This window comes from Canis lupus, chromosome 1, assembly GCF_011100685.1.
Source record: "Canis lupus familiaris isolate Mischka breed German Shepherd chromosome 1, alternate assembly UU_Cfam_GSD_1.0, whole genome shotgun sequence".
Taxonomy (NCBI): Eukaryota; Metazoa; Chordata; class Mammalia; order Carnivora; family Canidae; genus Canis; species Canis lupus.
The window spans coordinates 25,202,272-25,274,360 of NC_049222.1; the positions used below are offsets into that span (position 1 = coordinate 25,202,272).

The 72,089-nt window shown below is 37.6% G+C and overlaps 1 long non-coding RNA gene across 1 annotated transcript; it reads left to right on the forward strand.

The window, feature by feature from the left end:
* Nucleotides 1–15,903: 15,903 nt before the first annotated feature.
* Nucleotides 15,904–50,480, forward strand: LOC119870729. Its single transcript, XR_005353497.1, has 3 exons — nt 15,904–15,986; nt 46,896–46,990; nt 50,101–50,480. It is a non-coding gene; the product is annotated as an uncharacterized LOC119870729 (long non-coding RNA).
* Nucleotides 50,481–72,089: the final 21,609 nt, after the last annotated feature.

Below are 72,089 nucleotides of genomic sequence, written 5' to 3' on the forward strand. Positions count from 1 at the left end.
ATATGTGGAATCTGAATAAAAAACAAAATGAAATAAAACAAACCCAAACACATAGATACAGAGAACAGATTTGTGATTGCCAGAGGTGGAGGAAGGGGGGATAGGTGAAATGGGTGGAGATGGTCAAAAGGTACAACCTTCCTGTTATAAATAAATCCTGAGGATATAAAAATACCGTATGATGGCTATAGTTAGCAATACTATATTGTATATTTAAAAGTTGCTGAGAGTAAATCTTAAAAGTTCTCATCACAAGAAAGAACATTTGCGAGTGTGTATAGTGATAGATGTTGTCTACATTTATTGTAGTGATCATTTTGCAGTATGTGCAAATATCAAGTCAATCTGTTGTACAGCTGAAACTAATATAATGTTATATGCCAATTTTATCTGGATTAAAAAAGAGAAAGAAAGAAAACACAAAGGAAAAAAGGAAAGAAAAGATGTTTTGCTTTACTCTATAGGCAAATCTATGAGGTTTTGGTAACAAGAGTCCTTATCCTAGCAAGCATCTGAAACAAATCTGGTAATTAAAAACACTTCACTTGGTATGTTTTCTGGAATGAAAATGATTTCAGAGATACCCAAATGGGAAATTTTGACTATAGAGAAACCACGATGCAGTTACAGCAGTAAAACAGTACTGTACCTAGCAACTAGCTCATTTTCTGACAGTTACTAAGCTGAACCACATTTATTCATTTGATTCACTTGTTAGACACTGTGTTCCAGGCATTGTTTCAAGTGCTGGAGATACAACAATGAACAAAGTGGGAAAATATCCTTTTCTTCATGGAACTTAACATTGAATATAAGCTATAAAAAATGTTATGTGACAATAAATGTAGAGAACAGCTGAGAAGAGGAGATAGGAGGATGTGGAGAGTAGGACTTTCAACTATGGGATTCAAGGAAGGTCTTGAGTGAAGACTTCAAGGAGATGAGGTAGTAAGCCATGTTTCTTCTTAGATAAAAAGGGTATTCCTGGCAGTAGATAACAGCAAGTGCAAAGGTCCTGAGGTGAGAGAACCTGGCTTGTTCTAGATTTTTGTGGCCAGAACAGAGCCAGAGTAGGGTAATATAGTAGCAGGTGAGGTCAGAGAGGAAACTTGGATGTTGAAGGGGGCATGATAGGGAAGCTATTGGAGGTTATATAATAAGGATTTTCATTATGTTCATATTGAATGACATAAGAGCCATTTCAAGATTTTGAACAGAGCAGTGACATGACCCAACATTTTTTAAAAGATCATTCTGTCAGCTGTGTTGAGAATATAGTGAGTGAAGGGACAGGGGGAAATAGGAAGACCAGGTACGTGTTGGTTGCAATAAGCCTAAAGAAAGCCATAGTGGGGGTGACTGGGTGGCTCAGTCAGTTAAGTGTCTGCCTTTGGCTCAGGTCACGATCCTGGAGTCCCAGGATTGAACCCTGCATCAGGCTCCCTGCTCAGCCAGGGGGTCTGCTTCTCCCTCTGCCCCTCCCCCTGCTCATGCTCTCTCTCTCCCCCCCACCAAATAAATGAATAAAATCTTTTTAAAAAAGAAGAAGGAGGATGAAGAGGAGGAGGAAGGAGGAGGAGGAGGAGGAGGAGGAGGAGGAGAAGGAGAAGGAGAAGGAGAAGGAGAAGGAGAAGGAGAAGGAGAAGGAGAAGAGAAGGAGAAGGAGAAAACTATAGTGGTATGGACCAGGGTAGTAGCAGCAAAAGTAGTAAATGCTGGTCAGATTCTGCATATATTTAGAAAGCAGAGTCAACAGGGCTTTCAGATGGATTCAACATGGGGTAGGGGGCAGTGAAAGAAAGAAGGAGCCAAGAAAAGGTTCCAGGATTTATTGGCCTGAGCCAGTGGTTGGATGGAATAGCCATTTACTGAGGTGGAAAAGACTGGGGGTAGAGTGGGGAGGATCTCAGTTTGTACCAGTTATATTTGTGATATCTGTTAGCTGTCCCACTGTGGGTATCAAGTATGTAGCTGGATATTTAAGTCTGGAGGTCCAAGGACAGGTAAGGAAATATAAATCCAGGAGAGCTTAGCAAATAGAAGATATAAAAGCCATGTACCTGGGTGAGATCACCTAGAGAGTAAGTAAGCACAGAGGGGAGTACCAATGACTGACTAAATCTGGGGAACTGATCATTGGGAGAGGTGCTGGAACCAGGAAAAGAGATGGAGAAGAAGTGGACAGTTAAGAGGAAAACGAGAAGAGTAGCTGTGACTCAGATGTCAAGTAAGAAAAGTGTTTCCAGGAGGAGGTAGTGATTGAGTATGTTAAATGTTGAAAACTGACCAATTGGGATCAAGGAATGACTATTAAATTTAGCAGTGTGGAGGTTCTCGATGCCCTTGACCCAAGCAGCTTCTTGGAGTGGTGTGGGGGTGGGGTCCTCTTTGAAGCGAGATTGAGAGAATGGGAAGAGTGGATTAGAGACGGTAAGAATATACAACACTTGGGGGAGTTTTGGCGCAGAGAGAAGAGAAGTAAGTTAGTACCTGAAGAGGTAAGAGGTATTAAGAGAAGGTTTTGAAAGGTGAGAGGACTAGCATGTTTGTCTTTAAATTATAGTGCTTAGAATGGAGTAAAATGGGCAATGAAAGAGAGAGAAGGGAAATCTGGCCAAGAAGGTTGGGGGCTGGGCACAAGTGGAAGGATTGGCATTATCCAGGGTCACAGACAACGCACAGACTGATGGCAGAGACTATAGAAGATCAAGATTTAAGAAGAAAAAACCAGAGAAGGTATGAAAGAGCTCTTTAAGAGAGTAGGAGAATCTACCCATTAAGAAAATGTGATGGCTTGATTCCATTGTGGTCCAAAGATTGTTGGAGTCAGAAATCTTGAAAGAGTAAGACGAAAATAAAAGGTGGTAAGTAACTGTCTTATAAACAAATGGCAATTAACCTGTTTTCAACTGAGTTGTAAGGCAAAAGGGTATTGAACATTTCCCTGAGATTTAAAAGTATCATGAGACATTTTTAGGAACTGTAGGTTTATGCATTTAGTATAGCCATGTATACTTATCCAGGAAGGCCAGATTAACATTGACATAGACTTCCACACAGTATGTGGCAAGAAAAAATGAATGGTCTTGGCCAGTAGATTTTGCACTTAAAATATGAGTCAGTGAATGGGGTGGGACGAGTTGGATAAAGTACAGTCCCCAGGGAGGGCTGGAGCAAGAGACCTGTGCATTATGCCTTCCAGACTTGAAACAGGAAGTCAGGTTTTAATAGCTTTAGCTTACAAAATTAAGCCCTCCAAAGAAAATTCACCTGTTGCCAAATCTAATGCCAGGGTTTGTATGCTCACGGTTCCTTCAAGTCTCTTGTTTGTTTTCATTTATTTTTCTTTCCTTGTTCTTTTACTTCTCCTTCTTGCCAGAGTTTTTTAACTTTTACGCATGAATACTAAAGGACTTGCAATCTATCTTCTTGATGAATTGTGTAATCAGAAGGCTGTTATGAGAGGGGGAGGCGGTGGTTAACGCTTTGGTTTAAAATGCATTTCTCCTGGCTATGGAGTTCCCTAAATTCTTTGTGCACATATAAACACACTGTTTACATCTTGCAATTTGGCCCACTTATTTTGAAATCCAACTCTCCAGAACATTCCTTTTTAGTTAGGTAAAGTTGACAAATAACAGTTCTGTCAGAAAAAGTGCTATTGACCTAGGTGCCAAGGACTTCTTTTTTTTTTTTTCCATATACCTTCATATTTAGAATTATATACCTGCAAGCTGCTCCACTTGATCTGTCACACATTCAGATGTCAGTATTTAGCAAATGCGGTTGCCACTAATGGTTTTAACACTTGCGTTGCTTCACAAAGTCTACTTTTAACCCTTGTGTATTGAAGTTTCCATTCAGTATCACCAACAAAGAGGCAAGAAACAAAAAAGCATTTTTCATAAAGAGGGTATAAAAATATTCATTACCATACACCTATTTTGGTGTTATCTGGTGTTAAGAGGAAAAGGATTTAAAGATCATTCTTAAGATTTGGCTGATGAAAATATGAAGGATTTTGATGTAGGAGTATTGAAATAGATTCCACTTAATTTTTATTAGATAGATTTTTAAGATGAGCTGTTTTCTTTTTTTTTATATTGCTTTGAGTTTTGACTAAGCTCAAGAATGGCAAAATGAAGATATTATTATTATTACTTTTGATGGAGAATGGCTTTTTTCTAATCATGAATATAATACATGTTCGTTGTAAAACATTCTATAAATAGAGAAATGTGTAAACTACAAAGTATAAGTCCTCCTCACAAGTCCCACCTGCCAGAGATAACCAAATTCAGCAGTTTAATTTGTATCCTTCCAGGTTTGTTTCTACATGTGTGTATGTATTTTATCTTTAAGTTTGTAAAACAAAATGAGCTCTAATGTAATCATCTTAGCCTCAGTGTTTATTTTGTTAGCAAATTATAAACCTATTTCCATACGTATTTATGTGATTTATTTTATTGTATGAATGAGATAATATTTATTTATTTCATCTGTGGATTATTTACATTTCTAATTTTTACTATTAAAAAGAATGCTGCTATTAACACCTTCCTACAATAGGATAACATCACCTCTCCATTGGTTTGTTGGAATTAATAGAGAAATACACCAATACACTTGAAGTGCCTAAAGGAATACAGGACACAGAAATACTTCAGAAAGCTATTTATTATTCTTTCTATTTTATTACTAGTGAATATGTCCATATGAGAAATCCTAGAAATGAAATCATTTTGTTGATATTACCAAATTACCCTGGAAAAAGGTACTATGAAAGCACATGCCCATCATCAATGAATAAAGTATATTTGTCTCCCCACACTACTTAAATTAAAATTCAATAGAAGCATAATACACATATACAAAAATATATGTACATCATAAGTATTGACTCAACAAAGTAAATTCAGGAGTACCTGAGTGATGCAGTTGGTTAAGCACCAACTCTTGATCTCAGCTCAGGTCTTGATCTCAAGGTTGTGAGTTCAAGCCCCATGTTGGGCTCCACACTAGGCATGGAACTTAAAAAAATTAAAAGATGATAGATGATAGATAGATAGATAGATAGATAGAACAAAAGCCAAGCACACACACAAAAAACAACCCCAAAGTGAATTCATTTGTGTTAACCAACATCCAGATTCAGGCACCTGTGTGGCTCAGTGGTTAGCATCTGCCTTTGGCTCATGTAGCAATCCTGGGGTCCTGGGATCAAGTCCCACATCGGGCTCCCTGTGGGGAGCCTGCTTCTCCCTCTGCCTATGTCTCTGCCATTCTCTGTGTCTCTCATGAATAAATAAATAAAACCATTAAAAACAACAACAACATCCAGATCAAGCTAGAAGACATCCTTGAGTCCTTACCCAGTCATTATTTGCTTTTCCTACCCCAAGACTAAGCACTATCATGCTTCTATCCATGTGTACTAGTGTTCTACACTTCTGTCTGGCTTCTTCCATTCAATATTTGTTTGTGTTGGATGACCATCTATGTGTTGCAGATGTCAATATCTCATTCATCTCTGTGATATGCTACTCTAGGAATATATTATAAATTAGCTGCTGTATTGTTGATGGACATTTTATATACTTGTTACAACTAACACTATTTTGATTTGTCCACATGCCTTTGATGCGTGTGTGTCTATTTGTGTGTGTGTGTATATACATATACAAACACATTTAATTTATATATTGTGTACATATATATGCACACATAATATATTGTGTATACACATACACATTTATGTTGGACATTTACCTCAGAGTCGAATTGCTAGTGCCTAAGGTAGGTGTGCATTGAGCTTTACAAGTTTTCCAAATTATGTGATTTATCACAATGACAGCAATGTAAGCTACTACCGGTTGTACATCCTGGCCAGTTTCTGGTATTATTTATTTTTAAGATTTTAGTCATTCTGATGGGTGTGTAGTGGTATACATTATGGTTTTAATTGTATTTTCTCGATAACTAATAGAGGTAGCACGTTTTCCTATGATTGTCAGTCATTTGGGTGTCTTCTTTTGTGAAATACCTTTTCAGGTCTTTTGTCCATTTTAAAAAAATGGCTTGCCTTTTTTTTTTTTTTTTTTTTACTTATTTTAGTAGGAGTTATTTTTTCTGGGTATGTTCCTTAATGTGTATAGAATCCCTTATTAGATGTTTTTATATCTAATTTCAATTAGAGATATTTATATTTTAATCATGTCTTTAAATAAACAAGTCCTTAGTTTTTATGAAGTTTGTTTTTTCAACCTTTCCATTTATAGTTAGTGCCTATGTCTTGCTTAAGAAATCTTAGTTTACTCAAGGCATTCTCTGTGTTTTTGCTAGGATATATTGTCTTACCTTTCTTTGTCAGATCTATAATTCATTGTAAATTGATTTTTATGTAATATAATAAAGCAGTCAGTACTCATATTTTCCTCATATAAGTAGCTAATTGACTGCATCATTTATTGAAAAGCATTAAGTGGCATCTTTGTTGTAAATCAACTGGGTCTATATGTCTCTTTTTCTGGACTATCCTGTTTTATTGGTCAATTTATCTACCTTTTTTTTGTCAAAACCACATGCTTGATAACAAGTCCTCATATCTGGTAGTGCAAGCCTTCTTGTATTTTGATTGCAATTGCATTGAATATGTAATACAGTATTAGCTTTGAGAGAATTGATAGTCACAGATTGAGTCCTTTAATTCATAACGTGGTATAATTCTCCATGCTAGAAGAAATCTTGGGTATATTTAATCATATTTATTCTTAGGTTTTCAATGTTATTTATATTTGAATATTTTTCACATTTAATATATTTTTTTAAATTTCAGCTTTATTGAGGTATAATTGACAAAACTGTAAGATACTTAAGAGTGTACATCATGGTTATTTGACCTATGTATTCATTGTGAGAGTATTCCCTCCATCTAGGTAATTAACATGCCCATCACCTCATATATTTATTTTTTATTCTTGGTGAGAACATATAAGTTCTACTTTCTTAACAAATATGTATACATATTGCATATATATATATATTTAACTGTTTACTGCTAGTATAGCATTACAAATTATAGCTTCTATTTGAAATAATTTTTTCTTTAACATTTTTGTCTTTGTCTAATACAGATATACCAGTTTTCATTGCTTAACTATTTAATGGCATATCTTTTTCATCTTTTCATCCTTTTTCTGTCCTTTATCTAAGGCTTATCTTTTAAACAGTATATAGCTGTTTTGACACTCTTTATCATGAATTAGAATATTTAATTTAGTTATATTTAATAAAATTACCACTCTATTTGGCCTTAAATCTAGCATAACACCATTTTTTTCTTTTTTTTTGGTTAGCTCTTTGGGTTTTTTTTCTCCTCTTATCACTTTTTTAGATTAAATATATATATATATTTATATTATTTATATATATATACTTTTTAAAGTATGTTATTTATACTTCTTTTATTATTTGTTTTGAAGTTACCCTAGAACTTACAACATTCATCCTTACCTTATGAGAGCAACTTTAGCAGATTGTGGAAAACATATGGACCTTAAATATTTTCATTCCATTCCTTCTTACTTCTCTGATTTTCCCTTTTTTCTTGGAGTCTTGAGTCCTCAAATTATATTTTTCTTGGTAGCTCTCAACTCTAATTTTGTCTTATCAACTCCCTTAGAGTGGGAAAAGTTCTAGAGCATAACTTTCTGCTCGATCTCAGATTCCTGTACCAAGTATTGGCTGATTTGACTGTCCTTTTGACACCTTCCAGAAGTTTTCAGATATATTTATTAAGCTTATCTAGATGATCTTGATACAAGTATTGATCTAATGCAAAGTACTCCATTATGGTCTGACGTGGAAGGTGTTTCCCTAGCCTTTTACAGAGTTTCCATGTTAGCTACATTTTATTATTTGCTAATTTGATGGGAAAAAAATTAGCATGTTGTTATAAGGCATGCTTCATCTTGTTTCACTGTGACTCCCATGTTTTAAGCCATATTTAATTGGTTCAGGTATGGCACCTGATCTAAGTTGCATCAGTGAGTTCCTTACCTGGGACTTTTGGGTTTGGGATTAGAGAAATTTTAAGCTCTGAGTATAAAACTGAGGAGCCACTCGACATTTGTGCTTTCTACCAAAATGTGTTTTGTAGAAAAGATAAATAAAATGCAGAGATGCAATGAAAAGACATGGAAAGAGAGATCAGGCTCTGATTTCTTGATTCTGGTTATTCAGTAATCCCAGATGCATCTCCATTTTTCCTATGGATTTTTTTTATTATGGCAAAATATGCATTATATGAAATTGACCATTTTCACTATTGTTAAGTGTGCAGCTCAGTAGCACTAAATACATTCATGTTATTGTACAACTATCACCACTATCTATCTCCAGAATTTTTTTTAATCTTCCCATAACTGAAATTCCATACTTATTAAACAATAATTTCTCTTCTTCCCTCATCCCAGGCCCTGGTGACTGCCATTGTACTTGCTGTGCACATTCTTGACTATTCAAGGTACCTTATAGAAGTGGAATCATGTAGAATCAAGTGGAATCATGTAGAATTTGTCCTTTTGTGACTGGTTTATTTCACTTAGTATAATGTCTTCAAGGTTCATCTATATTGTGCATTTGTCATAATTTCCTTCCTTTTTAAGGTTGAGTAGTATTTTTTGCATGTTATACCACATTTTGTTAATTTGTTGATAGACACGTGGTTTTCTTCTACCTTTTGACTTACAAATAATGTTGCTGTGATTGTGGGTGTACATGGACAGATCAATTTTTACACTTTTTGTTCACTTGATGCATTTTTTTTGTATTGCTTAAGCAAAGTAGACTTCCAGCGCTACATGTAACCCAAAAGTTCCCAACTAACATGCATGGATCTGTTCCCAGACTCCCTAATTCTATTCCTTTGATCTACAGTCCCTTTTTGTGAACCAATAGCACACTGTTTTAATTATTTTAACTTTATAGTATGTTTCTGAGGTCTGGTAACAAGCTTTTCCCCTCATTATTCTTTTGCAAAAGTGTGTTGGTTGCATTTTCAGCATTTTTTTCCCAGAGGATCAATTGTCAAGTTCTAAAAAGAAAACAAATGGAGTTTTGTTTTGTATTGTATTGCATTTTTAGTTAATTTGGGGAGAATTCACATTAAACCTTTTGAAGTTACATAGGTAGCATATTCTTTGCTTAAAAGAGCCAAATAGTAGTAGTTTTGGTCCCCTCTTCACTTGTCCCAGTCCTTATCCCAGATTGGTGTTGTCCAGGAAAAGCTTTGTCTTCTTCTCTACTCAGAATACCCGCAAATGTGTTTGGGTTTTCCCACAGAAAGCAATTCTGAGATCCCAGTGGGTGACCTACAGTTCAGTTCTGACACTAGTCAGGGTTAGTACAGATTCCACAGCTTACAAGCTTGTTCCCACAAGACTGCCTTCCTCTACTTTAGACTCCATTCGCAAGTCTGGGTTGTCACCTGCCCTTCTGACAGACTGGTTATAAATTGGGATCCCATGGCCCCCTCCTTGGATTTGATAATTTGCTAGAAGGCTCACAGATCTCAGAGAATGATTTACTTTAGTTTGCTGGCTGGTTAAAAATAATGTAAGTGATAAAGATGAGCAGCCAGATGAAGAAATATATAGGGTGAGGTCCAGGAGGGTCCCAAAGTAGAAGTTTCTTTCCTCATGGAGCCAGGGTGTACCATTCTCCCAGCATGTGGTTGTGTTCATCATCCTAGAAGCTCTCTGAACCCTGTACTTTTGGGATTTTTGTGGAGGCTTCATCTTGTCAGCAATGATCAGTCATTAACTCAAACACTAGCACTCTGCCCTTTGGAAGATGGAGTTTGGGGATGAAAATACCAGGCTTCTAATCATGGTTTGGTCTTCCTGGTGACCAGCCCCTATCCTGAGGCTATCCAGGACCTCACCAAGAATTGCCTCATTTGGAACTGAAGAGACTCATCTCATCCAGGAAATTCCAAAGGATTTCGAAGCTCTGTGCCAGGAACCAGAAGCAGAGATCAACATATATATCTCTGTTATTTTACAGATGTATATAGTCTTCTCTATATTACTCATTTAATTTGTTCTTATTTTTATTTTCCTTTTTAAAAAACTGGAATGATATGTGACATGTATTTCTCTTTAATGTCTCTATTTTGAGATCCATCTGTGTCCATATGGTATATCCTCTTTGTTCTTTTGATTTGCTATTGGGCATTTTATTGTATACATATGCTTTATTTATCTAATGATTTTCCCATTGATAGACTTTTTAGGGTATTACCATTTTTTAATATTATAGCAAAATTGCTACAAAACTCTTGAAATATATTTTTTGTTCACATTTCTCAAGAAGCTACCAGTAAAGCAGATTGCTATGTTTAAGGAAATGTACATTTGATTGCAAAACTATTATGAAATTATCCTTGAGGAAGTCACTACCACTTTATACTCCTAAGAGGCAACTCCTAAGAATACCCATATCCCTGCCTCCTTATACACTCAAGAGGATTATTATTAAAATTATTGCCCATTTGGAGCAAAAGTCTTTATTTTTATTTTATTTTAATGGTTGCAATATGATTGAATAGCTTTACTTATTCATTTGGTCATTTGTATTTACATGTCTGGAGAAAGCTAGTTTATAATGTTTGCCCATTTTTCTGTTTTTGTCATTGATTTAGTTGTGTTTTTTCATTGATTTAATCTAGTTGATTTTTGCTATATCTTTTAAGTATTAATATTTTCTTTGTAATATATATATAATTAAAATATTGCTGTTCATTGTCTTTTAACACTGTATATATCTTCTGCTATACAGAAATCTTATGGTTGATGCAGTCAGATTGACTGGTCATTTATTGCTTTTTAATAATATATCTTGTGTAGGAAGGCAACCCACTCTAGAGTTATAGATATATTTTCCTTCATTTTCTCCTGTTAATTGTATGTTTTAAAATTTTATAGAAAATTCTTTGATATCCAATATTATTTTTTGTGCATGTATTAGGGCTACTATATAACTTATTGCCTCATTTGTATTATCAAGTCTGTAAATTATCTGATCATATTTTTCACTCATTTTCAAGTGGGCTAATGAAGGCTATATTCCACATCCCTTCCCCCTAATGTTGGAATAGCTAGCTCTATCCTTTCCTCCTTGAACTGAAATACCCTTTTTATCATACACCAAATTATCTTTCAGTCATGGCTCTATTTGCATATACTCTGCTTTGACCTACTTAATTACTTTTATGCTATTACCACAATATTTTATGTACTGTGGGTCTTAAAAATAATTTTTTTCTTTAAAAAATAATCTCCACTTTTCTGATGTATTAGAATTAACTTGTCAAGTCTCTTCTACAATGTTTTGGGAATGCATTGCATTTATAGATTAATTTGGACCCAACTTATATAACAGTGAAACCTTTTATCTAGGAACATGTATCTATACTTAGATCTTTTGGTGTGTGATACCTTAATGCTTTATAGTTCTTTTTTTAAATATAAGTTTTATTCTTCATGTTAAGCTTATTTCTAGTCATTTACATTATTTTTTCTAGTGTGAATGGAGATTTTCCATTTATTTCAGTAACCAGTTACTTTTGGTATAAAAAGAAAATGTTAACTGTTAAAAATATTTATCTTAAACATGAATAGCTACTGAAATGAATTTATTTAATTCTCATGAATTTTCTTGATATATAACATAAGGTCTGCAAAAGTGACTTGTTTCTTTATTTTCAATGTTTATACTCCTTTTACATTAGCCAGAGTCTCCTGAATAATGTTCAATGCTGTATTGGCAATATACATCTAAATCTTTTTCCTTTCTTTAATGGTAATGCCTTAAATGTTTTATTTATTTTTAATGTGCAATTTCCTGTTAGTGGCTGATAAAGAATTTTTGTATTACACACATGTACAAATTATACATGTAACACAGACATGGCATATGTGGGCATATCAAGTCTGGAGTAAAGGAGTGAGCACAATGCATCAATGCATTGAGGAAAGACCTCAGCTCTTAGAATAACCAGATTGGAATCCTGGTGCCATCATGTATTATCACTGTGAGACATTAAGGATGATACTTTATTCTACAAATTTATTTCTACATCTAAAATAGGAAGATAACAATACACATAGGAATAGCATTGTTATGAGCAATAAAAGAGATAATGTATGTCAACAGGCTCACAGAATGCTTGATGTAGACTGGACTCAATAAATCTAGATTCCCACCCAGTTCTCAGAGGACCTGGACAACAGGAAAAGCCAACTAAAAATAGCAAGACACCATTCCTTGTATTTCTCTTATTCTCTCACTCTTATTCAAGAGCCTATTGTCTATTAATGTAATGCATAGTTTGTATTTGGGTATTTAGTTTCACTAAAATGACTTTATGGATCTAATGGATCTACACTATAAATCAAGGATACAACAAATGAATGAGCCTATGAAGCTTGACAGTTTTGTAATTTACAAATAACTAAAAAAAGAAACAGCTTCTTTCAGAATTTTATAAAGTTGATTAACTTTGTATATCCATAAAAAGGTGGGGGTGAATGGGTGACGGGGCACTGAGGGGGGCACTTGATGGGATGAGCACTGGGTGTTATTCTATATGTTGGCAAATTGAACATCAATAAAAAATAAATTTATTATTAAAAAAAAGAAATCTCATTACACTAAATATTTTTATTTAAAGTCCAAATGGCTTCATCCAAATTTGAGAAGTCATGTAGGAGTGTTCAATACCAAGGTAAGAGCCACCTTATTATGGAGAAGGTTTATTAGTGATGTTAGGGTCAAGTCATTGCTAAATTAATAACTAGAATTAAATAGAAACCAGTGAACCTCTTATGAAGTACTTTATACATGTTCAGATTTTGATAATTTAGAAAAGCAGAAGCCAGTCCCCACTTGGACAAAAGTTTATTTCTTCTACTTCTGTCAGAGCTAATAATCAAAATGGTTTGAATGACCTTACATAGTTTTCCCTATTTGGATGGGTCCCATCCTGTCACTTGTAATTTAGATGGCAAATATGTCCCCCCATACCTTATGGGCTGTTGTTAGTTTAACATTCTGTGACACTGTTATTCTGTGGCTTTTGGAGGAGATGCCCATTTCACATAAGACTCAGCTTCCAAATATAAAGCATGAAGCAAGTGAAATAATCTAATCAGGTCAATTGTGAGTCCCTTTGTGGCATCGACCATGTTTTTCATGACTTGTCCCCATATAAAACTCAGCATAGAATTTAAAACGTGATATGTATTTCCACAGATACTTTAATGGCAGTTAATGGAAATGATATTTGAGTGGTTTCAGGACTATGAATAGCAAACTTTCTAATGTATAGTTTTGAAGTTCATTTTTCCAAAGAGATTTTGCACTTCTTGATGACAGGGATGTAAAATGCTTTTTTATCTGTAATAGCGACAAATGCTAGTGGAGTGAATGTAAAACAACAATTTGACAGTTATCAAAATAAAGTTTATTGAGTGAACCACAGTTAAATACAAAATGGGTAAGAATTCAAAGAAATATAAAATTAAAAATTATTCCCATTATAAGAAGTCATCTTAGACAATAAACTCTCTTAGGAGAATGGAATATACTTCCATCTTGTTAGAAAGTCGTTATGTAAATGAGTAACCTATATAATGGTTGGTAGCTTAGCTTTAAAAAATCCATGGGCTGAGAGAATACAAGGAAGTTTAGTATCTTTACATCTAAAAGGCTCAATAGTCTTCTCTTTGAGGTTTGGGGACATTTTCTTTTGTTCTCCAAATGCACATTCACACATACTGATCTGGAAGCCTGAGATTAGTGGCTGTTTCAGTGTCAAAACCCGGAAATCAGAAATAGATGTTAATATATCGAAAGCCAAGTATGTTTTAAGAGTGAGGCGGGCCCTTGAAGTGTGTACCCTGAGAGAATACTCTAGGGCAAATGCACAAACGCTCCAAAGGAAAAAGAAATGGTTTTATTTTTCACATATCCTATTAAAAGTCAGTTTTGCTGCTTTCATGGAAATCAAGATAATTATAAGTGACTTACTGCTGCAAGTGTGTATGTGTGTGGGTGTACATCAGCAAGAACTTTCTCTTTCTGAGCAGACAGATATTTCTATATTCACTTAATAAGACTTGATTTCTTGAACTTGCAGTTCATTTGGGAAGTTTGTTCTTTTTCCATGTGTCCCCAGACACAGGAGAGGTCTGAAGGAGTGTGATGCAGGCAGGACCCTGTGGCCTGGTTTCTGCCCCCTTTCTGCCTGCCTTTTGGGGCCTGGCCTGCTGTGTGGCTGCTGTTTATACCGGCTGAAGTGCTTTCTGTGTTTGAGTTGGCACTGTCAGCTTACATGCTAGAACCTCAAGCTGTTCATAAGGTCTGTCCCAGAGCTTTGAAACCTATGAGCTGGCGGCTGGGGCGAGAGAATGTCTCTCTCAGTTTTTGGGTGAACTCCATGTTTTTTCCAAGAGGTTAGATCACTGTTCATAGTCCAGACTTGCTAGACAGAATGTAACAGTTACTGTTTGAGACATCCTGAACTTTTAAAGGCAAAAGGCAGAGGGGGGAGGGAAAGAAAAAAACCCAAGGTCAACTTAACAGCTTGAAAACGAACTTTTTTTTATATCTGGTAAACAAAGATTTTTACTGAACTGGAAAGCTTTATCACCAAAGAAGGAAAAAATAACACTTCTTGTTATGACAAGAGGATATGTTGTTCCAAACTTACCAGTTGCATCTCAAGTCATGTTTGAGACCCAACCAGATTACTCAGCAGTTGTGGTAGGGGTATTAGAAGTGATATAATTTTTGTAGAAATTTACCTGGCCATGGCCCTGGTTCTTTCATCAGTGGATAAAGATTTTTAGATTTGTCTGTTCCACAAGTAGCAAAATTAGGAAAACTCTGACACCTGCTTGTCCCCTGCCCGTGGTTCTGTGTTCTTATTTCCTGTTTTTTTGTTTTTTTGTTTTTGTTTTTGTTTTTTTTGGCAGGGGTGGGGGTCATATTAGGAATATAGCTGATTGCTTTTTGCCTAAGATTTCTCTCCCCTCATCTCTTTCTGTGGGGAGTTTTGGTTCGTGGGAGAGATTCTATTTTGGTTACATAAGCTCCAGCATGGCTAGAGGTCTATAGTTTACTTCCATTTGGGTGTGTGTATAAATGAGCATGGTGCAAATATATAAAAGACACCATACCTAAGAAGCTAGTAAATTATTTAAAAGTTTCACACCAAAGCATAACAACTTCCAAGTAAAAAAAGTAAACACATGGAAGAATTAAGTTTAGAGCTGGATATGACTGAATTCCAAGGTTCATAGCAACTTTGTTTATAGGAAAACATAGAAGAGTCCTTGTTATTTCCTCTCCCCCACCAACCCCAAACAAGCACAAAGTCTATGTTCTTATAAATATGTTAAGAATTTCATCTGTGATGTTTGTCTATGAAGCACATAAAAATGCCTTTGAATGGAGTTTGTGCCAGTCATTTCACCAAGCCAAGGGGGAAAAAAAATCACTGAGAGAAATGCTAGGGAGAAATGAATAGCCTCACCTAGAATCTTTAAGGTATATTTATTCTTGGGTCAAACTCAGTTGTCTTCCATTTTTGCAGTGGCAGATTCTTTCTGCCTCCTTCTTTATACCTCATTTCCTAACCTGACTCATGCCATTTGCCTGATAAGGCTGAAGGATGTACAAATGGAATATTTTGTTTGACCTTGACAAGAAGCAATGCCATTAGAGACTCATATTGTATCAATTTCAGTGTGATAATGTTCTATCCTATGAGGTGGCTTTGTTTGTCATTCAAGAGATTTATTGATGCAATGTGTGTTCCCTGGTCCTTTCTTGAAAAAATGTTTATACCTGTGGGCATGTCCAGAGGGTAGTGAATGACTTGCATTCATGAGAACAGCATTCAGAAATTCATGGTTGCCAAGGTAAGCAGCAAAGGCATGCCCTCTGCCACTCTATTCCCTTGTAAAGAAACAGTCTCTAGGGTAACAGACTAGCACCCTTGAGGCCAGAGTCCCTAGTGTTTTAGTTTTGGTTGGGATGTGGAGGCGGGGAATGGGGAGAGAGACAACATGAAATAATACCAAGAAAAGAATTTTTGTTATTATTCTGGCAATTTAAAAAGGGGAAAGAGTTGAGGGATGAGGAGGATTCAGAATTTTCCACTTTGGATCTCAATAGAGATTTAATTCAGATCGGCCTTGTGCATTGTGAGCATAATGCTCCTTTCAAAGGTTAATTTCAGGGACATAGACAACTAATGGTCCAAGGCATGACCGAAGGATCAGGCTCTGGGCTGTCACAGGCTGTGATTGTCAGGTGGTGAATAGTCAGGAACTCTGATTCTCTTGGAATTTGTGGCATTTTTAGGATTGATTGTTTTCTCTACAGTAATTAATGGAATTAATGGATAATATCACCTGAACAAGCGTTCTCAAGAAATATTGCTGCCCTTGATTTAACAATCTTAATGGGAGGGATTTTTTCTATGGACTATCTCCAAGTGCAGAAGAATCTCAGGTGACAGCTTCTAACTCTTGGAGACAGCTGGAGTGTAGATTGTAAACCCAGTAGGTAATATTGGGATATTATGTCCTTTATAGAATTTGGCATATTGTTAGTGCTTAATACGTAATATGTTAGGGGCTGGAAAGAGGGGAGGCTTTTTTCATGGATGGGGAAAGCAGCTTTAAAATTAAGGAGGTTTTCACATTAAAAGAAAGGAATGATTTCTGATAACTCATTTTTGCATTTTTGTGTTACTGGAGAAGTGTTTCTAAACATTAGCATTGGAGCCTGGGTTATAGAAGCATAATAGCTTGTTTTTGCTAGCTGTCATCTTGTTAATATTGTTCAGGCATTATTGAAATGGCATGCAGCGAAAGACAGGAATTGGCCTGTACGTTACTTTCTAAACCCAAATAGACTGTAATGAACACATCTGATTGGATTGGCATAATGTCAAACCCAGTCAAAACCTGAAATGCTAAGTGTCCTAGGCCAGGCTAACAAAGAGTCGATCTGGGTTAGAAGAACTTCTATTTGTTCAAATTCTTTCCCTTTGGTTTACTATTAAACCAAGCAGCATATTGAGTATTTAACAGAAAAGGACACAATGAATAGATTGGCTCTTTAGCCCTTCCTGATGTGACAAAGCAAAGGGTCAGTGGGGAGGTCAGTGCAGCCTTGACAAGGACCTACAAGGTCAGAGGGGCAATAAAACTGCCCCCTTCTCATTAATCCCTTTGAATGGGGTTACTATAGACTTCTAGTTTTATAGTAACAGTCTGGAAGAGGGACCGAATTAACACTCACAGAATCTACTGCCATCTAGGAGACTCCCTGCTGTATACCAGTTAATATACTACAGTGGGCTCCTTCTCCCTTGGTCGTCTAGCTACAGTGGGCCTGGGCTTGACCCTCAACAGCATGGTTGTAGTAATCACAAGAGGCCCTGAAACGATCAGTCATTTCCGATCCTGAGATGTTATCCATTCCCTGAAAAGTCATATGAGGTAGCAGGAAGCTGAGCTGAAGTAGAGCCTTCATGAGGTTAAAAATGGGGGAAGGCTAGGGAGATACCCTCTTAAGAGCCTGATCACTAAAATCTGTATAAAAATTGGATAATAGGTCTCAAAGGAACCTTATAAAATTCTCTTGTTTAATAGTCTGTCTTTAAGCAGGTGAATATTTAAGTTATCCAGAAAAGGGAGTTAGTTGTTCCTTTCTTAAAATTTTCAAAGGGAAATGCTGCATATAATACCCTGAAAGTGAATTCCACATTTTGGCTACAAAGGATGTTTTCTGTCAAAAAAAAAAATCTGCCTTTTTAAAGTCAAGCTTATTTCTTACTGTTTATTAGCTGTGTATAAAGAGAACAATCTATCATTCTACTCAATACAAATTGAACATATTTCTAAAATTTCCTGTCAAGTTAACTTGCAGGAATTTCTAATTAGTGTACAGATTCCACTATCTAAGGATATTTAGAAATTTGCAACTTATGTAGAAATAACATCTTGTATAATAATAATAATGGTACTCGTTGCATGTGTACCATGTACCAGATATAGTTTTAAGTGTTTAATATGTATTAATTCCATTTCTCTCAACCAACAATATTAGGTAGGTACCAGTTTTTACAGATTATTAAAATTGAGGCACAAGGAGATGAAATAACTTTTTCACACTCATAACAAATAGAATGAGCTTGAGAGCATACACACCCAATCACTAGGTGACACTTGCTTGTGAAGACTGGGTTCATTACATCCGAGGCCTCACTCAGAAAGGTCTTTCAAATATAAAAGGTCCCGAAATACAGCATTCCACTAATAGTTGTAAAAATCTATCACAAAGTTTAAGATAGTGTGTCTATGTGTTTGTGTAGGTGTATAAATGTTTTCAGATTTCCTGAGTCTCATGATCTTTTTTGTTTTTCTTTTACTTAGAACAGATTGGAACACAAAGGTCATAAAAAAGCTTTTCCTGTATCTTCATCTCTGTTTTGGTTGTTTTTTGTGTTTGTTATTTAGATCCTGAAGGAGAGACACAGTTGCATATTGACAAGGTTTTGGGTACATAAAGGATGAGAATGGAAAAGTGGACTTGAGGGTCCTGGGTTTTTCAGAGGCAGAGCAGGCTTAGAAAAGACTGGCCCATGCCACCACCCAGTATACCAGGTGACAGCCCTGGAGAGAGGTTAGTGCGGTGAGCAGGGCTCAGGAGGCAAGAAATAATTTATTTGAGCTCACATTTCTTTACTCTTTCCATTTCTCCATCTCATGCCATTAGACTTGTCACAAATAGTCCACTTGGGAGAGACAGATGAAAAAAAGAGAAAAGCTAGAGATGTAGGATTTGTAGAAATAAGGGGTTGGGATGGAGAGAAAAGCATCAGGAACTATTTTAGTGAGGGAAGAGGTCTGACAGTATGTGACTGGATGAGTAGTTTTTCCTCTTTTTGTAATCAAATGCTGCAGCTTCCAAGGAGGTGACATTTGGAAATGAGAGTCCGAACCCAGCTTGCCAAGAAACTGCCTTGGCCGAACCCACAGAATATAGTGATCATTAGTACTTAGTAAGTATTATTTTACATAGAGTGTCCCCACAGGAGGTAGAGAATTTAAGATCAATCCAGAGTCCATCAACAAGGATTAGACAATAGGGAATGTGTAGAAAGGGTAAGAAGGCAGATGGATGGTTCTGGGGCTGTACTTTCTGCTCAGGGAAATGCCTTACTAAACTGGTATGCCTTATGGAAAAAGTGAGTGGTCTCTCTTGTCAGCATTGAGGGGTTTATAGAAGGTGCTTTGTCTTTGGCTTTAAATGCAGTTGGTATTAAGTGTTTTCTGAGTATGGCTCAGGGCCAGGCTAGCTTTGAACTCCAAAAGGGATGAGGTCAGAGGATGCTACAGAGTAAAATCAGTAGACTCTCTGCAGTGGGATCCTGACAGTCATTTTCTGTAATTCTATAAATCAATAGTAGAATTATGACTGGAAAGAAAAAAAAAAGACGGTGGTGGAGAAACATGTGAGATACGTTCTACATTGACTACCTCAGCTTCCGTCATTGACTAGGGGGAGCATTGCCTGAGAATAATGATTAATACAAAGAACAATGAGAAGTGTAAACTCTGTGTCTGAAGCTACAGGATTAAAAAAATCTTAAATTCATGGACTTGCCCAGGATCTCAGATATGAAGCTTTAATTATTTGATGGTTGGCTTAGCAGATTATAAACTTTATAGTGATTGTAAGATTTATCATTGATTTAAATATGTTTTGGTGTGTGATGGTGAATGAACTGATTTTAAGACATTCTGATTGCAAGACATTAAAATGTAACTTAGAATCAAGGAAGTATGGTTTTATGTAAAAGGCAATACTGTATTTTTCTTTTTTAAAAGGCTTTTATTTGGGCAACCCTGGTGGCTCAGCAGTTTGGTGCTACCTTCAGCCCAGGGTGTGGTCCTGGAGACCTGGGATCGAGTCCCACATCGGGCTCCCTGCATGGAACCTGCTTCTCTCTCTCTCTCTCTCTCTCTCTCTCTTTCTCTGTATCTTTAATAAATAAATAAAAATTCTTTAAAAAAATAAAAGGTTTTTATTTATTTATTTGAGAGAGAGAGAGAGAGAGAGAGAGGGGTGGGGTGAGGGTGTGAGGAATGGCAGAGGGAGAAGGAGAAGCAGACTCCCCACTGAGCAGGGAGCCTGACATGAAGCTTGATCCCAGGACCCCGGGATCATGACCTGAGCAAAGGCAGACATTTAACCAACTGAACCATCCAGGCACCCTAATACTAGTATTTTTCACTATTTGGCTCACTCATTTTTTGCCATTGAGGCTCTGATTAGATTTGTCAAAAACAATTTTAAATTTTACTTAGTTTTCATATTTTGGTGAAAGCTTTTTACATATATAATAAAATTTGGATGCCTATAATGAAAGAATCGTAGAAGAGCCCTAAGTATTTGTCTTCTAGAAAATATTTTCACTCACTGAATTCCAATAAAAAATATGCATTTTTAAGTTATGTAATTTGTTCTTAGTAGTAAGGAAATATTTTTACTGGATGCAGTGTGATGAAATAGAGAAACAGCTGAGCTGCGAAGCAAATAATCTGAGTTTTAGTATGTGCTCTGCCACACATATGACTTTGGGCAAGTCTAGTTGAAAAGCCTTGGGTATTTCAAAGCTACAGGAGCCTCAGCTTTACCATGAACCACACTATATTAATTTCACTGGTTCCCACATAACAAGCACAAACTGACCAGAGACCCTTTTCAAATTACTTCTATTTATTATAGGATTATTCAACATAAAAAGAATTACTCAATATTAACTTACTTTATCAAAATTAAAGCTTCCTTCTAGATAGAGGTTAAAGGCAATAGTACTTAAATAGATACCTACAGTGGTCCATTAGCCGCCCTGTAAATAGGGATGCTCTCAGTCTGTCTTCTGTAGCTGCCTAGCTCATTATAGAGACTAGATCCTGGAAGGGGGCTCCTTTCAAAGTGAGGTCCAGAACCCTGTGCTGGAGCTTTAATATTCAGCTGTAGGAGTATGGAAGGACATAATGCTCCCCTGCAGTGGGATCAGTGTCATCATTGACTATGAAAGCTCTGGGCTTGTTTCCATATCCTGTAAAGGGAACTCCCTTTTTGGAGTTAGTTTCCTTACAGGTGTTGGAGTTCACAGCCTTGACTACACCCAGATTATTCTAAAATGTTCATCATAGGGATCATTAGTGCAAGTTCTGGCTATTCTTACCCATACAGTGGGTAGACCTAACAGATATAAAAATTAGTTAACTTTGATTCTTGGGCACATGACAGAGGAGTAGGGTCCTCAACTCACCTGGCCCCCCTAACTTACCTAGATAACTTTCAGACCATCCTGAAAACCTACGAATTTGACCAGAGATTTAAAGAGAGAACAGCCAAATGCTACAGAGAGAAGGATTTTCACTTCTAACAAGGTAGGAGGCAGAAAAAAAAAAAAAAAAAAGTAAAAAAGAATCAAGTGGGGGAGAGGCCCCGCGAGGAGCCAGGCAAAAGCGGGTTGGCAAGGCTCCAGGACAGGAAAGCCAGCCCCGGAGAAGCAGGAACTTAAAATCTGCATTGGATTCTTCTCGGACAGAAAGGTGCACAGCAGGAAATCGAGCAGAATCCCAGGAGGGGCAGTGAAACCTCCAGTATTCCAGAGTCACTAATAGAGGAAGTGTGCCCCAGGGAAAGCACACCACAGACTATGGGCCAATCCGTAAAGGGCTGGACCGCTCACCTGGCCGGGCATCAGGGAGAAGCCGGTAGGTGAGGTGGGACTCAGGTCAGAGGGGTTGCGCCCTGCTGCCTTCTAGAACCCCGGCTCCAGGGCCCCGGATCCCAGGGCGCCTGGAGACACAGCTGGCGCCCTGTGCTCCCCTAGGACAGGCGGAGGCGGGGAGGGCACAGGACAACAAGGACTCTCCTGCCACCGGGCACCCCCAAACTGTGCAGATCAGCGCTCCTTGCTTCACCTGGAGCATCCAGGACAGTGCGGACTGGGAGACTGCGGTAGTTACTGTGGGAACTGACTCCAGAGCTAGAGACCTGGCCAATGCCAGTGTTGTTGTTCCTCCTTGTCTCACCTTGTGTCTGGGAGAGGCGGTGCCACCAGGAAACAAGGGCCAGCTCCTACTGAGCCCGGCTCCTGGCAGCAGGCGGGGCAGCTCCCCCAGGTACACACACCTGAGAAGCAGCACAAAGACCAGCTGGAAGAACAGGGGAAGAGCAAGTTCTTGACCAAGCAGTGCTGGAAAGCTCCAGGGGAAGTCCAGGGATTTACAGTATATAGAACTAGAGGGTACCCCTCCTATTTTTTTCTTCCTTTTTACAGTACAGCTTGTTTTTATATCAGACTGTAAATTTCCAATTTTTTTTATTTTTTCGCACCTTAACTACAATATTATACCACCTCTTCATTTTTAAGATACTACCATTTTGGCTTTCATATTTCTACAGTTACAGGCCCTAATATTTTCCACTTCTAGATTCCCTTCAACATACTCAACAATTTTGGGAGATATACAAGATATGTTTTTTTTTTTCTTCCCTGTTTTTTGTTTTCTCTGTCTCATTTTGTCCTACAATGGCAGAAGTTAATACCTTCTAAAACATGACCAGCATTCACCCAGAACCAAGTGATGTACGGTGCCGGTTCATTATGTGAGATTCCTCCTTCCCTTTCTGCCCCCCACTTTTATCTCATTTATGTTTTGGTGGTCAATGGTGGGGCTCTCTACAAGTATTTCTGCTTTATATAAATTTGGGACTGAGCATCTTCTAACATACAGAACTTAATATACTCAGAAACAAGAGGATCACCCTCTAGGACCCCTCAGGTACACAACATTCTCCCTCCACTACAACTTCGTCACTACCACCTTAGTCCCCCCAACCTTTTTTATTTTCTTTTTCTTCTCCTTTTCTTTTTTTCTCTTTACTTTTGCTTTTTTCTCTTCCTTTACTCTCTTTTCTTTTTGTTTTTTTCTCTTCTTTGAGATTCTTGGCCTTTTATTTTTTACTACTTTGTTTCAAAATTTGTTTTCGATTTACTAGTCCTTTTGCTTTATTTTCTTCTGATCTTTGTTTTCTTTTTTTTTTTAAAGATTTTATTTATTATTCATAAGAGATACAGAAAGAGAGAGATAGGGAGGGGGAGACAGAGAGAGAGAGAGAGAGAGGCAGAGACACAGGCAGAGGGAGAAGCAGGCTCCATGCAGGGAGCCTCAGGTGGGACTCATCCCGGGTCTCCAGGGTTAGGCCCTGGGCTGAAGGCGGCACTAAACTGCTGAGCCACCCGGGCTCCCCCGATCTTTGTTTTCAATTTCTGGTCTCTGACCTGGGCAGAATCATCTAGGGTGAAATTTACTTAGGTCGTGGTTGATATCCTTGACTCAGCCCACTCTTCTCACTGTAGCATTCCAGCTGTTCTCTCTTTAAATCTCAGGCCAAATTCCTATGTTTTCAGGATGATTTGAATGTTATCTAGGTAAGTTGGTGGGGACAGGTGACTTGGGGATCCTACTCTTCCACCATCTTGCCCCGCCTCGTACAGCCACTCTGCACTGAGCAAAATGAGTAGAAAGATGAACTTACCACAAAAGAAAGAATCAGAAACAGTACTCTCTGTCACAGAGTTACAGAATTTGGAATACAATTTGAAGTCAGAGGGCCAATTCAGAAACACTGTTATAAAGCTATGTTTGGCTCTGCAAAAAGGCATGAAGGAATCAAGAGACTTCAGGACTACAGAACTCAGATCTAATCAGGTCAAAATTAAAAATCAATTAAATGACCTGCATTTCAAACTGGAGGTCCTAACGACAAGAGTTAATGAGGTAGAAGAGTGAGTGACATAGAAGTCAAATTGATGGCAAGGAAGGAAGCTGAGGAAAAAAGAGAAAAACAATTAAAAGACCATGAGGAAAGGTTAAGAGAAATAAATGATAGCCTGAGAAGGAAAAACTACATATAATTGGGGTTCCAGAAGTGCTGGGAGGGCCAGAGGGCCAGAAAGCATAATGGAACAAATCATAGCTGAGAATTTCCCTAATTTGGGGAGGGAAATAGACACTTAGATCCAGGAGATAGAGAGGTCCCCCCCTCCAAAATCAATAAAAATCATTCACCTCCTCAACGTTTAATAGTGAAACTTGTAAATTCCGAAGAAAAAGAGAAAATTTTTAAAGCAGCAAGAGACAAGAGATCCTTAACTTATATGGGGAGAAATATTAGATTAACAACAGACCTCTCCACAGAGACCTGCCAGGCCAGAAAGGGATGGCAAGATATATTCAGGGTCCTAAATGAGAAGAACATGTAGCCGAGAATACTTTATCCAGCAAGGCTCTCCTTCAGAATAGAAGGAGAGATAAAGAGCTTCCAAGATAGGCAGAAACTGAGAGAATATGTGACCACAAAACAAATTCTGCAAGAAATATTAAGGGGGACCCTGTAAAAGAAAGAAGAAAGCCAAAAAAATAATCCACAAAAACAGGGACTGAATAGGTATTACAATGACACTAAATTCATATCTTTCAATAGTAACTTTGAACATGAATAAGCTAAATGATCCCATCAAAAGATGCAGGGGTTCAGACTGGACACAAAAGCAAGACCCACCTATTTGCTGTCTATAAGAGACTCATTTGAGACCTAAGGAAACCTCCAGCCTGAAAATTAAAGATTGCAGAACCATTTGCCATTCAAATGGTTCTCATAAGAAAGCTGGGGTAGCAATCCTCATATCAGATAAGTTTATCCCAAAGACTGTAGTAAGAGATGAAGAGGGACACTATATCATACTTAAAGGGTCTACCCAACAAGAGGACATAACAATCATGAATATTTATACCCCTAATGTGGGAGCTGCCAAGTATATCAATCAATTAATAACCAAAGAAAGACATACATAGATAATAATACACTAATAGTAGGCAACTTCAACACGGCACTTTCTACAAATGACAGATATTCTAACCACAACATCTCCAAAGAAACAAGGGCTTTAATGATACACTGGACAGATGGATTTCACACACATATATATAGAACTTTGCATTCGAACACAACTGAATACACATTCTTCTCAAGTGCACATGGAACCTTCTCCAGAATAGACCACATACTGGGTAACAAATCAGGTCTCAACTAATACCAAAAGATTGGGATTGTCCCATGTATATTTTCAGACCACAATGCTTTGAAACTAGAACGCAATCACAAGAAGAAATTAGGAAGAAACTCAAACACGTGGAGGTTAAAGAGCATCCTGCTGAAAGATGAATAGGTCAACCAGGATATTAGAGAAAAATTGAAAAGATTCATGGAAACTAATGAAAATGAAGATACACTCATTCAAAATCTTTGGGATACAGCAAAAGTCATCCTAAGAGGGAAATCCATTGCAATATGAGCATCCATCAAAAAATTGGGAATAACTGAAATACACAAGATAACCCTGCACCTAAAGAAACTGGAGAAAGAACAGCAGATAAAATCTACACCAAGCAGAAGAAGAGAGTTAATAAAGATTTGAGCAGAATTCAATGAAATAGAGTAGAAGAAATGTAGAAGAGATCAACAAAACCAGGAGTTGCTTATTTGAAAGAATTCATAAGATAGATAAACCATTAGCCAGCCTTATTAAAAAGAAAGGAGAGAAGACTCAAATTAATAAATTCACAAATGAAAAGGAGAGATCAAAACCAATACCAAGGATATACAAATGATTTTAAAAATGTTTTATGAGCAGCTGTATGCCCACCAATTAGGTAATCTAGAAGAAATGGACGCATTTCTGGAAAACCACAAACTACCAAAATGGTACAGGAAGAAATAGAAAACCTGAACAGGCCAATTACCAGGGAGGAATTTGAAGCAGTCATCACAAACCTCCCAAGACATAAAAGTCCAGGGCCAGATGACTTCCCGGGGGAATTCTGTCAAACGTTTAAAGAACAATACCTATTCTACTAAAGCATTTCCTAAAGATAGAAATGGACGGAATACTTCCAAACTCGTTTTATGAGGCCAGCATCACCTTAATTCCAAAACCAGACAAAGACCCCCCCAAAAAGGAGAATTATAGACCAATATCCCTGAAGAACATGGATGTAATAATTCTCAACAAGATACTAGCCAATAGGATCCAACAATACATTAGGAAGATTATTCACCATGACAAAGTGGGATTTATCCCTGGGATGCAAGGCTGGTTCAACACTCGTAAAACAATTAACATGATAGATCATATCAGCAAGATAAAAAACAAGAACCATATGATCCTCTCAATTGATAGAGAGAAAGGATTTGACAAAATACAGCATTCATTCCTGACAAAAACTCTTCAGAGTATAGGGATAGAGGGAACATTCCTCAGCATCTTAAAAGCCATCTATGAAAAGCCCACAGCAAATATCATTCTTAATGGGGAAACACTGAGAGACTTCCCCCTAAGATCAGGAACACTACAGGGATGTCCACTCTCACCACTGCTATTCAACATAGTACTAGATGTCCTAGCCTCAGCAATCAGTCAACAAAAAGAAATAAAAGGCATGCATATTGGCAAAGAAGAAGTCAAACTCTCCCTCTTCACTGATGACCTGATACTGTACTTAGAAAACCCAAAAGACTCCACCCCAAGATTGCTAGAACTTATACAGCAATTCGGCAATGTGGCAGGATACAAAATCAATGCCCAGAAATCAGTGGCATTTCTATACACTAACAATGAGACTGAAGAAAGAGAAATTAAGAAGTCAATGCCATTTAAAACTGCACCCAAAAACATAAGAGACCCAGGAATAAACCTAACCAAAGAGGTAAAGGATCTATGCCCTAAAAACTACAGAACACTTCTGAAAGAAATTGAGGAAGACACAAAGAGATGGAAAAATATTCCATGCTCATGGATTGGAAGAATTACTATTGTAAAAATGTCTATGCTATCCAGGGCAATGTACACATTCAATGCAATCCTTATCAAAGTACCATGGACTTTCTTCAGAGAGTTGGAACAAATCATCTTAAGATTTGTGTGGAATCAGAATAGACCCTGAATAGCCAGGGGAATATTGAAAATGAAAACCAGAGCTGTGGGCATCACAATGCCAGATTTCAAGTTGTACTACAATGCTGTGATCATCAAAACAGTGTGGTACTGGCACAAAAACAGACCCATAGATCAATGGAACAGAAGAGAGAACCCAGAAATGGGCCCTCACTCTATGGTCAACTAATATTTGGCAAAGCAGGAAAGACTATCCACTGGAAAATGACAGTCTCTTCAGTAAATGGTGCTGGGAAAATTGGACAGCCACATGCAGAAGAATGAAACTCTTACATCAGACACAAAGATAAACTCAAAATGGATGAAAGATCTGAATATGAGACATGAATCCATCAAAATCCTGGAGGAGAACACAAGCAACCCCCTTTTTGAACTTGGCCACACCAAGTTCTTTCAAGATACAGCTATGAAGGCAAGGGAAACAAAAGCGAAAGTGAACTCTTGGGACTTCATCAAGATCAAAAACTTCTGCACAGCAAAAGAAACAGTTGAAAAAACTAAAAGACAGTCTACAGAATGGGAGAAAATATTTGCAAATGACCTATCAGATAAAGGGCTAGAATCCAAGATCTATAAAGAACTTATTAAATTCAATAGCAAAGCAACGAACTATCCAATCATGAAATGGGCAAAAGACATGAACAGAGATCTCACAGAGGAAGACATAGACATGGCCAACAAGTACATGAGAAAATGCTCCGCATCACTGGCCAACAGGGAAATACAAATCAAAACCACAATGAGATACCACCTCACACCAGTGAGAATGGGGAAAATTAACAAGGCAGGAAACCACAAATATTGGAGAGGATGCGGAGAAAGGGGAACCCTCTTACACTGTTGGTGGGAATGTGAACTGGTACAACCACTCTGGAAAACTGTGTGGAAGTTCCTCAAAGAGTTAAAAATAGAACTACCCTATGACTCAGCAATTGCACTGTTGGGGATTTACCCCAAAGATACAGATTCAGTAAAAAACTGAGACACTTTATATCAATGTTTATAGCAGCAATGTCCACAGTAGCCAAACTATGGAAGGAGCCTCGGTGTCCATCGAAAGATGAATTGGTCCATATATGTACCATGGAATATTAGTCATTAGAAATGATGAATAACCACCATTTGCTCTAATGTCTATAGGATTGGAGGGTATTTTTTTTTTTTTTTTTTTTTTTAGGATTGGAGGGTATTATGCTGAGTGAAGTAAGTCAATCGGAGAAGGACAAACATATGGTTTCATTCATTTGGGGAATAAAAAATAGTGAAAGGAATTAAGGGGAAAGGAGAGAAAATGAGTGGGAAATATCAGAGAGGATGACATAACATGAGAGGCCTCTAACTCTGGGAAACGAACAAGAGTTAGTGGAAGGCAGGTGGGTGGCGGATGAGATGACTGGGTGATGGGCACTGAGGGAGGCACTTTCCAGGATAAGCACTGGGTGTTATAGTATATATTGGCAAATCCAACTCCAATAAAGAAATATTCAAAAGAAAAATTAAAAAGTAAAATAAATGCTTGGGTTAAGAGAATATGGCAGTATTCTTGGATCTGTTTCTGCAATTTTTATGTCTATGTGTGATACTGCATACCATAGATGCAGTTCAAGTCTTAGTATCATTTTTTAAAGATATTTATTTATTCATGAGAGACAGGAAGAAACAGAGACATAGGTAGAGGGAGAAGCAAATCCCCCTTAGAGAGCCCAAAGAAAGACTCAATACCAGGACCCTGGCATCACGACCTTAGCCAAAGGCAGATGCTAAACTGCTGAGCCACCATGTATCCCAATCTTAGTACTATTATCAAATTTTTTTGATCTAAAGAACCCCTGAAAGGGGCCCCTCTGAGGAACCCCAGAGGTGCCATGACCTCACTTAGGGAGACACCTCTTCTTACATTCCAGGTGCCACAGGTCATGATAATGGCCTGAAATAGGTATAAATGATAAATAACAGAAGTAAGTAATTTAATGAGTATAACTTAAAACAAGAAACACCCAAACTTGTGTAGATTGGATTAAAGGTGACATCTTCAAGTTTCGTGTGCCTTATTTTTCTCATTTTCTATAGAAGCAATAATGATAAGAGTAACAACACAGGATTGTTTGCAAGGTTCACATGGGATGATAGATGTGAAGCACTTAGAACACTGCCTGGAAGAAAGGAGGGCCTAACCTAATGATCACAGTTACTTTTGTTAACTTCAAGCCGTGGAGGTAACCAGAAGGATGCACCTGGGAGAGGGCACCATGAGCAAAGGTGTAGAATGCAGTGGGATGCATTATGGGAGTTGGGTATGTTACATAAGGATAGGTAGGTTGATTTGGGAAAGAAGAAAAAGGTTAGATTGTGGAGGTTCTTTCAGAACAGGTGGTTTGGATTTTATTCTCATAGAATAGGGAAACCATTGAAATTTCAGAGAAGAAAGTACTCAAATTAGATCTGGGCTCACAGCAAGCCTGGAATCCCTAATTCATTTACCTAACTAGGTCTTTCTTTTTAGGTGTGAGCAGAGAGAAACTTTAAGCCACCATCTGTATTCCCAGTCAAGTATGAAGTTAAAATTAGCATTATTGTTTCTGTTTTGCTAACTGGGCAAACTGAAGGCTGTGAGCAGCTCATTTATTGAAACTCATACCTTTTCTTGGTGGTATGGTCATATCTGGGGCCTCAGATCTCCAATCCTATTAACTGGTTTATGGATTAAAAACTCCTGTCTGGGGGGATGCCTGGGTGGTTCAGTGGCTGAACATCTGCCTTTGGCTCAGGGCATGATCCCAGGGTCCAGGGATGGAGTCCCACATGGGGCTCCCTGCATGAAGCTTGCTTCTCCCTCTGCCTATGTGTCTGCCTCTGTGTGTGTGTGTGTGTCTCTAATGAATAAATAAATAAAATCTTTAAAACAAAACAAAACAAAAAACTCCTGTCTGGTGGTCTAGGGTGGTTTTAAGGGAAGTGGGGTTTGACAAGATCAAGGACAAAAAGAGCTCCTGAAAAAAATAAACAAATAATTTGCATTCAGGATATATTCTAAAAATCCCCCCAGCAGGATAAGAAAATCATTCGAGGATTACTAGCACTTTATTGCAGATTTCTTAGCCAGAACCCCAATAGCAATCTGCCTTAACCATAATTGCCGCATTCATTTACTTGTGCATTGCTTCTTATTACTCATAGTCAGCTTTGAACCTTTGAAACTGTGGTATGTGAATAGCTTTAATACTTCAGGATTTTTTTTATAAGTGAATAATAATTTAACTTTATTTTGAAAGCCTCCTCAAGGCCTAAGGATCTACATTTTTATTGACTCAAAGTGATGTTGTGAGGCTAAGGTGAGATAATACATGTAAAAGTGTTATCAATGTTTATAGATAGTGAGGTAGTTTATATGTACATGTGTGTGTTTCTTTTGCCTTGATTAGTCTTGGGCTTCAAAGAAAAGCATAATTTATGCAGTAAGATTTTTCAATTAATTTAGAAACCCAAGTTGTATCTAAATTCCATGAAACAAACTCAAGAGACTAGTTTTTGGTGTTTTTTGTTGTTGTTGTTTTGTTTTGTTTGTTTGTCTGTTTTGACATGGTAAGTAATAGGTTATGGTTGAAAGAAGCATATCAGTGGCTATAGCTGGGAATGTTTTAATGTCCTGGGGAAAAAAAAAGCCCACCAAAAAAACAAAAGAAAAAAAAATGAATCACTTTCTCTTCATGTATCTTTTTCTTATTCTCAGGAGGTGGACTTGGAAGTTTTAAAACTTTTTTTGTTTTAGTAATACTATGGTGCCATTGAGGGATATCTTTAGCATTGCAGTGAAGAATGTGTAAAGGTAACACTTCAGATACACAAATGGGGAAGGAATTCTATAACTTTGGCAGCTTTAAAGACAGAGCCACAGCTCTCACATTGCTGTGCATATAGAAAACACAATTGCATAGATAAAGCAAGAAGATGTCAGTTCTTCTAATTATGTACCAATTTTTTAATTCTCTTTTAAAAGACAATATGTATTCTTCTCTGATTATAAAAATAATACATGTCTTTGTTAGAACTTTATAAACACACAAAAAGTAAAAAGAAAAAAATGAAAATGACTTACCACTTTCTTAATAGGCAAGAATAATTACTTTGGCCTTTCCATATTTTTCTTTCTAACTGTTTCTATTCATATATATTTAACTAAATTAGAATAATTAGGATAATGCCATATGTAAATTTATCCATCTAATCATTAAAGAGTATTTGAAAACATTTTAATGACTTTCCCATGTTCCACTGTATGGATAGATTTGGGAGGTAATATGTGTAGCATTAAGACCATGGATTCTGGAATCAGACTGTCTGGGTTTGAATCCCAGCTCTACTGCTTGCCAGCTGGGTGCCTTTGGCATGTTACTTAACCTCTCAGTATCTCCATTCTCTTCTAAAATGAGATAAAAATAATAATACAAAGTTTATAGGCTTGCTGTAATGATTAAATGGATTAATCTGTATTTATCAAAACAATGATTACTGACACAAAGTAAGTTTTATTATCATTATAATAATAGAGTAAGGCATTATAAAGTATTAATAATTAACTTTTAGTAGTAATGAGTATTTAGCCATTATTATTACATTATAATAAAATAATCCATTATTATTATCACAACAGGCATGATTAATATAATGTTAGATATGGTACTTTCCATTTTTGTCATTAAAAATTAAGGTATGGGGGAGGTGGGGCAAGATGGCGGAAGAGTAGGGTCCCCAAGTCACCTGTCCCCACCAATTTATCCAGATAACTTTAAAATCATCCTGAAAACCTACGAATTTGGCCTGAGATTTAAAGAGAGAACAGCTGGAATGCTACAGTGAAAAAAGTTTGCACTACTATCAAGGTAGGAAGACGGAAAAAAAAAGAAATAAAAAAGCATCCAAGGGGGAGGGGCCCCAGCGAGGACCCAGGCTAAGGCAACGTGGTGAGTGCCCCCAGGACAGGAAAGCCCAGTCCCGGAGAAGCAGGAGCTTCACCAATCTTCCCGGATGGAAAGGTGCTTGCAGGGAGCTCTGGCAGGATCCCAGGAGGGGCAGGGATGCCCTCAGGCTCCAAGGGGCACTAACAGAGGACCTGCGCCCCAGGGCCGAGTGATCCCTAACGGCCTGGAGCGCGGGCCCCCACAGCCCTGGGAGCAGCTCCAGCTGCGGCTCAGGTGGCGGCTCCACGCGGAAGGGGCTGCAGCGGCCCTGGGAGCACAATTCCAGCGGTGCAGGCCCCGGAGCCCAGGGTGCTGGGGGATACAGCCTAATATCCGGTGCTCCCCCCTGTACAGGCAGAGGCTGGGAGGACACAGGACAGCAAGGACGCTCCTGCTGCCCGGGCGGCCCCAAGGGGTGTAGATTGGCGCCCTCTGCCCCCGGAGCATCCAGGCCGCTGCGGACTGGGAGACTGTGGTAGTTACTGCGGGAGCTGACTCCAGGGCTGGAGAGCTGGGCGCCACCCTGTTGTTGCTCCTGGTGTCACCCTGTGCCTGGGACTGAGCAGGAGCCTCACAGGATAAACAGCTCCCACTGAGCAGTGTAACTGGCAGGGGGCTGGGCAGCTCCCCCACGTGCACACACCTGAGATTCAGCACAGCAGGCTCCTCACCCAGAAGACCAGCTAGAAGGACAGGGGAAAGCAAGTTATTGACCAAGCAGTGCTGGAAAGTTCCAGGGGAAGTCCAGGGATTTATAGTATATAGAATCAAAGGATACTCCTTTGATTCTGTTTATTGTTTTCTGTTTGTTCCTCCTCCTTGGTTTTTTTTTTTTTTTTTTTTTTTTTTTTTTTTTTTTTCATTTTTTTCCTCTCTCTTTTTCTCTTTTTCCCAGTACAACCTGTTTTTGGCTACTCTGCACTGAGCAAAATGACTAGAAGGAAAAACTCACCTCAAAAGAAAGAATCAGAAACAGTCCACTCTCCCACAGAGTTACAAAATTTGGATTACATTCAGTGTCAGAAAGCCAATTCAGAAGCACAATTATAAAGCTACTGGTGGCTCTAGAAAAAAAGTATAAAGGATTCAAGAGACTTCATGACTGCAGAATTCAGATCTAATCAGATTGAAATTAAAAATCAATTAAATGAGATGCAATCCAAACTGCAGGTCCTAACGATGAGGGTTAATAAGGTAGAAGAACGAGTGAGTGACATAGAACACAAGTTGATGGCAAGGAGGGAAACTGAGGAAAAAAGAGAAAAATAATTTAAAGATCATGAGGATAGGTTAAGGGAAATAAATGACAGCCTCAGAAGGAAAAATCTACATTTAATTGGGGTTCCTGAGGGCGCTGAAAGGGACAGAGGTACAGAACATGTATTTGAACAAATCATAGCTGAGACCTTCCCTAACTTGGGAAGGGAAACAGGCATTCAGATCCAGGAGATAGAGAGATTTTCCCCCTAAAATCAATAAAAACAGTTCAACACCTAGACATTTAATAGTGAAACTTGCAAATTCCAAAGATAAAGAGAAGATCCTTAAAGCAGCAAGAGACAAGAAATCCCTAACTTTTATGGGGAGAAGCATTAGGATAACAGCAGACCTGTCCACAGAGACTTGGCAGGCCAGAAAGGGCTGGCAGGATATATTCAGGGTCCTAAATGAGAAGAACATGCAGCCAAGAATACTTTATCCAGCAAGGCTCTCCTTCAGAATAGAAGGAGAGATAAAGAGCTTCCAAGATAGGCAGAAACAGAGAATATGTAACCACCAAACCAGCTCTGCAAGAAATATCAAGGGAGACTCCGTAAAAGAAAGAGGAAGTCCAAGGAAACAATCCACAAAAACAGGGACTGAATAGGTATCATGATGACACTAAATTCATATCTTTCAATAGTAACTCTGAACGTGAATGGGCTTAATGACCCCATCAAAAGGCGCAGGCAGGGTTTCCGACTGGATACAGAAGCAAGACCCACCTATTTGCTGTCTACAAGAGACTCATTTTAGACCTAAGGACACCAATAGCCTGAAAATAAAAGGTTGGAGAACCATTTACCATTCAAATGGTCCTCAAAGAAAGCAGGGGTAGCTATCCTTATATCAGATAAATTAAAGTTTATCCCAAAGACTGTAATAAGAGATGAAGAGGGATACTATATCATACTTAAAGGGTCTATCTGACAAGAAGACCTAACAATCATGCATATTTATGCCCAAATTTGGGAGCTGCCAAGTATACCAATCAATTAATAACCAAAGTTAAGACATACTTAGATAATAATACACTTTTTTTTAAATTTTATTTATTCATGATAGTCACAGAGAGAGAGAGAGAGAAAGGCAGGCAGAGACACAGGCAGAGGGAGAAGCAGGCTCCATGCAGGGAGCCCGACGTGGGATTCGATCCCAGGTCTCCAGGATCGCACCCTGGGCCAAAGGCAGGCGCTAAACCACTGCGCCACCTAGGGATCCCCGATAATAATACACTTATACTTGGTGACTTCCATGTAGCACTTACTACAATAGACAGACCTTCTAAACACAACATCTCCAAAGAAACAATAGCTGTAAATGATACACTGGATCAGATGGATTTCAAGATATTTACAGAACTTTAGATCTAAACACAACTGAATACACATTCTTCTCAAGTGCACATGGAACCTTCTGCAGAATAGACCACATACTGGGTCACAAAATCAGGTGTGAACTGATACCAAAAGATTGGGATCGTCCCCTGCATATTTTCAGATCACAATGCTTTGGAATTAGAACTAAATCACAAGAAGAAATTTGGAAGGATTTCAAACACGTGGAGGTTAAGGACCATCCTGCTAAAAGATGAAAGGGTCAACCAGGAAATTAGGGAAGAATTAAAAAGATTCATGGAAACTAATAAGAATGAAGGTACAACTGTTCAAAATCTTTGGGATACAGCAAAAGCAGTCCTGAGGGGGAAATACATCGCAATACAAGCATCCATCCAAAAACTGGAAAGAACTCAAATACAAAAGCTAACCTTGCACCTAAAGGAGCTGGAGAAAAAAACAGCAAATAGATCCTACATCCAGCAGAAGAAGAGAGTTAACAAAGATTTGATCAGAACTCAATGAAATAGAGACCAGAAAAACTGTGGAACAGATTAACAAAACCAGCAGTTGGTTCTTTTGAAAGAATTAATACAATAGATAAACCATTAGCCAGCCTTATTAAAGAGAAAGGAGAGAAGACTCAAATTAATAAAATCATGAATGAGAAAGGAGAGATCACCACCAATACCAAGGAAATACAAACGATCTTAAAAACTTATTATGAGCAGCTTTACGCCAATAAATTAGGCAATCTAGAAGAAATGGACACATTTCCAGAAAACCAAAAACTACCAAAACTGGATCAGGAAGAAATAGAACACCTGAAAAGGCCAATAACCGGGGAACAAATTGAAGCAGTCATCAAAAACTTCCCAAGACACAAAAGTCCAGGGCCAGATGCCTTCCAGGGAAATTCTATCAAACGTTTAAAGAAGAAACCATACCTATCTAGTAAGCTGTTCAGAAAGATAGAAAGAGATGGAGTACTTCCAAACTCCTTCAATGAGGCCAGCATCACCTTAATTCCAAAACCAGACAAAGACCCCACCAAAAGGAGAAATATAGATCAATATTCCTGATGAACATGGATGCAAAAATTCTCAACAAGATACTAGCCAATAAAAAAAAAATGATACTAGCCAATAGGATCCAACAATACATTAGGAAGATTATTCACCACAACAAAGTGGGATTTATCCCCGGGATGCAAGGCTGGTTCAACACTTGTAAAGCAATCAATGTGATTGATCATATCAGCAAGAGAAAAAACAAGAACCATATGATCCTCTCAATTGTAACAGAGAAAGCATTTGGCAAAATACAGCATCCATTCCTGATCACAACTCTTCAGAGTGTAGGGATAGAGGGAACATTCCTCAGCATCTTAAAAGCCATCTATGAAATGCCCACAGCAGATATCACTCTCAATGGGGAAACACTGGGAGCCTTTCCCCTAAGATCAGCAACAAGATAGGGATGTCCACTCTCACCACTGCTATTCAACATAGTACTAGAAGTCCTAGCCTCAGCAATCAGACGACAAAAAGACATTAAAGGCATTCAAATTGGCAAAGAAGAAGTCAAACTCTCCCTCTTCACAGATGACATGATACTGTACTTAGAAAACCCAAAAAACTCCACCCCAAGATTTCTAGAACTCATACAGCAATTCGGCAGTGTGGCAGGAGACAAAATCAATGCCCAGAAATCAGTGGCATTTCTATACACTAACAATGAGACTGAAGAAAGAGAAATTAAGGAGTCAATCCCATTTACAATTGCACCCAAAAGCATAAGATACCTAGGAATAAACCTAACCAAAGAGGTAAAGGTCTATACCCTAAAAACTACAGAACACTTCTGAAAGAAATTGAGGAAGACACAAAGAGATGAAAAAATATTCCATGCTCATGGATTAGAAGAATTACTATTGTGAAAATGTCAATGCTACCCAGGGCAATTTATGTATTTAATGCAATCCCTATCAAAATACCGTGGACTTTCTTCAGAGAGTTGGAACAAATCATCTTAAGATTTGTGTGGAATCAGAAAAGACCCCGAATAGCCAGGGGAATATTAAAAAAGAAAACTGGAGCTTGGGGCATCACAATGCCGGATTTCAGTTTGTACTACAAAGCTGTGGCCATAAAGACAGTGTGGTACTGGCACAAAAACAGACCCATAGATCAATGGAACAGAATAGAGAATCCAGAAATGGGCCCTCAACTCTGCGGTCAACTAATATTCGACAAAGCAGGAAAGACTATCCACTGGAAAAAAGACAGTCTCTTCAATAAATGGTGCTGAGAAAATTGGACAGCTATGTGCAGAAGAATGAAACTGGACCATTTTCTTACACCAGACACAAAGATAAACTCAAAATGGATGAAAGATCTAAATGTGAGATAAGATTCCATCAAAATCCTGGAGGAGAACACAGGCAACACCCTTTTTGAACTCGGCCACAGTAACTTCTTGCAAGATACATCCATGAAGGCAAGAGAAACAAAAGCAAAAATGAATTATTGGACTTCATCAAGATAAGAACCTTCTGCACAACAAAAGAAACAGTTAACAAAACTGAAAGACAAGCTACAGAATGGGAGAAGATATTTGCAAATGACCTATCAGATAAAGGGCTAGAATCCAAGATCTATAAAGAACTTATTAAATTCAACACCAAAGAAACCAACTATTCAATCATGAAATGGGCAAAAGACATGAACAGAGATCTCACAGAGGAAGACATAGACATGGCCAACAAGTACATGAGAAAATGCTCCGCATCACTTGCCAACAGGGAAATACAAATCAAAACCACAATGAGATACCACCTCACACCAGTGAGAATGGGGAAAATTAACAAGGCAGGAAACCACAAATATTGGAGAGGATGCAGAGAAAGGGGAACCCTCCTGCACTGTTGGTGGGAATGTGAACTGGTGCAGCCACTCTGGAAAACTGTGTGGAGGTTCCTCAAAGAGTTAAAAATAGATCTGCCCTCCAACCAGCAATTGCACTGCTGGGGATTTACCACAAAGATACAGATGCAGGAAATGCCAGGACACCTGCACCCTAATGTTTATAGCTGCAATGTCCACAATAGCCAAACTGTGGAAGGAGTCTCGGTGATGAATGGATAAAGAAGATGTGGTTTATGTATACAAGGGAATGTTCCTCAGCCATTAGATATGACTTATACCCACTACTTGCTTCGATGGGGAGGGATCTGTAGGGTATTGTCCTGAGTGATTAAGTCAATCGAAAAAGGACAAACATATGTTCTCATTCATTTGGGGAATATAAAAATTAGTGAAAGGGAATAAAGGGAAGGGAGAGAGAATGACTGAAAATATCAGTGAGGGTGACAAAGCATGAGAGACACCTAATCTGGGAAAAGAACAAGGGGTAGTGGAAGGGGATATGGGCAGGGGGTTGTGGTGACTGGGTGATGGGCACTGAGGTGGGCACTTGGCAGGATGAGCACCGGGTGTTATGGTATATGTTGGGAAATTGAACTCCAATAAAAGTAAATAAATAAATAAATAAATAAATAAATAAATAAATAAATAAAAAGTAAGCTACGATGAACATTCTTGTATCTTTTTCCATTTGATTGTTTCCTTAGGATGATTTCCTTAGAAGTAGAATTTCAGAGCCAAAAGCATTAAATATATGACTAAATTGCCTTCCAGAAAGATTACAAGACTTTACTTTCCTACTTCGATATTATGAGTGTGTCTGTCACCATACTTATGACAATACTGAGAGTTTTTATTTAAAACATTTTATATTAATATTTTAGTAAGTGAATTTAAATTTGTTTCTTTGACTACTATTACAGAAGTTCTTTTTTTAATAATAAATTTATTTTTTATTGGTGTTCAATTTGCCAACATACAGAATAACACCCAGTGCTCATCCTGTCAAGTGACCCCCTCAGTGCCCATCACCCATTCACCCCCACCCCTCTCCCTCCTCCCCTTCTACCACCCCTAGTTCATTACAGAAGTTCTTAAAAAATATTTTGTATTATACAGCTTTCCCCTGTAAGATGTCTATTCATTTCCTTTTCCCTATTTGTAGAAATTCTTGATATGTTAATGTTTCCACTTGTGATCTGTCATAGTTTTGGAAACTGTTTTCCCATTTTTAAAAAGTGTTGTTTGGTATGCTTTTTGTGATTTATATAATTTTATTTTTTAAAGGCAAATTTTCTGATCTATTATCTTTGTATTTTTTTTGTCTTAGTATTTTGTGTTTCATAAATTTAAAAGATATCTGTGCCTATCTTTAGTTCTAGGTCTTTTTTTTTTTTTAACATTTAACTCTTAAGCCCATCTGGAATGTATATTGATTATGATTTGAGGTAGGAATTAATGGTATGTATTATAACTAATCATTTTTCACAAAATTATCTACCAACTAAATCTTACCTTCTTTAAAGACTTAGAAAATCATCTCTATAATATACTAAGCACATTATATTATGCTAAATGTAATTACTAAGCCAATCTGTTTCTGGCTTTTTTTTTTTCCTTCTGTACTGTTGAAATTGTATATAGTACATGTTACTATCTGGCAGTGCAAGTCAGATACTTCCCCTTCGTGTCACACACTACAGCTCTGAAGTCCCCAGACCATTACCAATCTCTCTTTCTTATATCTGCCTCTACCTCGGATGCTGAGGATTCTACCTCTCACTCTTCTAGCTTCCCCTGACCTGTTTCTGGTCATGTGCCCAAGGTCAAGCTACAGAGCCATGAGCAAAAGCCTGTAGGGGATTTTCTAGGAAAGCTTTCTGGGATATCCTAGTTCTGTTTTCTTACAGTCTTTCATAGGCGGAAGTCTAAGAATTCTATTGTCATTCTTTTCTCCTAATGGGACTATAGCAAGCATCAAATCTTGTTAGGCACCATTTCCTGTGGAACTGTTTCCCATATAATGTTCTTTAGATGCTAATTGATACTTCCTGAAGGAAGGAGTCCATGGTAATCTGGTGGTAGCTTCCTATACCCTTGGAAACACATCTTGTACCTTAGCTTATTGAAACATTTGAATATAAACATTTTAACATTGTTTTAAACCAGTATTTTCAAAACTAGTGTGAGCATACACAGCCACTCTTCCCTTTTCTTTCTTGCTTTTTTTTTTTTTTTTTTTTAAAGGAACATCTCCTAAAGGGGCTCAAGGAACCCTGCTATAGGGATTGTAAACTATTTTGCTTTTACTGGATAAATGACTAAAAATATAGAATGCTTCCTCTTGATTAAAACTACATCTTTCCTCTGGGAAACAAACAAGGGGTAGTGAAAGGGAAGGTGGGCGGTGGGACTGGATGCTGGGTGACAGGCACTGAGGGGTACACTTGACAGGATGAGGAATGGGTGTTATACTATATGTTGGCAAATCAACAATAAAAAAATATACAAAAAAAATAAAAGTTGGTTGTAAGTTGCCAAAATAAATAAATAAATAAATAAATAATCTAAAATAAAATAAAATAAAATTGTTTCTCTTAGTGATTATAAAAAGATGTGTTCTTTAGTACATCCTTTTTTTTTAAGTAATCTCTACACCCCTCGTGGGGCTTGAACTCACAACCCCAAGATTATGAGTCCCATTTTCTACTGACTGTCAGCCAGGCACCCCTCTTTAGTACAGTTTGTATCCAAGAATGAAGTAACTATGTAGTCAGTTCTCTAACAATTTATCATACCATAGTATTTATGCATATATATAGTGACTACAAACAACATATGTATATGTATAAAGCTACAGGTGGTTTCATGTTTTGGTGGAACTGGAAGAGACACTGCCCAAACATCCATGTCCTCATGTTTTTAGATGTCTTGTCTTTCATTCTGGTTTGCATTCTATTTCTCTATTTTTTGCCAGTCCATATTGGATTAGTCACTATTGCCAAATTGTCAGTCTCTGTTGTCATTCTTTGGCAGTCACTATTGCCAAGTTCTTAGTCTTTATGTCTGCAGCAGCCAATCTTCAATTGGATAATTCATTTTTATTGTGAATCACATTTTATGAATAATGTTCTTTGTTCTTAAAATTTGTTTTCTCTGTTAATTATCTCAAGATGGGGGCTGGGGATTGGGGAGAGGCATCTGCCTCATGTGAAAGCAGTACTCATTTGCTGTAAGATGCCTGGGCATGGTTTGCACAGGAACTCCATGACTTCAGTCTCTATTCGACTAGGTGAGGAGGTTCCCTGGAAGACTCTTCACTCTTAAAAAAAAAAAAAAAAAAAAAAAGACTCTTCACTCTTACTCAGAAAGCTCTGCTTCCATAAGGTAGCTTCCAGTCTCCCTTGTATCCCATTCTTTTTCACTGCAGTAACTAGAGGTACAGTAGTCTACTTACCATGATGTGGATACTTAAGCAGCTAAAATTCTAGGATTTAGAGAACCAACTTTTATGGTATATATCTTCTCAATTACATACTGAGGCACTTAATCAGTGATTCCTGGTGATAGCAAGATAAGGGCCTGAGAAAAGGCAGCTCAAATGGTCTCCCACTGTGGGAGAGAGTCATTGGCAGCCTTGCCATAGGAACTGACTGACAAACCTTGACAGAGGTTTGGAACATGGATACCATTGCCTTCGATTTCAAAAGAGTTGAGTGAAGATTATGACTTGCTCAATTTCAGAGGAAGTATCATTGAATATAGTAGGCCATAGGTGGGGTGAGTCCAATGATTTATTGTAAGGAATCTGCAATAATGTATATTATTTGTTGTCTGTAGGCTGAATATACTAGATGTACAAATTAGATGCTTCAAGAATATTGTGGTTAATAAGGTAGGTAGGTGCCCTGCTTATATTTTTTTGGGGTGGGGTGAGGGTAAAGACAGGAAATAAGTGAATAAACAATAGAAGTAATAGATAAAATTGCTACTCAGAGGATTAGAAGGAGGAAATGTGATAGGGAGGACTACATGGCTATTTAAATTGGATGGCTAAGTGAAGTACTTTCTGAAGTGATGTCCTTTGAACCAAGATGTGATGACTGAAGAAGAGGTAGCCATGTGTAGATCTAGAGGAAATGTCTGCTGGGTGGAAAATTAGCCAGGGCAATGGTTCTGTGGATGCTAGAAGCTTGATTTGAGGATCAGAAAGAAAGCTGGAAGGTCAGGCAGGGGCCAGATCATGAAGGGCATTGTCGGTTCGGGCAAGAAGCTGGTATTTTATTTTTGGCTTGGTAGGAAAACTTAAATAAATTTGTGTTTTATGACCTTATCAGATTCAGGTTTAAGGGTGATCACTGCTGCTGCTGTAAAGGGACAAGATTAGAAGCAGGGAGATCATGTAGTAGCCTTATGTGAGTTAATGTTTAGAGTAAGAACAGCATCAACAATAATCATAGCTAATGTTTATTTTGTACTATTATGTATAGGTATCATGCTGGATATAACATGCATTATCTAGTTTAGTCAAACATGGATGATTTGTCAAAGATATGGATATATCAAGAATATATCCAAAAAGTATAAATTAAATTAAAAATACTCCTAATGATACTTTTTATTACCCAATTTAAAAATGTTAAAATTAGGGGCACCTGGGTTGCTCAGTGGTTGAACATCTGCCTTTGGGTCAGGTCATGATCCCGGGGTCCTGAGATCGAGTCCTGCATCAGGCTCCCCATGGGGAGCCTGCTTCTCCCTCTGCCTATGTCTCTTCCTCTTTCTCTCTGTGTGTCTCATGAATAAATAAATAAAATTTTTTTAAAAGTTAAAATTAAAAATGTTAAAATTATAATTACACAAGGAGGGATTTGAGTAATTTCTTCACTGTAAAGTGGCCTTTATATTTGAAAATACTGGGAAGGAATATGTGAGGTGGGAATGAATATTCATTTGTAACCAGTGCCCATCAGGAATGGCTCCCAAGAGAGTTACACCCAGTGTGGAAACCAGGACCCTGAAGGGACTAAGCTTAGTAGAAGGAAGTAATGGAGGCAGGACCATCTGTAGATCCTTCTTCCTCAACAAAGGGACTACAACCTACAAAACTCAAAATTCAGGGAGTATGGCAAAAATGGCATCCCAATATAGGCAGGTACCAATCTCTGGGGTTAGTGGGCCTTATCTGAGAAGAAGAGCTGGGGACAAGGTTTGGAGAGCTTTTTGCAGTGGCCAAACACTAAGACAAGTGTAGTTTGAGTTGTTAACTAGGGAAGGTGATCTGACATATGGTATGAGAATTGGAGTCACATTTTAATTATAGGAGACAAGAAGAGTATAGTTGACATGAAGAAAAAAAGTAGGCCCCATGTAAGCCATCTCAGCAGGACACTGCAGTATGCCAATTAGATATAAAGTCAAGGCACAGAAGGAGAAATAGGAACAGAACAGGTCAAGAAGATTGACTGAATTTTCCAAGGTAGTGCCAAGAACTTACCTACCCAAAGTTAATCCCAGGGCTTCAGGCTGCACAATTCCTTGGGTTGTTGGTCATTAGATATAGATCATGAAGGTGTCTAGAACTCAAGTACACTCAGGAGGGAAGGATATCCTTTTTTGAAACGTTCTGTTGGTTCCAGAGTGGGTATAGGGTGGCATGATCTGGCTTATACCTGACATCATCAAGTTGGTTGAACTGTGCACCATTGGTTGGCACAATTCACAGGTGACTGGATATGATACCTAATTCTAGGATATATAATTTTATGTGAAAATTTCTCTCAAGGGTTTTGTAACAGCCATCTTAATGATTATTGCAGTTGGCTGACATAGGAAAGACTATGCAGCAGATCTGATAATTCACCCTATTTTACCTTGAAAATATATCAGAAATCTACTTTCACATCACCTTCCTTAAAATAAGCCATGCTGAAAATATGTGACAGTGATAAGAATCAGTGGACATAGTCTTCACATGGTGTCAACCATAGTGTGCATCTGCAGCCATATAGTCTTTTGAGGTTAATAGAAAGTCTTTTTTTTCAAATTCAAAATTACAAACTGATGTTATCACATTTCTTGCTTATAAACTTTGAAAGCTGATCTCTAACAAGAGATCTAAGGAACTGTTTTACTGTACTGTTGAATATCTCCACAATAGTTTAAAAGTGGCTTGCTGCCTTGCCTTTATCTACTTCAGGCAGAAGTTTAAGGCAAACCAGTGACCTGACCATTAAAGCATTGTAAAACCTATAGTGACACGTATAATTTCCCAGGATAGTGTTCCACTTAGAGTGTTAGTCTGATATAAAATTGAAGCATAGCTTCAGGAGGTAATGTTGAAATACTTATTTGAGTTCAGGTATTTGCAAGTTTCTCCACCTCTTTTGAAGTATTTAAAACAAACTGTTCAATTATAAAACTCTTTCTATGACAAGATTTCCATAGAATGTGGTCAGCTTTCTGGGAAAATTAGATTGAGATCAAGAATTTTGAAATCTGAGCTTCAAGCTTGCTGGATTTCCAGTTGGTTTCCGATTTTTTTTCAAACCTTTTATTGCACATTGACTCAGCATTTTCAAGGAGTCAAAATATAATAAGGGTAACAGGTATCCTATGTAAAGTACACCAATCTGGAATTCATTTTATTCTAAAAGAGCATATCTTCAATGTTAAACCAAGTTTTGGAAAATTCTTTTGCTTGAATTATAATTATGAATTATTTGGGTCTTTCTATTTTCCTCTACAAAATATTTTTAAATTCCTCTTGATAACCAAGACTGTTTTTTTTTTGAAATTTAATAGGATTCAGGTGTCTCTAGCAACTTATCTAATCCTCAGAAAATTCCTTTCCCCTCCTCCTCTCCATACCCTTCCTTTTACTCTTTTTGAATGGACGCTACTAAATGTACACATTCTGAAAGCCAAGGCCAGTTCCTGTTCCACACCCTCTTGCCCTTGATATATCAACACCACAGCAAGCTTTCCTCCACAGAGATTCCTCTTTAGCCACAGTAACCTTGAGAGTTTAGCAGTTTGCCTTTACCTTTCTCTTTGGTCTTCAAGCCAGGTCTGAGCTATAAATTGAAGTAGAATCTACAGCTGAGTCAATAAAGGGTGGGGACAAAAATGAAATAGGTTTCCTATCATTTTTCACAAAGTTTGTAAAACAGAGTTGGCAAAGAAGAAAAAAATAAAACAGGAAGCAGAATTACACATATAAGTTAAATATTTTCACACCAACCCTTTTTAGATAGCCCAGGGGTATTAGGAGTGTGTGTGTTTTGGATGGGCTCAGCAAGCATTCCAACAGTAAATGGCTTCCTGTTCAGCGTGTTCGAAGTCAGGCTGTCTTTTGGGGTTGGTTAAAAATATGTGTGAAATATGTACTTTTATTTCAAGCCAAGTCAAATGTTTTCAATCATCCCCCCTTACTTGCTTTCTCCTCTCTTCCCATCCTGTCATTTCTTGCCCCCTGGACAGTAAAATATACCCCAAGATGTGTTTTTTTTTTCCCAAAAGGAAATTTAGTGATTAATTATGAGTTACAGGCAAACATATATTATTGCCCTTGAAGGTATTCACCAAGAACCTGGCCACTATCACTCCTGGCTGTCATATTTGAGTGTTAGATCTTGGTGAGTAGAAGTTAGAGAAGCATGCAAAGAAACCAGGTATTTGGCTCAGGCACAACAGGGAACCAATGGATAATTGAGGGTGAGAAATGGTCTATAACTTTTCACCCCAGTGGTGATGAACCTATAATTCCCAAATTGTTTGTATAATTTTCTATTTCTACCACATCAGTGACAAATATTATTTTGTACTGCGTGTTCCTTGTGGATTTTTTTTCATCAGCAAGGTCCAATTAGAATACCTGAAAGGAAAATAACATACCTGGGTCAATGATACCTAGTAAGAAATGCCACAGATGTACCCAAGAGGAGAAATAGAGATTTCTGGTAACAGAGTCCCTTCTGCAAAATAATGCTCTGATGTTGATAGACTTTAAATATATATGTCATGTGATCTAATTAGAGGAAATGCTCAGATATTCAAATTTGACACCAAGCTGTCGAGGAACATTTTATGTTTGACATTGGCTTCTGAGGCTGCAAATACTCTACAATAGGTTCAAGTATTTGAACCTATTGAGGCTTTGTTTTCTCACTCTTCCATTAGGCCAAGCCTATTTTAATTCTGGAGGGTTCCTAGACAACTATGTTTACTAATAGTGTTAAGTATCAGAGTTCACTCTTTACATATTTTAAAATTTACTTAGTGTAAAAGCTGATTTAAAAAAAAAATTCCTATGTGAGTTACATGGCTTCTGTACATATGGGGAGGTGGGGAAGTTAGTCTTTCCAAGTGAATCTCTAAGGATAATGTATTCAAAGCATGTTTCTTGACATGTGATTCCAGGTTTTTGGTGTTTGCCATTTTCAAATCAGTTTAACTCAGCAAACACTTATTAAATTGTTGACTGCACAAAGCTCAATGCTGTTTAAAGGTTGTTAATGACTTGGAAGTAATTCACGTTGACAAAGTCTAACATATTTTTATTATGAGAACTGTCAGAAAATTAGGATGAAAAGGGAACTTCTGCTACATGATAAAACAGCATTTATAAAAAACAAACTAACAAACAGAAAACAACCCACAGCTGACATCACACTCAATGGTGAAAGACTGAAAGCTTCCCTCATAAAATCAGGAAAGGACACAGATCTCCACTCTTACCATTGCTATTCAACATTGTTCTGGATGTTCTTAGCTATAGCACTTAGACAAGAAAAAAACAAATAAAAGGATTCAAATTGGGAAGAAAAGAAAGTATTTCTGTTCACTCATTTGTGAACATGATGCTATAATGGAAGATCCTAAAGAATCCATGAGAAAACTACAAGAGGTAATAAATTCAACAAAGTTGCAGTTGGTCCACTTTTTTGTCATGGTTTATTACTTCAGTAACCTTACAAAATAAGTCTAATGCCTTTTCCTCCAGGCAACATTGAATACTTCAAAAAGTGAATATGGAAGGTCACTTATTATATGGTAAAAAGTAATTTTATTTGCTACCCTCATGTTCAGCTTAATGTGTGAAATTCTTGTGAGATTACTTTAGCAGTAAGTCAGATTTTGGTTAGGTTCCAAATACTTATGAAACTAGAAGCCCATAGAGTCTCATTATGCCTTGAAAAAGATTCATTATTGGGTTATCTCCTGAAAACAGATGATGCCAGCTAAAAAATAGGAGAAGAGTGAAGACTCCCTTTAAAGTTGAATCTGGAGGGAGGGACAGAGACATGAGAGAAGCATTAAGAGAAGGTAAGGAAAGTAGAAACAGAAGAATCAATAAACAAAAGATACAGTAGACCTTCACTGTTCATTATGGTAGCCATGAACTATATCTGACTATTTAAATTTAAGTTAATTAAAATGAAATGAAATGAAAAATTAAGTTTCTTAGTTGCATTGGCCACATGTCTAATGCATGGTTATTATGTGGCTAATGACTACCATCTTGAACAGTATAGATAGAGAATATTTATATCACCAAAGAAAACTTCTTGAAGTGTTCTGTTCTTGGTAGTGTCTTGTCTTTATTTCACTCAATATTATATAGCAAATATGTTTTTTTGTTGAAAATGATCTTAAATTCAATTTTCAGTGATTGGATAGTACTTGATTATATTAATATGTATATGATTTTTAATAACCATTACAAAATAGCTTTTATGTAACTTTGTTACAATAAATATTACTATGATTTTTAAAAAGCCCTTTTGGCAGAATTTTTGCACTCACTTTAAATTATATATTAGAATAAATTCTTAGAAATAAATTACCTAGATCAAATGTTATGAACATTTGTTAAGACTTTTGATATGTGTGGCCAAATTCCTCTCCAGAAAGTTTGTCTGTGTACATACCATAAGCATAAATGACAGGAGAGTCATTTAATTTTGAAAGAAAAAGAACTATACCCTAAAGGGAAAAAATCAAAAGAGAGCAATTGCATAGCTGCTTCTGTGAAGAATAGAATTTCAAATTTGGGTAGGAAATACCTGTGAGGAGTTAAGCTATAAAACACAACAACAAAATAATAAGTAACCACTTTTACAGTATTCCTATTTGGTAGGCACTATTTAGGCATTTTATATGTTACCTCAATTCTCAGAAACCTTGTTAGTTACTACTCTTATCGTATTCCTGTAGACAGAGGCAAAAAACAAACAAACAAACAAAAAAAAAAAAACAAGAACAAGAGCAACAATATTAACTGAGGCACATGATATTAAGTTGCTTGTTTGAGATCACACACTAGGCAGCAAAGGTAGGATTTGAATTCAACTGAGTTCGTCTATGGCTATACCACCCTGAACGTGCCCGATCTCGTCTGAATTCAACTGAGTTCATCCAGACCAGTAAGGGTTCAAGAGTCCCTGCCATTAACCACTATGCTCCATTGCCTCTCAACCATTTTATTCAAATCCCCAATGGAACCAAGTATTATAGATTGGATTGTGTCCCCAAGAAAGATATGTTGAAGTCTTAACCCCCCAGTCCTGCAGAATGTGGCCTGATTTAGGAATAAGATCACTACAGATGTAATTTTTTTTTTCATGAGAGATACAGAAAGAGAGAGGCAGAGACACAGGCAGAGGAAGAAGGAGGCTCCCTGCAAAGAGCCTGATTCAGGATTCGATCCTGGACCCCCAGGATCACGACCTGAGCCAAAGGCAGATGCTCAACTGCTGAGCCACCCAGGCATCCCCAGACGTAATTGTTAAGAGGAGGTACAGTGGACTCCTAATCCAATATGACCAGTGATCTTATAAGAAGATAGTTCTACGACGACATAGACACACAAGGAGAACACCATGTGATGATGAAGACAGTTTGGAGTTATGCACATGAAATCAAGGAATGCCAAAGATTGCCAGCAAACCATCAGAAGCTAGAAACAGGCAAGGAAAGATTCCTCTACAGGTTTTAAAAGGAGCATGGCCTTGCCAAAACCTTAATTTCAGACCATTAGCCTCCAGGAGTCTGAGATGGTAACTTTCTGTTGTTTTCAGCCACTAAGTTGGTGGTACTTTGTTGCAGCAATCATAGGAAACTAATGCACCAAGTAACTTAGAAAGACATTCCGATGTCTGACCAGATGCCTGTTGCCTATGGGCAACATCTCACCTACTTTTTGCCTCAAGATCACATCTGTCAGATAACTACCTGGTGTCCAATCACATGGGCTAAAGGCCAAAGATAATATGTTTGCAGTTGAGACTGCATGTCTTGGAAATATCAAAGAATGTTCTGACTCACAAAGAATATTTTATTGAAACTGCCAACATTTTATTCATTTTCTGGGAAGCTAATAATTATATATTTTTGTTTGTTTGGATGGGCAGTGATTCACTAAGACAGTATGAACTATGCTGTTATCATGTAGCAGCAGTTAGATGTATCTACCTTATAGGGAAACTTGAGGTTTAAACAGCTATAGATTATACAAGAATTTGTCCTTTTGTCCTGATTTGCACTGCCATATTAAGTTGTTTTGTACTTTATCCAGTTTTGGAAAATCAGTAGGCTTCTTGGCTTAAAAAGTAAACCATTAGGGATGCCTGGGTGGCTCAGTGGTTGAGCGTCTGCCTTCGGCTCAGGTCGTGATCCCAGGGTCCTGGGATTGAGTCCCACATCAGGCTCCCCTTGAGAAGCCTGCTTCTCCCTCTGCCTATGTCTCTGCCTCTCTCTGTCTCTCATAAATAAATAAATAAATAAATAAATAAATAAATAAATAAATAAATAAATAAAATCTTAAAAAAAGGAAACCATTAGTTTATACTATATTCTGACAAAAATAAATCTTCACAATGAAAATAACTGGAAATTATCTTATGTTGAATGAGCATCTGAAATATGGTTTTCAAATGTTGAAAACATGGTTTTCTACTTTTCCTTTTATAGTATCAGAAAGAGAGAAGAGTTGAGAAGTACCAGGACTTTCACAAATACTTTGCTCTCAAATACACTTTTCTCCCACCATCTGTTCATATTCCTGTTCATTCTTCTCCTTTGAAAGGATACCCTCTCCAGCCTATGAGTGGTACCTGAAATTCTAAAAGCAGTCTTTTTTTTAAATTAGGCATGACTTCCTTCTAGCAGACATGATTTAAAAGAAAAATTAATGATAGCTTCTTTACAATGCCTTTACTGTGCTAAGAATTGTGTTAAATGCTTTTACATAGATTATTGCACTTGAACTTCATAAAAACTCTGTGAGGAATGGTGAGATAGGTATTGAGGAATCCAAAGCTCAAAATAAGTTATGCCTAGTAAGTTAGGTCTAGTAAATGGCACTTCAGATTTCAAATCCCAGGATGTTTGAATCACGATGTATTTGTATGCCATATGCTTGCTTGTTTTCCTAGAGCAAGAATGTAGAAAACAACACACTGGAACCTTAAAGAGGAAGCAGGAAGAGGTCTCAATGGAGAAAAGAGAGAAAAGGAGCATTAAGGATAAACTTTTGGCACCTTCTCATTTTGCCTGGGGCTTTCCTTGAATTTGTTAGATATGCTTTGTCTAGTATGGTATCCGTTAGATGTATGGGACTAGTGAGCACTAGCAATGAAACTAATATAGATTGAGATGTGCTACAAGTATAAAATGCATATTGGATTTTGAAGACTCAAGATGAAAAAAGACTGCAAAATATGTTAATATTTTTATTTTGGTTACATGGTGAATGATAATATTTAGATACATTGGCGTAATATTTAGATACATTGGCTTAAATAAATGATAATATCTAGATACATTGGCTTAAATAAAATAAAATAAATTTATTTTACCTGTTTCTTCTTACATTTTTTAAAGTGTGGCTTCAGTTAAAAATGCAAAATTATGTATGTGATTCCCATTATATTGCCATCAGACAGCACCCCTTAGATGCCCAGATAATCTGGAACCCATGAATAATGTTAACCTAATTTAAATGAAAAAAATAAAAGGTTTTAACTTTCTAAGAAAAGTAAATAGTACCATAATGCAAAACTGGTACAATTTTTAAAGCACACAGCATATTGTTTTCATCTTCATGGTAATACTATTGTTCAAATTTTAAGCCCAATTCCTAAAACATGTTATGATAGTGGGATATGAAGGTTTTAGTCTTTGTGGTAGATTGTTTGCAAAACTGGACTCAATTTTTCCCTTCTTTGATTTGAGTTACTTGATAGCTCCTCTCAGTAGGAGGTGGGATCAATTTTCCAACTCCTTAAATCTCCATCCACAAGAGTTGGTCTTGTGAGTTGGTTTGGCCAACAGAATATGGTAGAATGATGATGTACCAGTTTGGGACTTAGATGTATCAACAATATGGTAGAATGATGATGTACCAGTTTGGGACTTAGATGTATCAACAGGCCTTGCACTCTGCCCACCCACTCTCTTGGTATCCTACCTACTTTTTATCTGAGTGGACCCTAAGAGAGCCCACTGAAGGATGAGAAACCATGTGGAGCAGAGACAGATTCTCCCAGATGAGACAACCTATATTAGTTTTCTGTGGCTCCTCTAACAAATTATCACAAATTTAGTAGCTTAAAATAACACCAGTTTATCATCTCACATCTCTGTATGTCAGGTCCAACACAGGTCACTCTTCTAAACTCAAGGTATCACCAGGGCTGTGTTCTTTTCTGGAAGCTCTAGAGGAGAATCCTAGTCCTTACCTTTCTGGTTTGAAGAGGCTGCCCCCATTCCTTGGCTTATGTTCCCTCCTTTTATCATCAAAGCCAGCAACTGCAGTAGGAGTCTTTCTTACCTCACTTCACTCTGACCTCTTCTTTTGACTCCCTCTTACACTTTTAAGTATCTCTGTTATTATATTGGGCTGACTCAAATAATCTATGGTAATCTTATCTTAAAATGAACTGATTAACCTTGATTCCATCTGCAATCTTAATCCCCTTTGCAGTATAAGATAACATATTCATAGGTTACATGGATTAGGTTAAGGACATCTTGGGGAAGGTGGGTCAATATTCTGCCCACCCCATCATCCTTGACCATCTGGCACCTAACTAACCCCAAGAGCTGATTGGAGATGCCTAAGTGCATCTGGCTGTGACAGAACTGCCCTGCTGAGCCCCACCCAAATTGCTAGCCTACAAAATGAAATTAAATAAAGGTTGGTTGAGCACCAACCCAAAGTTGATTGGGTAGTTTGTCGTGTGACAAAAGAAAATTAATACAGTCCTTGAAAAGGCCCAATAAATGCTAATTGACTTTTTATGATTACACAAAATATTCTCAGATCTATTTTTTAAAAATATTTTATTTATTTATTCATGAGAGACACAGAGAAAGAGAGGCAGAGACATAGGCAGAGGGAGCCATGCAGGGAGCCTGATGTGGGACTCGATTCCTGGACTCCAGGATCACGCCCTGGGCCTAAGGCAGGTGCTAACTGCTGAGCCACCCAGGTGTCTCTCAGATCTAGTTTTTAAAACAATCCTGATGAGTTGAGGCACTCTGTTTTTGTTTTTGTTTTTATTTTTTTTTTTTAGTTGAAGTATAGTTGACATGCAATGTTATATTAATTTGAGCTGTATAACATACTAATTCCACTGAGGCACTCCATTTTTATTCAACTGTTTTATTAGCAATTTCTGCTATCTTTTAAAGAAATAGTGATGTTATTGGGACAAACTTTGTCTCCCTACTGAATTATTTACAGTATAGGAAATCATATCTGCCTCACCTTTCTTACCAACCTTCTCAAATCTGTTCTTAGAAGACGATTTCTATCAACAAAAGGGAATCTTAATCTTCAGATCTTTGCTGTTTGAAAGAATAATGACCTGTGGCTTGGGTCAACTTTCCATTAGTGAATAAATAATATTTCTTTAATAATCTCTCCAGCTGTTTAATAATACATCTCATTCTTTTTTAGGTGGATTCAACATACAGTAACTTACGTTTGGTTTGCACTCTGTGGTGTAGATTATGCAATCAACTTTTGGAGGAATCAAAGTTTTATTTATCATTAGCAGAAAACCTGGATATGCCTCACAATGTAGATTCTCTGTTTCCAACCGTGAGATAGAAAGGGAAAGAAATTCAAAATAGTTTTCTATTAGGCATGACAGTCTAGCCTCCTGAGTAAATCCTCAGAGAAAATGGAACTAAAAAAGCTTTCAGATGGAAAATATGAAATAAGCAGAATAATTTCTAATTGAGGCATATGAAGCTTTCACCTTGTAATGTTTTTACCTTGTAATGTTTGATGTGTGATTCCATGTTTTCCATTTCAAGTATTACTAGCATAATATGAAGGAGTACTAAGTTGACATCATCAATTTGGTGGCAGAGTCTCATAAAATGGTACCCATCTGCCTGCTATAGCCTCATGCTCTAAAAGTTCCACCAGATGTGTGTCAGTGGTATGGGGTTGTTTGTTACCAGCAAAATTTATTAGTAAAGATCCTGCAACTGGAAAGGAATAAACAAGGTAATTATTTGGCAACCTCACAAAATTCACACATTCAAAACTTTTGGAAGTTTAAGGTACCTGCTAATGATGCCCAGGATAACAAGTAAAATAAGGAAATATATTCAAGGAGAAATAAATAAGTTGCATCATTTAAATTTCTTGGGTTTTCGTTCGTTTGTTTGTTTCTTCTTTCTTCTTACACGTGTTTTGAACTTGGTCAACAAGATATCTGAGAAGGATATAAAAGAATTTACATTGTTTTCTACTTTTTCCCATAGAGAGTGTAAGTGGATCTGGAGTGACCTATGAAATTCTGTCTTTTACATTGGCTACATACTGAAATATATCTGTTTCTTAATATCGTTATTATTATATGTCTGTTGGGAATCATGGAACCAGATATTGGCTTCAGGAGAATGTCACAGTGTCATCCGAACAATAATGAAGGCTTCTTTTCTTCTGACATGGCTAACCATATTCTTATTGGAAAATTGCATCGTTTTCACTACAACACTGAAAATGCCTTTGCTGCTCACCAGCAATTAAGATACAAAATATTTCACTTGGGCAGCAATTTGGGGTACCGGGGAGTTCTAAACAAAACTGCCACACATTACCTACTGTTTCCTAGCTGGAACTCGATGGAGCAACTCGCATGTCTGCACATGTGTGTTATGTGTGTGCCTACATGCAAATGTGCACTCATACCAATTGGCAAATAAGGGAAGAAAAGGCATGTTTTACAGAAAAAAGTCAATGTGCTGAGTGGGGCTTTCAAGTATTTTTACTTCATGTATTAAAACAATATTAATTCACTTTAATTAATCTAAGTTCAAATGCTAGGTAGATGAAGGTGAACAGGAAGATGGGAGGAGGCGTGTACACCTCCATCACTACTGCTATATTTAATGTTGGCATCAGTAGGTATTATATTTGTTGCATAGGGGTAAAGAAACCATTCAGGGAGACCAAACCACTTTATATATCAGAGCTAGGATACAAATTCTAGTGTGATTCCAAATCATGTGTCATGACCACTATTCTGTGATGTCTCTTCACCCAGTAGGAGTTAATAATTTAGTCCAATGTAATATTCATGGACATTTATAGACATTTTCTTGATTATGACGTAGGAAGATTTTATCACTCTCAGAAATGATGGAAGAAAAAAATGAAGTTATAAAAAATATCTATATGGGATTCATAGTGACCAACATATTTTTAGAAGAGGCTCCTAATTATGTTTTATAAAAGTACTACATCTGCTTCTTTCTTGTGATGTTTAATTAGGACTGGATTGAATATACCAGAGATAAAGATATTACATAAATATCTCCTTTTAAAGAGATCTTAGCATTCATATATACTTGATATTATTTAACTTTTAAAATATATTTCTTAAAAGAAAAAAATCAAAACAACCTTTAAGGATAAGACCATAAATATTGTTCTTTATAAAGTTATCTAAGTATCTATCCCTTATTTTGAAAATGCAAAATATTTGGCTCACATATATCTTATATTTAATCCTTTTAAGTACTCTGAATGATAGGCATTAATATCCAATTTTTAAAAATGAGAATCTCAAGAATGTAGAGATTAAGTAACTTATAAACATTAGCACTAGGTGTAGGCCAATCTTACTGAAGACCCACATGTTCCTCAGATACCATATATTGCCTTCTCATATACAGATTTGAATTTTTTTTTTTTTTTTGAGAGAGAGAGAGCTTGCATGTGAGATGGGGGAGGTGGAGGGGCAGAGAGAGAGGGAGATAAAATCTTAAGCAGGCTCCATGCTCAGTGGAGATCATGACATGAGACGAAATCAAGGGTTGGATGCATAATCAACTGAGCCACCCAGGTGCTGCCAAGATTTGAATATCTTGAATAAGGTTTAACATTGAGGCTACTAGGAATGATAGCTACATTGATTTAACCTCAAAAAATCACAGAATGGAGACAGAATGAGAAACAATAGTTTTTGTTGTTGCTGTTGTTTTAAATCACTGGGTTGGAATAGCAGAAGAAGGAATTCAGAAGACAAAAAGTAGTTTTAAGCTGTAATTAGCTAACTATATCAAAAGTAGTTATAGGAATGACATCATCAAGGAAAAAAGAGTAAATATTTTAGCAGAAAATCTACCTCAAGGCTAATGGACCTAAAACAAAAGGGTCATTGATAATCCTCAAATTCCTTTTCCTGGCTACAGTCCTGAAAAAGAGCTACATGAGCATAAGACTGAATTGTTTTGCAAGGCCAGGTGACCTGCAGCTGGTTCATGGTTAATTGCTGGAGTCTCATTGGAGATGTAAGTACTGTTAGTCTTTGCAGTTTCATGACATATATCTGAAGAACACAAATGTTTATGCAGTGAGTCAGAGAAAAGTTCATTTCTTGGAAACTTTTCTACATTATTCACCTTATGGATACTGAACAACAATGATTTGCATGGAAAAATCTTAATGACAGAGAAACAGACATGGGTAGTGGTTCTTGAGCTCTCGATTCTATGTCACAAAAAATAATTCTATACCTTCTGTCCCACTTACTAGTTGCATGTTTTCCTGTCAGTGTAAGATTCTTCAGACACAGTTATTTATAAGTTAAATTAGTGAATGTACAGTTGACCTTGGAACAACACGGATTTGAACTGCATGGGTCTGCTTATACATAGATTTTTTTTTAATAAATATAGTACGGTATTGTAAATGTATATTCTTCTCCTTACTTAAAACATTTACTTAGAATATACTTACTTAAAACTTAAAAACATTTTTCTCTAGCTTATTTTATTGTAAGAATATAGTATTTAATACATAAAACATATAAAATATGTATTAATTGACAGTTTATATTATCAGTAAGGCTTCCAGTCACTAGTAGGCTAATTGTGGGGGGAGTCAAGTTATATGTGGATTTTGAACTGTGCAAGAGGTCAGCACTCCTAACCCACACATTAAGGGTCAGCTGTATATAAAACACTTGGCATGGTGCCTAGAACAGAGTAAGAAACCAAACAGTAGTTGCTATTAATACATATGTTGTAAGATGTAGCCTTCTGATCTCTGACTCTTCTAAAAAGGAAAGCAATACCCAGATTTGTCTCAAGTGAGTATTGGTCTCCCATGATTGATCCCAGAAGGCCACTAAGTAGAGTCAAATTAGAGAAAAACCAGTGTCTGACTTGTAGCTGCAGAAGGCTAGTATTTAAGTTTGAGCTCTTGTCTTTGGTCCCTTTTAATCTGACCAACCTGGTGCTTCATGAGCATAAAACTACTTCCTCCCAAGGTTTTCATTTGCAGAAACAAGAAGACCCTTGAGGCCAATAAATAGATATTTATTTTTAAATGTTTTAAAATAAAAATAATAGTGTAAGGCTTTTGCTTCAGTTTTCTTTCTGAAATGACCCTTGACAGAAACTGGAAATAATTCTTGCCAATGCAGCCATTATCCCTTGTGACCAAACGGGATGTGGGAGGCAGAGTGGAATTTCTGAGTTATTTGTACATAGGAATAAAATGTCTGTTATTTAGTTAAAATAAATTATTGATTTTTAAATCAAATCAAAATATTGAGTCAAACAAGCAGGTACTGTACTTGAATTTTCCCTTATTTGTAAGAACTGTTTTTCATGAGGATGCTGGGATGGCTCAGTGGTTGAGCACCTGCCTTTGGCTCCCGGGAGTCCAGGATCGAGTCCTGCATCAGGCTCCTTACAGGGAGCCTACTTCTCCCTCTGCCTGTGTCTCTGCCTTCCCCACCTCTCTCTGTGTCTCTCATCAATAAGTAAATAAAATCTTAAAAAAAAAGAACTGTTTTTCACTATTTTATGAATAGTAGAGAGGGGGGAATAAGGGGCTATAAGTAACAAAAATGGGTTTTGGGTTCAATGAAGCCCATACAGGCAAATAGGACAGTCTGGAAAAAAAAAAAAAAAGTTTAAATTACCATTGTTTCCTAGGAAATGATTCTTATTCTTGCCTTATCAGATAAGCCAGCTGACAAAATCCTCAGCGTGCTTAGGTCCCCTTTTCTCTGGAGATCTGTGCATGATGCTCAAACCATCCTTCCACACTCCAGTGCGTTCTCCTCTTCCTGGGAACCAGGGTGTTAAGTGTCCTCAGCATCTCCCAGGGCCCGGGTTTGGGAAGCTGGAGAGCAAGACAAATGACTAGGTTAGCTGGAAGAGAGGTAGAGGAGGCTGGGCACATATTAAAGTGGAATAATGACAAGATCCTTTAGCAGGTCGTGTGGATTTCTTCAAGTGAGTGAAATGATATAATTTAGGTTTACTGTGCTATTGCTCCAAGACCTGCAAAATTTAAGCATCCATGCCTGGGAGTAAAGAAAGTTAAAGAATGAGCAATGAATGACCACATTAGCTTCTTGTTTAAATTTCCTCCAAAGCTCTAATTGTTTCAAGAACTAACTTCCAAATCCTCAGCATGAGAATCGGGGGTTTTCTTGCTCTGGCTTCTGCCTGCTTATCCAGTTTCCATAGTTGTCTTTCTTTCTTTGAACCTTGGGCTTCCCATGCTCTACTCATAAAAAATAGTAGTATCATTGTTCTATATCAAAAATGCATTTTTTTCTGCTTTGAATGGCCTCTTTCTTTTATCTAGAATGCTCCTTTATTTCTTAGGGTAACCGGTCAATCATCATTTAAAACATGCTACTCGGCCCTGAATCTGGTTTGTGTATACTTTCTATGTTATTTCAAAGTATCCTTTACTTTTGTCAATCATTTTATTTATCATATTATAAATATGATAATCATATTATAATATTATATCATATAATTCATATTATAATCATATCATATAATTCTCTGTTTTATTGTCTGCATCTACCACCAAACCGGGGTGTTTGACTTCTTTGGTTTGATTCAATAGGTGAAGCCTCATCAGTGGTTTACTTTAAAAGCTCCCTGATGATTCTAGCTCACAGTAAGGATTAAAACCTACTGAACTAGAATGAACACTCCATAAAGATGGGACAGTTGACGGTCTAATTCACTGCCATCTCCCATTTTCAAGCTCAGTGCCAAAAACACAATAAATGCTCAAGAAACATCTATGGATCAAATGTCATTGCAGTCCCAATGCTTGATACAGTGTTAAACATAATTGTTGTTGAATGAATGAATGAATGAGTGAATGCCTTAAATTCTACAAGGATTATACAAATTAGTAAATCACAGTCTTTATTTTTAGAAAGCTATAGTTGGAAGGGAATGAGGGGAATTGGAGAAATATACATTCTGGTATAATCACTTATACAACCAACAATAGAAATATTTACAGTGGTTGTGAGGATTTCTTATGGAGAATCTCTCTCATATTGAGGATACTTCTTTCTGAATGCAGAAATTTTCCAAGTGGTTTGGCAGATGTCCAGTTAATTGAAGCTTTGAGCAAACTCTGTTAAAGTTTTTTAGAAAATTGCTAAATCTTCTGAGGTCACTCCAGACCTTTCTCCCTTATGCACTAAGGCAGGAAATGTTTTCCTCCCTTTTGAAATGAGCAATTCAAGGCGCCAGTAAAGAATGGGTGCAGTGGGACAGGCTATCAGCCCCCTCCAGCTGTTTACCATGGTCCTTTTGCATTCTTAAAGGGACATCAGGTTCTTTTGGATACTAGTTATGGTTTTATACATAAGATGAAATAAACATTTCCTGGAGGGTTTCAGAGGGTAACTGCTCTTGGGTCTAATCTCACATTTTCCTTCAATCAAAAGAGGAAAAAATAAGATTTAATTTGAGAGCAGTCTACCATTTATCAGGTTATTCTGCAGACAGTTGGTACAAGAAAAAAATTTTTTGAGCCTGAAAGCAGAAAATCAACTTTCCCCATCTTGCATTGCTTGATTTTTTAAGCCAGTGAATTGTTTTGGTCCCCACCCAAGGTCAGCTGAGAACAATAGTACCTGAGTCATTAACATTCTTAAGGTCTTGAGAAAGGGTTGTTTGGAGCTGCTGTAGTCTGACCTGAGTCATCCCACACTGGGCCAGGGAGCCTAAAAAATTGGACTCTTCCCAAAGGAATACTTGTAATTATAGTGAATCTCCAGAAGGAAACGTAGTTAGTACTAAGTGAACATGTACTTTGCCTCAGATTTACTGTTGGACAGGGACAGATCATGACCTTTTAATCAGGATAGGCTTAGATCGAAATTTTGGTACAAAAAAAAATTTTGCTTCTGGTACGTACGATTTGCCAGAGAGACCACCCTGGGGAAGTTTCAATGGTTCAATTGGAGATCATGGGATTTGGAGTCAGGTAAGACTAAAATTGAAATCCTGTCTCTGACATGTACTGTGTGAATTAGTTCAACTACTTAATTTCTTTAGGGCTCAGCTTTCTCTTCTATAAAATATAATAACTAAGAATGAAATGCAAAATCACCAATTTTGTCAGATACATACTTCCCTAAAAAATACTAGTGAAAACTATGCTCTGTGCTATACAAAGAGAAAGTGTTCTCCTCCTACCCAGGTATTATAATCCATATTAACACAGAGAAGAATATAGAGGACTACAAACACTTGGTTAAGGTAGAACAAAAGAATGTGCTGGAAAAAGCATTGAATTTGGATTTGAAAGATCTCATTCCTAATCTCAGCTCTAGCTGTGTGACAAAGCTCACTTATAAAAGAGAAATTATATCTACCTTCATGTTATTGTTCAGAAAGTCAAATGGTATAATGTTTATAGATCTGCCTTAAAAGGGTTAAGAGAACAATGCTCATATTAATTATTAAGAAGGGATGATACTTTTGGGGAAAGGGTATTTTGGGGAAGGGACATTTTTTCAGAAGCCAGAGAGGGGATGGTGATTTTAGTTCCAGTATGCTAACTGAAAGCAATGTTTGACGTTTTCTCAACTGCTCCTTAGACACAGAGTTAACTTTATGCAGACAGCCCACTCTGTTATCAATGGAGCAATTAGGTGAGGCTGAGATACAGACCTGCCTGGAAGTCCTGAATAAACTTTGTGTGGTGTGCTAGTGCAAAGGCTTATGTCATGCAAAACTATGGAGGGCGAGATTGAGGACTTAAAGAAAATAGAGGTTTGTGGAAAGAGCAATAAAAATAGTGCATATGTGTGTCTATTTAAAAGTCGTAATTCATAATAGTTCTTAAAGGAATCCCGTATTGAAACAGACTGAATTTATTGTTAAAAAGTTCCTCTGATAGGTAATCATTTTCTTGACTATCCTCCTGAATTGTTCTGGAGGTCTTCCAAAACAGATTCTTCCATGAGTTATGTGTTTTGCAAACTTATTTTAAAACTTTTGGACCTTATTGATTTGGAGTTTAACATTTTTTGCCTTTATATTATCATTTTGTTAATTTCCTCAAGTATTAGGAAAATGTGTAGCCCTTCTGCCTGGGCCTGGTCTTCAATCCACATATGGAGAAGGTAGGACTTAAATCAGGTCCTCCTTTTATACTATATGCCCCCTCTTTTGGGGTGCAGTGAGAGAGGAAGGAATCAAATAGACAAAATACAGGTAAAAATATTGCAGACTTTAAATTGTCATATAAATGTAAAACTGCTAATTTTTTTTGAAAGATTTTATTTATTTATTTGAGGGAGAGAAAGAGAGACAGAGCATGAACAGGGGGAGGGGCAGAGGTTGAGAGAGACGCAGGCTCCTCACTGAGAGGGAAGTCCCACTTGGGGCTCCATCCCAGGACCCTGGGATCATGACCTGAGCTCAAGGCAGACACTCAACCAAATGAGCCACCAGGTGCCCCCAGAACGGCATATTCTTATGATTGTAATTTAAAGCCCACATACAACGAATCCGTCATCTGGATGATATCTTGGGAAATAGTTTGGTATGTTATTGTGAATGGAGAAAACACAAAGTTTATAATTTATAGCCATTTATTTCAAGTTAGTTTATCCGATAAATCTCTGTACTTTCTGATCAATTTTGCTGTGACTATAAAACTACTCTAAAAGAAGAAGAAAAGAAGAAAGAAGAAGAAAGAAGAAGAAGAAGAAGAAGAAGAAGAAGAAGAAGAAGAAGAAGAAGAAAAGAAAGAAAGAAAGAAAGAAAGAAAGAAAGAAAGAAAGAAAGAAAGAAAGAAGGAGGAGGAGGGGAAGGAGAAAAGCAAAAACAAAACAGAAGGGAGAGGGCAAGATGGTGGAAGAGTAGGGTCCCCAAATCACCTGACCCCACCAAATTACCTAGATAACTTTCAAGTCATCCTGAAAACCTACGAATTCGGTATGAGACTTAAAGAGAGACCAGCTGGAATGCTATAGTGAGAAGAGTTCACGCTTCTATCAAGGTAGGAAGATGGGAAAAATAAATAAATAAATAAGCTGTCAAGGAGGAGGGGCCCCACGAGGAGCCGGGCTAAGGCCAGGGCAAGTGCCCCCAGGACAGGAAAGCACCGACCGGGAGAAGCAGGAGCTTCACTAATCTTCCCAGACAGAAAGGCACTCGCAGGGAGTTGGAGCAGGATCCCAGGAGGGGCGGGGATGCCCTCGGGCTCCCTGGGACACTAACAGTGGGCCTGCACCCCGGGGGAGAGAGCACCACACACCGCGGCCGAGCTCCCTAAAGGGCTGCAGCACGTGCACAGCGGCCCCAGGAGCAGCTTGGAGGCGGCTCGGGCAGAGGCTCCGAGTGGAGGGTGCTCCGTGGCCCTGGGAGCGCGATTCCAGCGGTGCAGTCCCCAGAGCCCAGGGCGCCGAGGAACAAGGCCAGGATCCAGCACTTCCCCAGGACAGGCAAAAGCCGGTAGGACACAGGACAGCAAGGACGCTCCTGCCGCTGGGCGCCCCGAGCTGTGCACATCGGCGCCCCCCACCCGCGGAGCATCCAGGCCCCTGTGGACTGGGAGACTGCGGTAGTTACTGCGGGAGCTGACTCCAGGGCTGGAGAGCTGGGCGCCGCCACTGTTGTTGCTCCTCCTGGGGTCTCACAAGGTAAACTCCCACTGAGCCTCAAAGTGGCCTCACAGGATAAACAACTTCTATTGAGCTGTGCACCAGGAAGGGGGCTGAGCAGCTCCCCCAGGTGCACACACCTGAGAATCAGCACAGCAGGCACCTCACCCAGAAGACCAGCTAGAAGGACAGGGGAAAAGCAAGTTATTGCCAAGAGGCACTGGAAAGTTCCAGGGGAAGTTGAGGAATTTACAGTATATAGAAACAGAGGCTACTCTCCCTTATTTTTTGTTTTCTGTTTGCTTAACGGCCCCATTTATTTCTTTTCTTCTTCTTCTTCTTTTTTTTTCCTTTTTTCTCTTCTCTCTTTTTCTCCTTTTTCCAGTACAACTTGTTTTTGACCACTCTGCACTGAGCAAAATGACTACAAGGAAAAACTCACCTCAAAGAATCAGTCCTCTCTCCCACAGAGTTACAAAATTTGGATTACAATTTAGTGTCAGAAGGCCAATTCAGAAGCACAATTATAAAGCTACTGGTGGCTCTAGAAAAAAGTAGAAAGGATTCAAGAGACTTCATGACTGCAGAATTCAGATCTAATCAGACTGAAATTAAAAATCAATTAAATGAGATGCAATCCAAACTGCAGGTCCTAATGATGAGGGTTAACAAGGTAGAAGAACGAGTGAGTGACATAGAACACAAGTTGATGTCAAGGAGGGAAACTGAGGAAAAAAGAGAAAAACAATTTAAAGATCATGAGGATAGGTTAAGGGAAATAAATGACAACCTCAGAAGGAAAAATCTACGTTTAATTGGGGTTCCCGAGGGCGCCGAAAGGGACAGAGGTACAGAACGTATATTTGAACAAATCATAGCTGAGACCTTCCCTAACTTGGGAAGGGAAACAGGCATTCAGATCCAAGAGATAGAGAGATTTCCGCCCCTAAAATCAATAAAAACCGCTGAATACCTCAACATTTAATAGTGAAACTTGCAAATTCCAAAGATAAAGAGAAGATCCTTAAAGCAGCAAGAGACAAGAAATCCCTAACTTTTATGGGGAGAAGCATTAGGATAACAGCAGACCTGTCCACAGAGACTTGGCAGGCCAGAAAGGGCTGGCAGGATATATTCAGGGTCCTAAATGAGAAGAACCTGCAGCCAAGAATACTTTATCCAGCAAGGCTCTCATTCAGAATAGAAGGAGAGATAAAGAGCTTCCAAGATAGGCAGAAACAGAGAATATGTAACCACCAAACCAGCTCTGCAAGAAATATCAAGGGAGACTCCGTAAAAGAAAGAGGAAGTCCAAGGAAACAATCCACAAAAACAGGGACTGAATAGGTATCATGATGACACTAAATTCATATCTTTCAATAGTAACTCTGAACGTGAATGGGCTTAATGACCCCATCAAAAGGCGCAGGCAGGGTTTCCGACTGGATACAGAAGCAAGACCCACCTATTTGCTGTCTACAAGAGACTCATTTTAGACCTAAGGACACCAATAGCCTGAAAATAAAAGGTTGGAGAACCATTTACCATTCAAATGGTCCTCAAAGAAAGCAGGGGTAGCTATCCTTATATCAGATAAATTAAAGTTTATCCCAAAGAGTGTAATAAGAGATGAAGAGGAATACTATATCATACTTAAAGGGTCTATCCGACAAGAAGACCTAACAATCATGCATATTTATGCCCAAATTTGGGAGCTGCCAAGTATACCAATCAATTAATAACCAAAGTTAAGACATACTTAGATAATAATACACTTATGCTTGGTGACTTCAATGTAGCACTTCCTACAATAGACAGACCTAAGCACAACATCTCCAAAGAAACAAGAGCTTTAAATGATACACTGGATCAGATGGATTTCAAGATATTTACAGAACTTTAGATCTAAACACAACTGAATACACATTCTTCTCAAGTGCACATGGAACCTTCTGCAGAATAGACCACATACTGGGTCACAAAATCAGGTCTGAACCGATACCAAAAGATTGGGATCGTCCCCTGCATATTTTCAGACCACAATGCTTTGAAATTAGAACTAAATCACAAGAAGAAATTTGGAAAGATTTCAAACACGTGGAGGTTAAGGACCATCCTGCTAAAAGATGAAAGGGTCAACCAGGAAATTAGGGAAGAATTAAAAAGATTCATGGAAACTAATAAGAATGAAGGTACAACTGTTCAAAATCTTTGGGATACAGCAAAAGCAGTCCTGAGGGGGAAATACATCGCAATACAAGCATCCATCCAAAAACTGGAAAGAACTCAAATACAAAAGCTAACCTTGCACCTAAAGGAGCTGGAGAAAAAAACAGCAAATAGATCTTACATCCAGCAGAAGAAGAGAGTTAATAAAGATTTGAGCAGAACTCAATGAAGTAGAGACCAGAAGAACTGTGGAACAGATTAACAAAACCAGCAGTTGGTTCTTTGAAAGAATTAATAAGATAGATAAACCATTAGCCAGCCTTATTAAAAAGAAGAGAGAAAAGACTCAAATTAATAAAATCATGAATGAGAAAGGAAAGATCACCACCAATACCAAGGAAATACAAACGATCTTAAAAACTTATTATGAGCAGCTTTATGCCAATAAATTAGGCAATCTAGAAGAAATGGACACATTTCCAGAAAACCAAAAACTACCAAAACTGGTTCAGGAAAAAATAGAACACCTGAAAACGCCAATAACCAGGGACAAATTGAAGCAGTCATCAAAAACCTCCCAAGACAAAAAAGTCCAGGGCCAGATGGCTTCCCAGGGAAATTCTATCAAACGTTTAAAGAAGAAACCATATATATTCTACTAAAGCTGTTCGGAAAGATAGAAAGAGATGGAGTACTTCCAAACTCCTTCAATAAGGCCAGCATCACCTTAATTCCAAAACCAGACAAAGACCCCACCAAAAGGAGAATTATAGATCAATATTCCTGATGAACATGGATGAAAAAATTCTCAACAAGATACTAGCCAATAAAAAAAAAAAATGATACTAGCCAATAGGATCCAACAATACATTAGGAAGATTATTCACCATGACAAAGTGGGATTTATCCCCGGGATGCAAGGCTGATTCAACACTTGTAAAGCAATCAATGTGATTGATCATATCAGCAAGAGAAAGAACAAGAAACATATGATCCTCTCAACTGATGCAGAGAAAGCATTTGACAAAATACAGCATCCATTCCTGATCACAACTCTTCAGAGTGTAGGGATATAGGGAACGTTCCTCAGCATCTTAAAAGCCATCTGTGAAAAGCCCACAGCAAATAATTTTCTCAATGGGGAAATACTGGGAGCCTTTCCCCTAAGATCAGGAGCAAGACAGGGATGTCCACTCTCAGCAGTGCTATTCAACATAGTAATAGAAGTCCTAGCCTCAACAATCAGACAACAAAAAAAGAATTAAAAGGCATTCAAATTGGCAAAGAAGAAGTCATACTCTCCCTCTTTACAGATGACATGAAACTGTACTTAGAAAACACAAAAGACTCCACCCCAAGATTTCTAGAACTCATACAGCAATCGGCAGTGTGACAGGATACAAAATCAATGCCCAGAAGTCAGTGGCATTTCTATACACTAACAATGGGACTGAAGAAAGAGAAATGCCATTTACAATTGCACCCAAAACATAAGATACCTAGGAATAAACCTAACAAAGAGGTAAAGGACCTATACCCTAAAAACTACAGAACACTTCTTCTGAAAGAAATTGAGGAAGACACAATGGAAAAATATTCCATGCTCATGGATTGGAAGAATTACTATTGTGAAAATGTCAAGCTACCCAGGGTTATTTATGTATTTAATGCAATCCTTATCAAAATACCATGAACTTTCTTCAGAGAGTTGGAACAAATCATCTTAAGATTTGTGTGGAATCAGAATAGACCCCGAATAGCCAGGGGAATATTAAAAAAGAAAACTGGAGCTGGGGGCATCACAATGCCGGATTTCAGTTTGTACTACAAAGCTGTGGTCATCAAGACAGTGTGGTACTGGCACAAAAACAGACCCATAGATCAATGGAACCGAATAGAGAATCCAGAAGTGGACCCTCAAGTTTATGTTCAAATAATATTCGACAAAGCAGGAAAGACTATCCACTGGAAAAAAGACAGTCTCTTCAATAAATGGCGCTGGGAAAATTGGACAGCCACATGCAGAAGAATGAAACTGGACCATTTTCTTACACCAGACACATAGATAAACTCAAAATGGATGAAATATCTAAATGTGAGACAAGATTCCATCAAAATCCTGGAGGAGAACACAGGCAACACCCTTTTTAAACTTGGCCACACCAACTTCTTGCAAGATACATCCATGAAGGCAAGAGAAACAAAAGCAAAAATGAATTATTGGACTTCATAAAGATAAGCAGCTTTTGCACCGCAAAAGAAACAGTCAAAAAAACTAAAAGACAACCTACAGAGTGGGAGAAGATATTTGCAAATGACCTATCAGATAAAGGGCTAGTATCCAAGATCTATAAAGAACTTATTAAACTCAACAGCAAAGAAACAGACTATCCAATCGTGAAATGGGCCAAAGACATAAACAGAGATCTCACAGAGGAAGACATAGACATGGCCAACTAGTACATGAGAAAATGCTCCACATCACAAATCAAAACCACAATGAGATACCACCTCACACCAGTGAGAATGGGGAAAAGTAACAAGGCAGGAAACAACAAATGTTGAAGAGGATGTGGAGAAAGGGGAACTCTCTTGCACTGTTGGTGGGAATGTGAACTGGTGCAGCCACTCTGGAAAACTGTGTGGAGGTTCCTCAAAGAGTTAAAAATAGATCTGCCCTATGACCCAGCAATTGCACTGTTGGGGATTTACCCCAAAGATACAGATGCAGTGAAATGCCAGGACACCTGCCCTCCGATATTTCTAGCAGCAATGTCCACAATAGCCAAACTGTGGAAGGAGTCTCGGTGTCAATCGAATGATGAATGGATAAAGAAGATGTGGTATATGTATACAATGGAATATTACTCACATTAGAAACGACTAATACCCACCATTTGCTTCAACTGGATGATACTGGAGGATATTATGTTGAGTGAAATAAGTCAATCAGAGAAGGACAAGCATTATATGGTCTCATTCCTTGGGGAATATAAAAAATAGCTAAAGGGAATAAAGGGGAAAGGAGAGAAAATGAGTGGGAAGTATCAGAGAGGGAGACAGAACATGAGAGACTCCTAACTCTTGGAAACGAACAAGGGCAGGTGGAAAGGGGGTTGGGGGGGTTGACTGGGTGATGGGCACTCAGGGGGGCACTTGATGGCATGAGCACTGGGTGTTATGCTATATGTTGGCAAATTGAACTCCAATAAAAAATAAAAAATAAAAACAAAAAACAAAACAGAAGCACAACAAACTACATGGGATGTGAAAACAAAGGACCATGGAAATTTTGAGATAGGAAAATTATTTCAGGCTTGATTTTGGAAAGTAGAGGAGAGAGATCAAGTAAAAGCTCACCAAAGTGTGAAATCTGAGATTGACCTTGAAGGAGAGATTTTGGTGTGGGGAACAGAATACATAAAGGCACTGAAGAGTGGTAAAGTTCAGGTTACATAAGTTGTGTGGTGTGGAGTGGTTAGATTGTGAAGATGAAGGCAGCTGATTGGTGGCAGCTGCTGTCATCATGAATATTTCTTCCTGAACCTAGAAGGGAAATTGAACTCAACATGTTAATTAGAAGTTCTTTGAAGTGTTATTTATACATATTACTAATACGGGACATGGGAGAGCTAGTAAAGAATGGTGAATAAATTAATAAAATAGTTAATATTCCTATTTAAAATGTTCTTTGATTTTAAGCCCTTTTTGCTTTGTGAAGTGTTATTTTCCACATTTACTTAGAAGTATTTTATTGGATATTTTTCTAATTCATTAAAATCTTAGCCATACATTTTTTAAAGCAAAATCATAAAATCAAAAGAACACAGTATTTGATGAGGATTGTGAATTGTTTAGTGTCACATTAATAAATTGGAAAAGAAATGTTTGTGTGACTGAATTGTAGGAAGGAATCAGAAAATATCAACCCAGTTACACCTCTAGATTTCCACAATTCATCCCCACTGAGCTGTTGTTCTCTCTTGACTTCCTCAATGAGGTATCAGAGACCCCAGAGAGATATTTGTTCACTACCAGAGCTACCCTCATAGTTGCTCAACAACTATTAGGCCATTTCTAATTAAATAATTTAGAGTATATGTGGAATGATCTGAGTATTCAGATTCATATATATATATATGTATATATATATATATATATTTTAAATCTCCTTTTGTGTATAGCCTTGGTTATCTATTAGGAAAACACTGTATTAAGGAGAAGCACATAAGATTGGAAGGTGGTATTTTTATACAGCTTTTCCAGGAAAACTATATTTAGTGAAGTTTGAGATTTAGAGAGTTATTTCAGCATCAGTAAAATCTTATTACAGGCTTCAGAAGAGAACCAAACCAATCATGTTTCATTCTCACTTGAGTCTTTCATAGTGGAGCCTTATTAACACAGTTAGAAATCACGCATCTTCGGTCATATAGAGCACTTGATCCAAAGTGTATATTCTCTTATATTCTTTCTGGATAATTTGTGCAGATGTACATGGACCCTAGAATGATTTGCCTCTGTCACTAGGCATCATTCTGGGTGCTTAAAGAAGCATGTCTGTACAATGCCTGTCACAAAATGAAAGACTTTGTTTAATTAATGCAGACTGATTTTAATATTATTCTAGTCAAAATGTAATTAGAAGGTAAAACTGAGGTCCAAATACTCACATATTAGGTTTAATGTTAAATAGGATAAAAAAGACAGTATCTTTGCTTCTTAGATCCTGACAGTTTTCCAAACATTCAGAACAAAGTTTGTTGAGTTTTCTGTCTATACAGATATCTAAGAATTCATTAACAGCTGAAGAATCAAAAGACTTGGAAATGAGTTTCACAAGAGAAGATTTTTGGATCCTGGGGTCTGTGGACTATGTTTTCTATCTTCTCCCCTTACAGTATTTGAAAAATGAATTATGTGTCAGATGTTACATTTTTATGTTATGTGTGATGAAAGGTTGACACAAACGATATGCATTTAACACTCAGGGTAAGTTTATAGGAGTATTGTTGTAAAAATTAAAATCTATTTGTCAGTAATAATGAATAACAAATGATCAGGACAACAGGTTAATTTATGTAACAACTTATTTAAAAGATAAACTACTTTATTTCTTAATGTTCTTTAAAACTACTTATGGGTACCGATTTCTCAGATATTGCCCACAGTTCTAAGTGAAATCAGAAAGAAGGCTAGAAGAAATGATATATTAAAAGCACGCTATTGGGGATCCCTGGGTGGCTTAGCTGTTTGGCGCCTGCCTTTGGCCCAGGGCACGATCCTGGAGACCTGGGATTGAGTCCCACGTCAGGCTCCCGGTGCATGGAGCCTGCTTCTCTCTCTGCCTGTGTCTCTGCCCCTCTCTCTCTCTCTATCATAAAAAAAAAAATTAAAAGCATACTATTTAATTGCTTTACCTTTTAAGAATTCAAGAGATATTTCAGAGAAAATTGGAGATGTTGTAAATCAATTCAGTACTGTTACATCTATCCACTGACAGCCAATACTGTGATTTAAAGGTTGACCAAAATTGATGCCATGTTTTATGTCATAACATGGCTTTGGACAACCCCAGTATTTCTTTTTTTTTTTTTTAAGATTTTATTTATTTATTCATGAGAGACACAGAGAGAGAAAGAGAGAGAGTAAGAGACACAGGCAGGGGGAGAAGCAGGCTCCATGCAGGGAGCCCAACATGGGACTCCATCTGGGTCTACAGGATCACGCCCCGGGTGGAAGGCCACACTAAACTGCTGAGCCACCTGAGCTGCCCAACCCCAGTGTTTCTTAAAGACTATCTTGTGAGTGACTTTTGTAACATAGTACAAATGTTTTGTATTTTCCCAAGGATTAATCATATTAAGATATAGTTTTCTAGATCTTTAAAAAGCAAACTTTACTTGAGGGCCTATTATGTACTGGGCATTTGTTGGGCACTAGAAATAGAAAGATAAACAGATGTTGTCTCTGCTCTCATGGATAGTAGTATATCCAATATTACTTCACATAAATAGTCAATCACATACTACCAAAGAAATGGCACCCGGAACTGCTAATAAATTATACATAGTCCTGAAGAACAATAACAACAAAAAATCAGCCCAAAGAAAAGTTTAGGAAAGAAACAATAAAAATAAGAGCAGAAAATAATAGCAGAGCAGAAAAACGTTCCATATGTAGAGTTGATACAACAAAAAGGTAGTTCAGTGAAAAGACTAATAAATTTGTCCCTGAAGAACAGGGACCCCCTGAAGAAATTGATTAAGAAAAAGAGAGAAGTCACAAAAAGATAATACTGGGAATGAATGGTTGCTGCACAGATTGAAATTAAAAAAGAAGATATGGTGAGCAAATTTTTACCGGGAAATATGGAAAGTTAGATATAATGGACAAATTCCTGGAAAACCTCAATTGACTCAAGAAGATACAAAAAACATTAATATTCTTATAACTATTAATACAATCAATCAGTAAACACAAGAGGGATGGTCACTTCCAGCTACAACAGCAGCTGGATTGCCCTCTAATTAAAAACAACTCTAACACAGAAATAAATACACAAGACAAGTGTTTCTAAGCATTGAAGAACAGTCTGAGTTAAAGACATAAGATGAGCTTTTTTGTTTCCTCAGTTTTTGGCCTGAGATAAATTCTTGCTAAGTCACAGGGTAGGGAGCCCAGGTAGATAGAGTTTGCTGAGTTTTGGAGGACAGAGATGGGAATTTGTGGCTGCCTGAAGCAGCTGGAATTTGCAAGCAAGGGTACCAGAGAAAGGGAAGTTGCACAGAGGATGGGCACCAGAAATCTGTGTGAGGATTCACCTTGGATCTTTGGCTGGGGATTAGCCAGGCTTGTATAAGACGAGACCTCTTGAAACCTACTGGGGATCTGCTTCAGGGCTGAACAGTGATGTCAGAGGCTGTGCATTGCTGAGAGATGTTGGAGAGCTGGCCCAATCAGAGAGCAAATAGAAGATACAATAACCATTGTATATATTCTGATGTATATACAGTATGTATTGTGTGTATAACATACAGAGTATATTGTATGTTAGATTCATGTACTGAGAGAGTAGTGTGTGCATGCTCACTCTCTTCTCACTTCCAATCTAACCTGTCTACATGAAAGTGTGGGTACTCCCCCAGGTCCTGCTGGAATAATTCCTAGGAACAGAGTTATCCATTATTTAATCCAGCCCCATAATTATCAAATTAATATTTATTTGTAAAGCAATGGGTGAGAAACACTACCTGATTTTTAGTTCTAGTAATCTTAATCCAGTACTAAGCAGAGGAAGTTTGAATTCAGACTGTTCAAATTAAGGCCCAGCTTTATGGCATTTGAACTCACCATCTTGCAAGTATCTAAAATTTAAAGTCACTGTGCTCTAAGTTCCTGGGATGAGCAAATGCCCCCAGGAGAAGATTTCACTTCAACCTTCATTTATCCCTACATTAACTGCTTCCTCTTCCTGGTTGGACCTAGGGAGTTTTCCTTCTTACTTTCTTGTTCAGCAGTACTTTTTCATTTGGAAAATGTTTACTTAAATATAATAAACAAACAAAAAATGTGCAAATTACAAGTATACAGTACATACATACGTTGGCACTTTTCCAAAGAGATTGCAGCAGCATCCTTGGTATGCTGGGTTGCAGCAACTATTGGTATTGCCAGGTTTCTTTGCTTGCTTGCTTGTCTGTTTTAATATTGGCCATTTTGATGAGTGAGAAGTAAACTCACTGCTTTAATTGACACCTATCTGGAGGTTAATTATTTTGAATAGCTTCTCAAATGCTTCTTAGCCAGCCATTTGGCTATCCTCTTTAGTGCACAAAAAT